The sequence below is a fragment of the Cydia splendana genome, chromosome 19 (genome assembly GCF_910591565.1).
Source record: "Cydia splendana chromosome 19, ilCydSple1.2, whole genome shotgun sequence".
Taxonomy (NCBI): Eukaryota; Metazoa; Arthropoda; class Insecta; order Lepidoptera; family Tortricidae; genus Cydia; species Cydia splendana.
The window spans coordinates 16,939,314-17,000,261 of NC_085978.1; the positions used below are offsets into that span (position 1 = coordinate 16,939,314).

The following is a 60,948-nucleotide window of genomic DNA, read 5'->3' on the forward strand; positions in this document are numbered from 1 at the left end:
ATGCGAGGAGCGCATTAATATATTGTAGGGCGCGGACAAGTGGTGATTTGCCATGGGACATAGTGCGTGTTTAAGGCACATCTAATAGGTGATGACTTCGTGGTCGAAAATTAAATTGGGCCTTCTTAGCCATAGATGGAACGAACAGGCGTACGAGCTGTGCAACCAGTTCAGGGCAGTCCGAGTTCCCCCGTAAGACATTACATACAGTAGTCAAGAGCCCGTAGTTACGCCTTACCTCTAAGGAATTAAACCCTAAAACGTCTAGCAGGGACTTTGAAGGGTACAAGTTATATTATATATATAAGCAATAGTCGTTCAAAAAGATTTCTCGACTAACTATCGTGAGGCCATCCGGTCGGTGTGCGCCCGCTGTTAATGCCTCCACACTCCACACATCAGTTAATCAAATGAAGATATTTATAAACATCATATTTTACCAGTGAATAAATTATCGCTGCTGGCATTAATTTCACGCAACGCCTTTGAAAATTCACAAAATTACGAAGTTATTTCGGTTATAGAGCTGACTAATTATTAAACCCGTTTTATGATATTATTAGAAGGTACGAAGTGTCTAAATCTATGTAGGTATATTTTGATGTGTAGGAGTAAGATTAAAAAGCTTCAAAATCACATTGAAGACGGTGATTGCCTACTATCAGGCGATTCGTCTGCTCGTTTGTAATTCTATATCATGATTATCATGAAAAGCTATAAATATACACCAGTCAACACTTTCTTCAGTCGCTAGTTAATTATATATCGGTGAAGTAAAGCTAAGCGTTCGCACTTCATTTGTCATTCGTTCACTATTATTTAGATTTACTAATGAATAGATATATTGCATAGACAAGCCAAGTAAAAACTTTCCACCTATCTCATAAGGAGTAATTAATCCTTACCCTGCATACCATAGCAGTATAATTTTGGTATAAAATAGATGATATTAATCAAGGGATTTGACGAGCAACATTTTAAACAGAAGTATATTTTCAGAGTAGGTAATTGAGATAAAATATAAATACCCACACGCGGCTTGCCATATTATTAAGTATTTTGTTTCCTTCTTTTCCTGGCTTAGGCCCTCTCTTAGAATTATTTACTCATCGATTTCTTAAGGTCTCTATCTACAAAAAATCGACTTGACTTTTGGAATTGTATCGTCTTTCCTACGTTAACTAAAAGCAGTCGTTAATTATACATCGATGAAGTGAAGCTAAGAGTTCGCACTTCATTTGTCATTCTCACCGTTGTTTAGATTCGCTGGTGAATAAACGCTGTGAACGAGCTATTTTGGTCCGAGCACGGGAGTGGTTTATACGAATTCGGTTTAATGTTTACTGGTATATTATTTTATTTATTCACTAATCGGGAGGTTGATTCAAATTAATCAATTTGTGATGGTTTTGAACTGTTTTTGACACGATCTTGCCGATCGTCTTGGTGATTGTCACGCATCTTACGCACGATTTTGTTGCAACTAATCAATGTGAGTCAAATATACAAGATTGCAAGAACTATTGCCCTAGTCATAGATAAATAAGTACCTAAGCATATTTCTCTATGTTCTAGTTTAAGTAAAATATAAGCTAGTTATTAATTTCGTTTAGTAGTACCACTGTATATATATTGTATGTAAATAAATGTTTTAAAGTAGTAAGTAGATACCTAAAGATGTGTTTCGTGACCTTGCGACTGGTACTTTATCTCCGAATACGATAGGGGAGACCAAAGTCAGTTAGAACAGAGGTAAGTTGAAACAATGTCAATTTTGCACTATTTATAATAATCTTGAGATAAGGACGCATATTGTGGGACCAACGAACGGTGGGACGAGGCTAAACATCGTTTTACCAGCTCGATAATAGTTATAGTCTCAAAATTGAAATTGTTTTAACCAACCTCTGTTTTAACTCACTTTGGTCCCATGGGATCTCAGTGCTGAGTGACGAGTCTAATAATTAGAGTTATCATTGCCTCCGCACCTGCGTATAAATCGCGACAACGATTTGTCTTCTTGTCGCGAGGCGTCCTCTTGTCGCGGGTCATTTGTTATCAGAAATTGTGAGTGCCGCTAATCTCTGTGATACTATATTTGCAGCTGGGCACCGCTCTTAAGAGGAACGGGGACGACCGGTTATCCATACAAACGTTATCCATTTTTTTCTCTGATAAATGACATAATGACATTATGTAATGTACTTGTTTTTACACAATTTGTTGTCTATTAGCCACAGCCTATAGCTATGCCTTATCGTTTGACTTTTGATTATTGTAAGAGTTAGGAGCGAAACACAAAATTCCATACAAATTCTCCTAACTCTTGTATGTAATACCAAATTAACAATCGAAAACTATTTTCTATAATGTTAATGTCCACAGAGTCTAGGTAGTCCCCACGTTTGTAGGTACCTATGAGAAGGCGGTTTCGCGCGCATAGTGTTTGATATAATTCAAAATCAGTGAGCCTAGCTAATTGGCAATCATTTTATATAAAACGCCAATCGAAACCAAAATATTAAACCAGCCAACTTTGCCTCCCGCAGAGAATTCCATTTCAATTTTTTAGAAAATCGTGACTTTCGAATAAAATAAAGCGCGAAGTTGGCTAGGACGACCATCATGTTCGATTTAATTTTAAATTAGTAACTTTGTTCCTAACTTTAAATTGGTAACTTAAGAAAACCACGGACAGTGAAACCTGTGTCGAAACGTCGGTAAATAAAGGTAATAAAATAAATTCGCGATAGACCCGTCTATAAATGTGAGTTAATATTTGTGTTCAAAACGCGAAAGTTTTAAATATTATATAACTTAAGAAAAGTTGAAATAGTAAATTCTGACTTGAAATTAAGTTTAAATTAGTAAATTCTGACTTGGAATTAAGTTGATTGATTGAGTTGATTTAGTAAATTGATTTAGTGAACCTTTATCAACTCAATGATATCCTTAAAAAGGGAGATAACCATTTTCCATCTCTTTCTTTTAGGCATTCGGCAAATACAAATAGGCGTTTTTAGGGTTCCGTACCCAAAGGGTAAAACGGGACCCTATTACTAAGACTCCGCTGTCCTTCCGTCCGTCTGTCTGTCACCACGCTGTATCTCACGAACCGTGATAGCTAGACAGTTGAAATTTTCACAGATGATGTATTTCTGTTGCCGCTATAACAACAAATACTAAAAAGTACGGAACCCTCGGTGGGCGAGTCCGACTCGCAATTGTCCGGTTTTTTATTTCTGTATCCAGAGTAGGGATGTACCGACTAGTCGCCGACTAGTCGGGAAAGCCGACTATCCGGCCACATTTGTAGTCGGCGATTAGTCGGCGACTAGTCGGCAAAAATGGCCGATTAGTCGGCACTTTATTAGTGAAAAAAAAAACAGAAAAACTGCATCAAAATCGGTTCAGCCAAACGCGAGATAATCGCGGACAAACATACATAAAAACATACGGGTCAAACAGAGAACCTCCTTTTTTATGAAGGCGGTTAAAAAAAAGAAATCAACAGTCAATATTTACCATGTTTTATGTCTATTTTACTAAAATACCTATTCAGGATGCAAATGAAAACTTTTGTTCAATTTATTGACAGTTTGATCGTTATCGTCTATTGGTGGGCTAGTGTTTTCCTCTACAGGTTGATCTCAACTGATTCTCTTGTAATTTCATAGGCAAGTTCGATAGTAAAACAATTTTATTATTATTCAGTTTTGTTTTTTATTTTATGGTGGAGCCATGGGGAACTATTAATGTTATTGCAAAATTTAGAGACTTAGGTAGGGCACGTTGCTCGTAAAGACGTTGACCCCAGGGGATAGGTTTTTAACTGACGACTACGTACGGGAAATAGAGCCTTGGAAATACCTCCTACAAGCTGTACTGACGGTCTGCTCAGGATCGCAAAATAAAAGAAAGACAAAAATTGAACAAGGATTCTTGTGATATGTGTTTGAACACTTTTAACCTGTAGAGAACACCTTTTAGCTAAGCTAATATGATGTATAGCGCAAACAAACTATTGCTTATAGCAAAACTATTGTTTTTCACCAGAACTTATACGAAGTAATGATCTGGCCGACTAGCCGACTAGTCGGCCGACTAATCGGCCATTCGAGCGCCGATTAGTCGGCTAGTCGGCTAGTCGGCCAGATCAATAGTCGGCACATCACTAATCCAGAGTTACATAAATCGTTATTTTTACTAAGTAGCAACGGATTGCAGATTTCCTAGTTTTACTTATTTTTTATGAGGCTTTCGAAAGATGATAATAATTCCTATTTTATTGCAGGAAGGTACATGTGTCATACCATTTTTGAATCTGCATAACATGCTCAATAGCTTGACGTTATTTGCTCATTACTTTACTAGTTAGTATTTTTTTTTCACGACAGGTGGTCAAAGTCGAAATTAATGTTTAGCTGTGAATTTAATTCAAGATTAAACCAGTACTTTTTGCATTTTACATTGTTTATCGATAAAATACATATTCTGTTATCTTAATTAACTATTCATGATGCCGTACACATAAAAAAAAACTAACTTCGAGACCTTTCCGAGTGCACACTGGCACTAACAATGTTAAAAACGGTCAAAATTCATGAAAAACCTTAATCTGGCAATAACTTGAAAACCGTGCCACTTTTACTAGGGTCATGTTAAGTTGGTTTGGGTCCTCTTGGCTTGGTCTACCTCCAGTGTCACTGTGACGTGTCACTTATGGGACACCCTGTATATATATTTATCTTATCGTTATTGATTTGTAGGCTACACAATTTCCTGGAATAAGCCGTTTAGGTGTTTTACAATGTTCGTGTGTACAGATGATTATAGTGCGATTACCATGACTACCTATGTAACAGTAATCCTAGTCGACATTGAATCCGTATTTTCTTCTGTCACGAGTCACGAGGCATGTATTGTGCCTAGCAATTAAATACAACGTGTATACTACCCCACCATATAATATATAGGTAGCACTCATAAGAATAATTGAAAATTGGCAGTAATGTGTAGTCTGAATTCAAACGGTACCTTAATAGGTACTAGTAAGTACCTACCTACCATAACATCTTAAACCGCTTTAGACAAACATTATTCACTAGCATCTAAGAAGCGTTTGCTTTGCAAAACCTCTGATGTCTTACAAAACATGCTGTCGTTATAGGTCTTGCTTTGGCATCGGCAAGCCCACGCAAATCATTCCAACTAACCAATTTACTGCCATCCTTGTCTAACAATAACCGACTCTATCACCACGGCGCAAGATTCTATAAACTTCTCTGCTAATTTGGTAACCTGTGTGCTTTTAAAAAAGTCGTATGAGAGTTAAAATGTCGGTAGACTTAAGATGTTTTGGAATAAGAATGAAGGTTTAGTAGTTTCAGTTGGTTTTATTGCATGTACAATTAGAAACGTCTATTTGGCTTAAGATATTATTTAAGATTTATGAAAGGTCTTTGACTAGATTATTATAAGTGGTTTAGTGAAATAATTTTAGCATTTTAACAAGGAAAGGCCACGAACATAATTGCGCTAACATTTGGTAAGATTGCAATAGTGAGGGTTCTTCGTGACAAAAAAAGTCAAATCTTACTTTTCTTGGTCACTTGGTATATCTTGGTTGTTCCTTATATCAAAATAAGCCGATTAAGATCGGGAGCCCAGAGGTGCCCCCCTCAGGGGGCCGAGAGGGGTTAAAGTACCGCTCCGCCCAAATATCAGAAATCCAGACAGCTACATCGATTTTGACATTTGCGGCAGTAATTTTGGAATCTTTCGCTTTAATATAGCACGAGGAGTTAAACAACAACTTTGCCTCCTTGTAAAACAAATAACTTTTTTTTACAAATCGGTCCCTACGGTGAATACATTGTTTGCGTGTTTAGTCTAATAAAACATGCCTGGAAATAGTTTGGTGTGTACCAATATTACATATTATGTTATATAAGCAAGGGGCCCTTACTAAGGGCCCTCATAAAAATATAAGTTGTTGACCCTTGGGACCCCAGAGAGACGAAGCCGTGGCCGAAGGCTTACGAAAGTAAAGCTTTTTGGTTTTCATTAAGTAGGTATTTGTATCAGGAAGTTTTTTCCTCTAAGTTAAGCAATGCTCGCAGCAATTAATTATTTCTACGATCATTTTATTTAAAACTCATCGGTTGTCATTATATATTGCGCTCGGGGCTCATTTTAATTTTTAAATAGCTCTCGAATTTTCATAAAGTTCGGCAAAATCATTCGCGTCAATAATTACCTATCGACTGACGACAGAGATACATTCATTAAATATCCCATCAAAGTGTTTTAAAAATAAAATCATTTTCCAGTAAATCACTTGAAACCAACTTTTCTCGAACTGATCTCAGATAACACGCCGGTGACAACGTAATATGTATTTTTGAACGCTCCTCGTAAACATGTCAAATCGCAACCGATCAAATTTAGACTCTGCCGTGCTAAGATTAAAATGTATATTGGTCCGGCGGCCATTAGTGATTAACGTTCGAAAACTCACCTGTGTAAGCGCTGCCAAAACTTTTATTGTGCGACGTCGATAAAATACGAGTTTTTATGACGTTTCAGATTGTAAACCCGCGCTCTCATTTGACGCGGGCTGGTTTTTCTTTTTCGATTAAACTTTTTTGTTACTTTATATTAAGTAGGTACCTATTACAAATTCTTAATTCCTAATAGATCATTCTATGTTTATTAAATTGTTAATATTTAAAACTTACTAGGTATGCATAACTTGATGTGACGGTAATATACAATTCTGACTACTTACTGATAAAGTTAGAAGCAGACAGCCAACTTTCAATATGCACTGCGGCGCTAGAGCACTTTCCTGTAAAATTTTCCATTACTTTCACATTATTGCATACAATCAAAATCTAATTCATATACTTTTACTTTACAATAAAGTAACTCCTCAGTAATATTTAACTTACATGTGATTCGACCTAAGGCCAACAATTTTATATGCCGCCGTTATTAATAGGTTAATAGCGTCTGCGGTTGCTAACAGATGTATCGACACATTGTCGACGCTTTTAATATAAACAACTCGGCCACATTTCACCACCACTTTCCTATAATTTGTAAGATATAATGTCGTAAAAATTGCAATTGTTCAAATGGTTCATCATCGTTTGATGGTGATAATGGTACTTACTCGCTATTCGGTGAAGGAAAACATGGTGAAAAAACCAGACTAATCCTAATTAAGCCCGTAGGCCATAGAAGGAAAACTATTTCCTGCTGGTTTGAATGGTAAGATGACACTCACTAGAGTGGCGCTGACGGTGATAACGCGTAAACGGTACATCAGTAATAATACAATACAATACTCTTTATTGCACATCTCACACAGTTTACAAAACGTTGCAACAGTACGCTTCTCAACATCCGAATGTAATCTTTATCATGTCATCATCATCTTGCAGTTTAGCGAAGAGTCCTGGACCCAAGCATCCCTTCCCATTCGCCACGGTGGGTTAGGGATCCGCAAAATTTCAAGTGTGTCTACACCGGCGTTTTTATCTTCCGTTATAGTTCAGCAACTCTCATAGGAAAAATCCTGCGGGCCTGTCCTCCAAACTATGAGATTACTGGCTTAACGGAGTCTAAAAAACGCCTGGTCCATCGCCTGCCCGGGTAAGGATTTTCCCGAAAATCTATAAATTCGCAAAGGGCTTGGGACGACATATAATGCAAAATTATTTATGACTGTCTTCTAAGCCGCAGCACAGGTTCTGCACGCGCCAGACTGCTAGCAGCCGGTTCCAGGGAGTCCGGCGCCTGGCTGCACGCCTTCCCGTCGGTGCATACCGGCACTTTCCTGGAGCCGCACACTCTGCGCGTTACGGCCTGCCTGCGACTCGGCGTTCGGGTCTGTGCTCCACATAGGTGCCCCTGCGGCACTGACGTCGACGCCCCCGGATACCACGGGCTCTCCTGCCAAAGGAGCGCCGGCCGCTTCTCTAGACACGCCGCGCTTAACGATATTCTCCGCCGGTCTCTTGCCAGCGTCAACGTACCAGCTCTTCTCGAGCCTCCTGGCATTGTAAGAGATGATGGTAAGAGACCGGACGGAATGTCACTAGTTCCGTGGAAGATGGGGCGGGTGCTGGTGTGGGACGCCACCTGTGTGGACACCCTAGCCCCGTCTCATCTCCACGGCACTACTGCAAAAGCCGGCGCGGCGGCAGAGGCGGCGAAAAATTAAAAAAGGCCAAATATAAGGGTCTCGGCCCCGAATACGATTTCGTACCTTTCGGTGTCGAGACCCTTGGCCCGTGGGGTCCGAACGCGTCTACGCTATTTAAGGATTTATCCAAAAGGATAGCAGACGCCACTGGTGATCGTAGAGCTGGCAGCTTCCTCGCACAAAAAATAAGTATTGCGATACAGCGGGGAAATTCTGCCAGCATCTACGGCACCATTCCGCAGGATAGTTTGTAATTATTTATTTTTAGATTAGTTTTATTTATTTTTAGATTTAGTTTTTAAGTTTTTAGGTTAGTTATTTTATTATGTTTTAGGTATGGTATTATTTTGTTTCTAGGTATTAAGTTTGTATGCACTAATAAATAAAAGTTAAGGAAAATATCTTTATCATTTTATTGTTCAGGTTATTTTATCAATTTTACTATTTTGATAAAAAAAATACAGTTTTTGCCTGGTTGCGCTACTCAAAGATCTGTTATTCGTGGAGGCTCTCAAAATCATAAAAGAGCACCCATTTAGCCACTTCTGGTGCTAACTGTAATTATTGTATCACTGTCTAGTTACTCGTAAGCCCCTGCTACACGGTCGCCGACAAGCCCCCAAACCGCGTGGCCTTGGTCTGTCCCGAACCGTGTAGACAGTTGTTACCAACAAAATTTCGTTTGACCTCCGGACGCCCTTGGCATGCGAGCGCGCGCCAGCGACCGCGGTCTGAGCGGTCGGTCCGGAACCGTGTAGCCGCCCGACTCCGACCGCACTAGGCCATTTCGTTTGGAGGACGCGCCGTTTGCGCTCGTGTGGTTAATAGCCATGCCATGGGTACTCAGTAGCATTTCTAATAATTCATCAAATACTTTCCTCTTCATTCTCAGAAAGTTATGTATGTCCCCGTAGCGTAGACCAGAGAATTCATTAAGTTGAAATGACTCAACAAATGCCGTTTTTTGAGCCAGCGTTTCATTCATATACCCTTTTCTTTTTTTACAAACTTTTTATTAACTTGCAATATACCTAATTAAATGTAAGTATGTAAATATGTTTGTACGGGTCAAATCTTGCAAGTTAAATTAGACCCACTTTCGAGTTTCCGATGGAGCTGAAAATTTGCATACTAATATAAGTCGGGTGACAATGCATTATTATGGTACCATAGAGCTGATCTGATGATGGAGACAGGAGGTGGCCATAGGAACCCTGTGATAGAACAACGCGACCTACTTGTGTTTGGGGTTTTTAGAATTGTCTCGTCGACTATTAGTTGGCTCTGGAAAGAAAAGTACAGTCAGCGATAAAAGCTTGTACCAAAAATTATTTTTTTGCCAAAAACTTATTTTTTTGTCATTGCACTAGTATGAGTAGGTAGGTTATGAAATTTGGCGCCCCGGCCAATAAGTTTTGCCGCCCCAGAAGTGAAGGAAGAAAAACATAATGCAATCCGCCAGGGGTGGCATACGCCGCCCTTAGGGCCATACGCCACTGAGTAGGTACTAATGCCACGCCAACTTTCTGAAAGGCTAGGGGCCATTTTGTGCGCTTGCAATACGTGTTCTCCGTCCGCGAGTTCTGAACACACTGTGGTTTGCCACCGTCTAGCCAGACAACTCAGACGAATCCACACACCAAGGACAAACCAAGGTCAGACGGTTAGTAGGCTTGTCGGCGACCGTGTAGCAGGGGCTTTAACAATAACATTCAAATGAAAATCCCTGGAAAACGAAGAATTTTAATTTGATCTCATTTCTAATACTCGTATCAGTCGAAATTACGTTTTGTTGGTGAGTGGTCAAATGCTGCAATGGCGTTCGAACATGTAGTTTCTGAACACACCATAGTGTAAGTACTTATAATATGTGCGTAAAAGTACATGTGTAATTAGATGTCACGTGTATTAGACACTCGTGTGATGTTGTTATGAACCCCGCTATGCTCGTTTCAAATCCCACACTCATATTTAATAATGCCTTTCATTGTGTAGTAGCCACATGAACTACTTTTATTTTCATAAAGATATTTCATCGCTGATTTGAGAACATACCCACTGAAAGCATATTTTAAAAATAAAGTAATACTCTTCATTTATTTGATACGTCGCACAATATTATTATATTCACGTAAATCGTGTTTACAAATGATCTGGCTTCATAATATCTTAGTGTGGCTCCGTTTCATATGATTTATATGACTTTTATTACGGCAGAAAAAGAAAAATCACTTCCAACGAACATATTTCATTAGCAAACGTCTTAGAATTTTGTCGTAATGCGTAATGAAGGTTTTAAATCATATTGAAAGCGTTTGTTGTAAATAATGGGGATATTAATTTTTATCTATAAAAATGTGAGTTCAAAGAATATATTAGTACGAAAGATATATTGTTATGGGTCCGTTTCCGCTCTAGGACTGCAAATGGGACCGTGAGTGTGTGTTAAACTTAAACACACCTGAATAAACGTCAGTTTAATCGTTTAAAAACACCTTTACCGTAGACTCACGGGTTTCGACACCATGTAAAAGTTGATGTTTGGAGAAACTAGAATTAAAATAATCGTATATTTCACTTTTATTATGTTTATTACTTAATTTAAAATAAAATCTTACATTTTTGTGGTGTTCGCTGTAGTTACAACAACAAATAGAAAAGAGAAAGATCCATGTTGCCACACGCAGGCGTTTGTACGGTAAAGATGTTTTCACATGAACTGATGTTTATTTAGCTGTGTTTCACACAGAGTTCTAGTTAAATATATTAAGAACGGGTCACTCACGTATTTTAAGTCGAAAAACGCTCGACTTGTTTCACTCCGTACCGAGGAGTATCATCAGGAGCTTGCGTTGACGGTGACGGACCGGCGCAGACTTACCTATCAACCGTCACCATCAACGCAAGCTCCTGATGACAATTCCCGGTACGGAGTGAAACATGTCAAGCGTTTTTCGACTAAAAATACGTGAGTGACCCGTTCTTAATATATTTAATATGTCTGTGTCTCACGGGAGAGAGACACTTCTAGTCAATCAGAAAAGTAGTTAGTTATTAAAACATGAAGTATTTTTTTGTGAAGGCGACGAATGCAGGACTCTTATTCAGATTGTAATAACAGGACTAAATTTATTATTGTGTCATTAGTAAAATACTGTAAACAAATCATACTTACAAAATAAACAAGGCTGGCTCTCTAATCCAAACACAACACAACACACTAAGAAAATCCAAGTATAAACTAACAATCTAACACCTGTCACCTATTTTACAATAGGTCCGATAAAATCCACACTTCGAGTATAATTTTATTATTATTAAATGCAAGATTTTCTAAAGAAACTAGACAACTAAATCAAGAAAAACACTGAAGACAACTGGCCACTAGTAAAAGAAAAACACGTGTCTAAAAATCTTACACTTTTTCACAAAACGTTTGACTTAAAGCTTTTGACCAAGACCTTAAGGAATAGGTAAAGTCTACACCTAGTTTGTAGCACTCGTGAGTTTAGGTTTTATCATAAAAATTGTCGATTGATTACTAACACACTACACTACAGTTTTCACTTATTTCTACGAGGTGTACACTACAGTTTTCACTTATATCCACTTAAGCGCACACTACGTTCGTCCACAATCAGTGTGTAATAGTTTTAGTGTTAGATTTTGGTTTAGTGCGAGGAATGTTGGTGGCCGAGGCGCAGGCGGCGACTAACCGCTGCGCCGTCGGTTTACGACGCGCTATAGATCAAAATTGCACAGACGCAGCAGTTAGTTCAAAGTAAACGTCATTCACTAAATAGAAACACGGAAAAACCTTAGCCGAAATTAAAAGGTTGTTATAAAACAATCATGATTTGCCTTCAAATTATAATTTCGGCTGGAAATAAATAAGTAGGTATGTTACGTAAATAAGTTATTTAGAACTCGTTAAATTTTGGCCAGGATTCAAACCATCGACCCGCAGTTTTAAACTAGCAAGTAGCAACCTTCATATTTTTGCGACTGCAAATATTCAGTCCGGACACACGTCGTTCGCCTTTATACCTTTATTTCTGTAAATATTATGTAAACCTGTGTTGTGTGCAATAAAGTGATTACTCCTACTAATGCGCTCTATAATAGGAACCGACCTACCGCAACTTTTAAAATACGCAGTATATTTTATCCATTTACCGTTTATTAAAAAAAAAAATTCACAGATTTCGTGCCTCACACGACTATCGAGCACATTGGAAATGAATCTACGGAATTCGAAAAAATATTGTCGCTGAGCGACGAGAAAGTCTGGATAAGGAAAAAGTTACAAAATAAATTAATTAAAAATTAAAAAACACGACTGCGAAAAAGCGAACTGAAAAGACAACGACGCTTTTAGTATGAGGACACCGAAGGCGCCCGGTTTTGGAACGCGTACAGCGCGCCACGTACGTCGGGCGTCCTAGGAAAGAATCTACAATTTTTTTTAGAAGAAATCATTTATCCAGAAAATACCAAGCTGACTTTGCATAGCATTCGCTAAGACAAAGTGTGAAAATATCATCATCATAAATGTTAAAATTAAATAAAAACATACGGTTATTATGATACTTTCACAATTTGTTCTACCAAAGTTGGTGCAGAGTTAGCTTAGAGAGACTGCATCATATCGATTAATAAATAGAAGCTATATTTTAAACTTTTCGATTCCATTAGCGCAATTTAGAAGGTGTATTAAAAACTATGAGTAGTATACTGTACCTAATATAATAAAATTATATTTTTTTATGATCAGCGGTCAAACCCCTTCTTTTTAATGTCCCATTCAATAATAATATTTGGTTTTATGAGATAAGCTTTTCTTAACATATTTTGTCAATTCTTACTTTCTCAAACTTAAACTTAAACCCTCATGTTGCGTATATATTATTAATCGGCTTTCACAGCCCTTCATATTGATACCCTACTCGATAGCTTTGCACGATATTTTTTTCTAAAGGTTGCGTAATATAGCGTATTAAGTCCGCCATATTGTTTTTATAATGACGTCACATAGCCTATGTCACCCGGGATGACGTAAGGATTCTAATGATGTACCATACGTCTAAATCGGTTAAGGCTAACTTCTGATAAGTTAAGGTGGAATAAAGAAACTCACATACATACAAACATGAACGCTGAAAACAATACACTCTTTTTTTTGGGCAGTCGTGTAATAAAACTACAACGTTGAATGATAATTATTTTATTCTTAGACTAACACAAGTATCCTGGACATAACGCATGTGAACAAACAAATTGCAAAATTTCCACACGCGTATCCAAGTTTGAATAATTGTCGCCGTGGCGCATAAGTATAGGTACATATTTCATTTTTCGATTAATAAGCAGGATATATTAATGTTCAAAGTACAAGAAAATTATTACACGGCAAATCCGTAGTCAACTCGAGAAGTGGTGATCGGCAGCGGCCCATTTGCTGCAAGATATGAAATTTTCTTGACAGCAGTTTGACGCGACGAGAGATGACCATAACAGCGTTTGTCTATGTTGCACCAAACCTGAGTTCCAATAGGTACTACCAGGGTTCAGCATCAGCTATATTGGGTAATGCTCTACCATGTGCTCATCATGACGAATCGGGTGTCCAAAACAGCGTGTGCCTATGTTGCACCAAACCTGAGTTCCGCTAGGTACAACCAGGGTTCAGCATTAGCTCTATCTTGGGTACTACTGTCCTAAGTGCTCATCAAGACGAGTCGGATGACCAAAACAGCGTGTGCCTATGTTGCAACAAACCTGAGTTCCTTTAGGTACAGCCAGGGTTCAGCATCAGCTCTATCTTGGGACCATTTCGTGGCACTTTTTCTTTTTTATGTTTCTCTGTATAAGTTTTTATTTTCTCCCTCTCCCTCTCCCTCTCCCTCTCCCTCTCCCTCTCCCTCTCCCTCTCCCTCTCCCTCTCCCTCTCCCTCTCCCTCTCCCTCTCCCTCTCCCTCTCCCTCTCCCTCTCCCTCTCCCTCTCCCTCTCCCTCTCCCTCTCCCTCTCCCTCTCCCTCTCCCTCTCCCTCTCCCTCTCCCTCTCCCTCTCCCTCTCCCTCTCCCTCTCCCTCTCCCTCTCCCTCTCCCTCTCCCTCTCCCTCTCCCTCTCCCTCTCCCTCTCCCTCTCCCTCTCCCTCTCCCTCTCCCTCTCCCTCTCCCTCTCCCTCTCCCTCTCCCTCTCCCTCTCCCTCTCCCTCTCCCTCTCCCTCTCCCTCTCCCTCTCCCTCTCCCTCTCCCTCTCCCTCTCCCTCTCCCTCTCCCTCTCCCTCTCCCTCTCCCTCTCCCTCTCCCTCTCCCTCTCCCTCTCCCTCTCCCTCTCCCTCTCCCTCTCCCTCTCCCTCTCCCTCTCCCTCTCCCTCTCCCTCTCCCTCTCCCTCTCCCTCTCCCTCTCCCTCTCCCTCTCCCTCTCCCTCTCCCTCTCCCTCTCCCTCTCCCTCTCCCTCTCCCTCTCCCTCTCCCTCTCCCTCTCCCTCTCCCTCTCCCTCTCCCTCTCCCTCTCCCTCTCCCTCTCCCTCTCCCTCTCCCTCTCCCTCTCCCTCTCCCTCTCCCTCTCCCTCTCCCTCTCCCTCTCCCTCTCCCTCTCCCTCTCCCTCTCCCTCTCCCTCTCCCTCTCCCTCTCCCTCTCCCTCTCCCTCTCCCTCTCCCTCTCCCTCTCCCTCTCCCTCTCCCTCTCCCTCTCCCTCTCCCTCTCCCTCTCCCTCTCCCTCTCCCTCTCCCTCTCCCTCTCCCTCTCCCTCTCCCTCTCCCTCTCCCTCTCCCTCTCCCTCTCCCTCTCCCTCTCCCTCTCCCTCTCCCTCTCCCTCTCCCTCTCCCTCTCCCTCTCCCTCTCCCTCTCCCTCTCCCTCTCCCTCTCCCTCTCCCTCTCCCTCTCCCTCTCCCTCTCCCTCTCCCTCTCCCTCTGTCATGTCCTGCGAAAAATGTCGTTCTGACTTTTTGACTATTTTAAGGTTAGGCTACAGGGCAAACCCTTAACCCGATCGTCTTTGTTTTAGGCTCAAATTGTAGCTGACTAAATTGTCCATAGCCGTTTTTCTCAATTTTTTGATATCATTCTTCGTTTCCAAATTATCGAGCACCAAAAACAAAAATTCGGAAAAAATTGAATTTTATTTTCACTATTTCGACCATAACTTTTTTTGTTTTTGACTTTCTCGAATAATTATTTTTGCACCTTACAGCTCTCGTGATTATGCGTCTTTTGAGCCTATTTTTTAATATCATATCTTCACAACTTTCCGAGATATAAGGGGATCGCACTTTTTCGTGAAATCGTACCGTATACTGGAGCGAACGAAAAGACATTTCCAATGTCAAAAATCGTTAGCAGACAGGTCTGCTGCATCCCACAATGAAACATGAATATGTAGGCAGTCTAAATTGAAAGAAACGGCCGCGATTTGGTCTGATCATGATGTAAATTGATATCGATGGATCCAAACCGCCTCCTAATATGAAAGTGTTGTCAAATTTGGCCACTATCACCATTTTGCCCCATATCAGAAGTTCGTCGGCTCTGCGAGCCCCGCTCGCTGCCGTGCGCGTCCAAGAATACGCGCACGCGACGGCGCGGCGTATCAGTTTTAGTTTTTATTGTGCGATGTATTTCGGTGCGCGGCCGGCGTATGTGGGACAGGTCAACGAGCCGTGACCAATGTTCTTGACAGGTAGACGTCATTCATCCTTGATGCCTCTTCAAGGATGAATCCTGCCCAAAGACCTAGAATGACGCTTAGGGATGCCATCACGTAGGTACATTTCAAGAGTACGAAAGAGTGCATTGAGTTTAATAGCGGCCGCTAACGGCTCAATTTTTTAGGGGACCGTCTCCCCTAGGATCGAGTCTTCCCAGTCTCCTCTATGGATGGATATCGCATAACATTCGATCCAATTGAAGCCTTTTTGCGTGTCGTGAGAAAGTAATCTCATCGGCAAACAGATGAGAACACCCGACTTTCCCCGAACACCCACTAGCTTGTTTATCCTTAAAGTACACATTCCTGAATAAACAGTTATTTCATGTCTGTATTTATTATTTTTACAATTACGTAATATTTTCAGATGTCTTGACGTTTATGTCCATATATTTATGTAGGTACTTAGAAAATAGTAGCAATACGCACCCATAAATGTCCAATTGTCAAAATTTAATGAAAAAATTATAATTATTATAATGTGGTAGGATTCTAAGATAATTACACGGTTTAACTCTATAGGTATTTTAGTCGTTCGTTTCGGAGAGCGGAGAGAGAGTTTTGATGTTGACACATTTTTTTATCACCTACTTAGTTACATCGAAAGAGCAAAATAACAGTAATACTTCAAGAAAGACATTGGGATCACTTTGCATTCATATTTAATAACATTTCAAAGGTTTCTATAAATAAAGTACAAAGCTGCTCACTTGCAGAACGCCTTTGGGAAATTACTGAAAAGTCCACAATGTCTGTGTTTTATGAGTTTTATCTTCAAGAAACATTGCTATTCTTTGCAATTTTAAATAAGAATGAAATATGCATTTCTGAGGTCTCATTCAAACTGATGAAAATAATCAGGAAATGGATCAAATGTAGCGCAGGTACTATATAATTCTTTATGAACCGTTTCATAAAGAATTATATACGTACAGATAGTTCCAATGTGACTTTCTAAGTCTATATAAATATATTATAATAGTAGTTCGCCCCGAACTGAGAACTCACGGTTCGCCAAAAAGATCAATTGAATGCAGGTACTAACGGCTCGATTCGGAAAATGAATTAGATTTCTACTAGACTTCAACAAGTTACGATACGGATAATTTAAAGATATTTGTAAGATAGATATGTCAAATTTGACGTTTCCGCGATTCTGGAGGTCCTCTTGAACGATTTCGACAAGTTATGACTTAGATATCCAAGTCACATCTAGGCGATATCTAATGTAGATCTAGTTGATCTCTAAATCGTCTCAAGATCTTGTGATTATCTCGAAATCCGAATATATTTCGTCAAAGCATCGAAAACCGCGTGCGATTTATTGCAAGATCTGTGGAGCCCTTAATTGATAAATTTAAGTCACCATAGAGATCAAAATAAGCTGTATCTGTGGTAAGCCGTAATCTTTCTTGTCAAATGTCACAAATATTATGTTTATTATATTTCGTTTTTATCTTGCTAATTATTTTAAAATCTTAAATTAAAAAACAATATTATAAATGTGTAAACCGAGCACTTTCATTTGATACCAAACTCGACCATACTTTCTTGCAATTAAAATGACCAGAATAGCGAGACCCCTCAGCACAAATAGCTTTTTAGCATTTAAGCTCTTCTAGCTCAATAACCTCTTGATCGAGCCAGCCCAAAATTTAATGACTAAAATATAATGCCCTCAACTATACGTTACGTACTCAATTTCATTTAAATTAGAACAAATTTACAGTTACTGTGCATCATTCGTTCGATTACCTACGTCAACAGAATTCAAAAACAACATGATGTCCTAGTATTCTGTTGAAAATACCTCTCCATATTTCGCATGTATCCCCCAAGGACAACAGAATGTTTTCGGCAACTTACTCAATAAATCTGAAACAATGACTATATGCATATTATTTCGATTCCCTGAGCCATTTCAGCAACAGGGTGACATTTATGAGAGTTTATATCAAAACGTCAGTACTGATTTCGAGAGTTTTGTCAATTTTTAGGGTTCCGTACCTCAAAAGGAAAAAACGGAACACTTATAGGATCACTCGTGCGTCTGTCTGTCTGTCAGTCTGTCACAGCCCATTTTCTCCAAAAGTACTGGACCGATTAAGTTGAAATTTGGTACACATTATGTAAATTCGTGACCCAAAGACGGACATCTTACGTAAACAAATTAATTTTAAACATGGAGGCCACTTTTGCGGGGTAAATTACAAAATAAAAAAATAATATTTTTAAACTATATCGTGTTACATATCAGGTGAAAGAACTCATTATGAGAATCTCAAATATACACTCTAAAAAAAATTTGGTTGGCCCTATCAATATCTTGATAGTTGTAATCAAGCATCTTGATTCCATACGAGCCTAACAAGAACTTAGACGCATCAAACAAGGTAATTCTGATTGCTATTACTATTGTTATGTAACTGAACCAATTAAGATCTTGTTCAATATTTACATGAAAAATAATTATACTAACTAATTGATCCTAGTAAGATCAACTAAGGGCTTGATAATTATTATCATGATACGTAACTGTACCAACTAAAACAAACAAGTTAGTTTAACTAAGATGTAAATCAATGTTAACATGAAGAATTACTGTATTAACTATTTGACCCAAATAAGATCAACTAAGAACATGATTACACCGACTTATGCATTTTATTAGCCTGAACTAAGATATTGTTCAATTTGAATCTTAATTGTTTAATCATTTCAACTATGAAGCTTGTTTAGTACAATACCATTCATGTTCAATTGTACTATGACTTACTTTGTCTCATTTACTAATACATGCTAATACATTTCTTTCAGAATCTCTAGTTTTTATACGCACCGTGTTGAATAATGCTGATGGTCCTCGTTATTATACTCAAGGCATTAGTCTTAAATACTAAGATGTACATTTATTTCAGATCTTTTTGGCGATCGGCCTAGACCGGCTTAGCTTTACAAACACGGGAGGAGGCGTGCTTGTGACATGTGAAGCCATACCGGTCTAGGCAAATCCTCAAAAAGATCTGAAATAAATCTGTATTACCTACTTAGTATTTAAGACTAATGCCTTGAGTATAATACGAGTACTAGGACCAGCATTTATTCATCACGGCGCGTATAAAAACTAGCACTAAGGAAATTTATCAAATATTAAACGAATAAGTAGGTAGTTAATAAAATATAACAACAAAGAAAGGGATAAAACATAATTAAACTAAATGAGGCCCGTAAAGTTTTATGAAAGGGGGTAAATGAATAAAACAAAAAAATATTATAATAAGATGTTATTTATTCATTTAAACATTTTGAAAGTACACTACACTCACAGTGTCACTACGCGAGTTTGATTCGGATTTCATTGGTTATTTTTAGACAAACAACTATAGTATTATTATTATAAAACCCGATCTTCACGATTGAAATTTTTGTATTTGTGAATTTCAATGGGTTCTCTTACCAATCTTGGTATATAGTGGTGTCGAAATGACCTTGGGACTATGCAACTCGATCCAGTGATTATTGTACCCGACTCAAGGAGACGATGGGCAATAGCTGACTTGCGAGCGTCATTGTTCTTGACCGCAGCGATGTGTTCTTTAACTCTGCAGGCAATAGTGCGTTTGGTCTGCCCAATGTACGAACTACCACAACTGCACTCAACTTTGTACACACCAGGTTTTTCCAGAGGAATAAGTAATTGAATGAGCTTAACGCAACTACATGCTACTAAGACTGGTTGCTCGCTGGCTCGGTCTCACGCGCCGCGAGAGGGGCGCGGGCGGGGCGGAGAGCGGGTGTACAGGCGCTCCCTCACTCATCTCTTGATTGATCGGATTAACCGATTATTTAATTTAATTATTAAGAAAATCGATTTAACAAATAATTCTTAGTAGAATGGAATATTAGTTTCGTAATTAATACAATAATTTGATCATAATGGGATTGAATGTTTTATCTTCGTTGTTCTAAATATTATATGTTTAGCTGATTAAACTACCAAATCTTATGTAAATCAACAAAGACAAAATAATCAAATAAACTATTAAAATGTTCATAACTATTAACATATTTATCTGTTTTAATTATTTTTTTAAGGATTGAATTAACCTACGCTACATAATTATGCATAATAAATAATAGATGCAAATTATACAATTGTTAGGATTAATAACATACCTACTTTATTAGTTCAATCACAGATACATTTATTGTTTTAAGTAATCAGTTTTCTTTGATTTATATAAGATCGTTATTGTTGTAATTAACTTAACGTCAACTAAGAGAAAACTGCTCTTAGTTGGTCTTCATTTTTTAGAGTGTATATTTTTGTAATTTTAAAATAAATAATTTAGAAGTTATTTAAGAAAATAGCCGAAAGATGTCCCCCCCCCCCCTTTATCTTCGAAACTACTGGGTCTAAAATTTTGAAAAAAATATACAATATAGTTCTTTACCTATAGATGACAGGAAAACCTATTAGAAATATGCAGTCAATCGTGAGTCGGACGAATTACTTAGTTTTTGATCCGACCCGTACGGGTTTTTAAAGGCAATTCACTCGCGTTTCACATATAATAAATACATTGTTAAAATTGGGTAATGTACGGAACCCTTGGAACGCGAGTCCGACTCGCACTTGGCTGGTTTTTAGAGTATTCAAACTCATCCTCAATATCTTCTGTTTTATTTTATGCGGTTAACCTTTGATGTCGGTATAACATGTTTTGAGATAACTCCGTATAGGATCGTTCCGGGATTTCAAAAACAATGTCCATAATTACGCGATACTGGTAGCTCAATTGCTTAGTTAAGAATTTATTTTGAAATTGTTGCTAGTGTAGACTAGCAACATTAGTTTTAGAGCTAACTGCTATTCGATGTTATTCTTACCATGTATAGCCGAACTCCTTAGCGTTGTTACAATGCACTTTTGAAAAATTAAAATATCTTTGAATAAACGTGAAATTATAAACTGAAAACTAAAAATTTTACTTCAGGATATTGTGGAGTTTTGATCTTAAGTGCAACAGCAGAAAGTATTTGTATGAACAGACTGTAATATATTTAACATTTTAATACCTACTTCCCAGTTCCCAGGGCCCGGTGCGCATCAAAAATATTAAAAGCAAATACTCAGTGCGACTGCTGCAAATATTTGACTTTTACTATTAGCTGGTTTGTTACTGCACACCGTTGTATGGGGACCTTGCACTTTGAGACTATGCGCTGAAACTTGGCACAGTTGATTGTTAGCTGGTCTTGAGCAGATACAGACCGGGAGCCGTCGAGAGCCACCTCTCATTTAGTGGGGGGGAGGGGGAAAGTTCGACGCTGCCGCGCTTCACTTGGAGCAACATTTCTCTAAAACTATACCTATTAGGGCATGTAATATATCATTTTCGGATAAATTAAGGATGAGGAATCTAGTTTTGGAACAAAAACAATGCACTTTCTAATAAAAAAAAAACATAAAGTAGAAAAGACTAAAAAACGTATTTTTGATTTTTTCATAATTACCAATTTTTTTTTAAAGTGTAGCAGGAATCTGAAAACAAAAATACAGTCGTAAAGCTACACTTATTACGTTTAAGAAAATATATAGTTTAATATACAAAACTGTTGATAAATGGGAGATAAAAAATAATATTAAGCGTGGGTCAGAGTGATCTCAATACAAAATATTATGAATGTGGGAAAGTTACTTATAATTTGTTCTACAATCGTTTATTTTTCTTGTTTTTCGTAAATAACTCGTAAACGGTAGCCCACAGCAAAAAATTTTCTTGTACGTAAATAATCTGTTTCAGATTTCTTATAAAATAAGTACTACTGTTTTTCGCTACCATCAATATTAAAAAAAATATTGAAGGGAGAAAATAAATACTTAGGTCTCCTTTTTTAATCATTCGTAAATAACTCGTAAACGATGGCCAATAGCAAAAAAATTGTTAGTACATGAATAATTTACATAAAATTTCCTACAAAAAAGGTCATTCAAAAATTTTCGCTAGGATCAATATTAAAAACGATATTAAAGAGAGAAAATAAATTCTAAGGTCCCCTTTTTAAATATTGATCCTAGCGAAAAAGTTTGAATAACCTTTTTTGTAGGAAATTTTATGCTAATTATTCATGTGTTAAAATATTTTTTGCTATTGGCCATCCTTTACGAGTTATTTACGAATGACTAAAAAAGGGGACCTTAGTATTTATTTTCTCCCTTCAATATTTTTTTTAATATTGATCTTAGCGGAAAAAAGTAGCACTTATTTTATAAGAAATTTGAAACAGATTATTTACGTAACAGATATTTTTTTGCTGTGGGCTACCGTTTACGAGTTATTTACGAAAAACTAAAAAAATAAACGATTGTAGAACAAATTATAAGTAACTTTCCCACACTAATAATGTTTTGTATTGAGATCACTCTGGCCCACGCTTAATATTATTTTTTATCTCCCATGTAACAACAGTTTTGTATAATAAACTATATATTTTCTTAAACGTAATAAGTGTAGCTTTACAACTATATTTTTTGTTTTCAGATTCCTACTACACTTAAAAAAAAATTGGTAATTATGAAAAAATCCAAGATACGTTTTTTTGTCTTTTCTACTTTATGTTTTTTTTGTTAGAAAGTGCATTGTTTTGGTTCCAAAAAAAAATTCCTCATCCTTAATTTATCCGAAAATGATATATCACATGCCCTAATAGGTACAGTTTTAGAGAAATGTTGCTCCAAGTGAAGCGCGGCGGCGTCGAACTTCCCCCCCTCCCCCCCACTAAATGAGACGTGGCTCTCGAGGTCTCCCGGTCTGTATCTGCTCATGACCAGCTAAGAATCAACTGTGCCAAGTTTCAGCGCATAGTCACAAAGTGCAAGGTGTCGCGCACTAACAAACTAGCTATATATTTATATAGAGGATTGAATGTAGGTACCTACAGTTGACAGAAAACTTGAATCAGTACCTATTTCAAATGGAAATGCAGATACACTAAACTAATATATACCGACCTAATATTTGGCATTTTTTGTTAAGACTAGTTCTATGTTAAAATCTAGTGATTAGATAAATAAATGCCTTTAATCATATGTACAATATACTCAAGATAAAACTTATCTTACACACACATATGATTGTCTTATTGCAATCTCTTAATTATATTTATCGTTATTTTACTGCCAGTTTTTCTGAAAACGTCAAGAGGGCAACATGACAGTGTGGCTGAGGTTTGAGAAGCAGAAAGATGGGACGGTGATACAGCTGAGGATACAGGATCTGCCGCCGGAGAGGATCGAGGAAGCCACGGAGCTCATGGTCAAGTACTTCCTCAGGGATGAGCCGGTTCGAAGAGCGCTAGGTAAGGGATTAGGAAGGCCCCGACTTCCTTACACCTTAACCCTTGAACCTTAGCAAATTATATACCTATACCTTTCTCATGCATCAGTCTATTGACAGGAGAAAACCGCATGAAAAACCGTTCAGTAGTTTTTGAGTTTACCGCGAACATACAGACGGACAGACGCGATCAATAAATAGTATGGAACAATCTTTAAACAAGTCGGCCTAGCTCCAAAGTAAGATCAATAAAGTGTTGCAGAAAGTTGTTTACCTACCTATTAGAATTTTGTATTGCATAATGTTACTTGTTAGAAATATTGTTCGACAGAAATAATTTTGGCATACTGATTTTCGCATAATATTACTTCGCAGAATTTCCTTTCTTCGCATAATATATTTTGATGGCAGATAATCCTGTAATATTATTTATTGCTTGGCCTACTAACCGCCCACTTAGAAAATTCTACCAAATGAATACTATACAAAATGACTTTTATGGCAAGTATACATTTATGCGAAAGTATCATTCGACTAAAAAGTTTTCTGCGATATACATATGTTAGGTATTCGATTTCTGACAAATAATGTTCTGCCAGATGAGGGTAACCCTTTAAAGGCTCATACAGAAAGTGATTATTACAGAGTTTCTAAAAAATCCAGAGGCAATAGAGGAATACAGAGTGTATATTGACAAAATATTGAGATCCAGCCACAATGTGATGTGTTGCCTCGACAACGATGACGACCATCCCGTCATAATGGGCATCTCCATAGTCAACGTCGCCTCCTCAGCATATTGGGAACTGGTAACACTTAATTATTTTATCTTTCCTTACAGAATCTGCGTACAATATTTTATCTATTATTTTATATACTTAATTATTATTTAGTTATATTTTTTTGAAGTGAAAACTTCATTAGCGGCGCTGGGCACTTTTTGAGGTGGGGAAAAAATGATAAACTCGAGACAGCGTAACGCGTAACGCGATCACGTGACCGCAACGTTTAGATGGCACTCATTTAAATGGCATTTAAATCAATAAAGAAAAACTCAATGACATTACATGAAAAAGGTTCTAATCTTGTACGGGTTGAAATACGAGGATCTCACAGTTACATTCTAACTCAATAGTAGATTGTACAACAAGGGCATAAAGTGACCCAATTTTACCCGAGGCAATTTTATTTTAAAATAGTAGAAGAGGGTAAAAATGGACATTTATGCCCTTGTTGTACACACTGCTTTTCACTTCGATTGCGAGGAAAATAAAATTATATTTTTCACGGCAATTTACACCACGAAATTGTCGTAAAGCGAAAGAACATAATACATAACCAATTCCCGCCAATTAACTTTTTAATTTTTTTTTTTAATTTTCAACATGTGATCAGAGTTTCAGACGCTTGGTTTTCTGCCAAGTCAAACATTTCGGAGCATTTTTGAACGATAATCGGCTCCTATTTTATGTGATTTACTAAATTTAATGACAGAAAATACGGATTTCTAATAAATTGTAGCAAAAATAAAATAATATACCAAGTTTTGTCGTCTACACAATTTTATTGCTCAGTAAAATTGTGCAATAGGTTTTAACTGTTTGGCTGTTGAGATCGATTACCTTAGTATTAGAAGAAAATTTCACTTTTATGCTCTAGAGCATAAAATGCGATTTTATGTCGTCTACGCACGACATAAAGGTGCACTTTTTGAGCATGAGAAGTGAAAATATAATTCAATAAAGCTACATCTTGATGAAATCGCTAATAAAAGTGAACTCTAGTACTGGTTAATAAAACTCAAAATATCATGACCAAATATATTTAGATGCGAGGTCTGCAAGGTAACTTTACAATTTCTATTCGAATTTTAAACAATTAACGCTGCAAATTTGAATTTCGAATTTTAAACAAACTCACTTTCTGCTTTCACAAACCAGCAATTTCGGAACTAAAGTTTTTCAATAGAAAGGAGGATGGGTCAATTATACATAGTGCTGCAGACATTTTGGACTAGTTATTGAGTTTTCACTTCTGTTGTTTTTTTTTGCAGACTGCTGGTAAAGGAACACCAGAAGCGGTAAAAATTAGCAATATGTATTCCGACTGTATCCAAGCATGTGACGTCATGAAGGTGTTCAACCTTACGTCTTACTATTCCGACAAATCTATATTAGTACTACCGGAATACAGAGGACTCGGAATAGCGGAAAAGTTTCTGAAAGTTAGGTGAGGTAAAAAGTCGCTTTCGAAGTAAGTAGATTATCTTAAGAAGCCACTTTTGAGATAGGTCACTTTCTGAAAACATTTATTCTAGTTGAGTTACTTTCTAAAGGTGAATTTACACCGCAATTAAGTTTGTGGATGGATAAATTTAACTGCAATGTGGATGCACAATTATACTTTCACATAGCCCAATACGTTTTCTTACATTGAAATATTGATGATGTAAATTTGCTTCTAAAATGATTTATTTCGCCAAAAGGGGAAAAGTATTCTGTAATTTCTGTTCAACTAAATATTACAATAAAATGGATAGGTAAGTCACATTTTTGTTGGTCAATATTGCTGAAAGTACCTAAATAATGCTCGACTTGACTGTTCCGATATACGAGTCGAAAGAAATTATTTTGCATTGTTAGTAAAATTTTGATACAACCAATTATTTTCACCTGAGCCATCGTTGCCCTCACCACTTCAGAAGACAACAACTAAGACCACATTTCGAGATAGGTACCTATAACACACAGACTCATAAACTAAGCCTCCTCTTCCAGACGGCTGATGTGTGCAGCCCACGGCCTCCCCCTAACAGCAGGCTGGATGACTGCTTCCGCCACCCAGATCGCGGCCAAGCGCGACGGCTGGGAGACTATACATGAGATCCCGTATGACTTCTTCGCACGCAAGTACAACGTGACCTTCGAAAACATTCCGCCCACGGTTAAACTCATGGTGGGCAGGCCTGATCCGGATAACCCTGCTGCTATTGAATCCTAATACAATAAAATGGTATACGAAACCTCGCTTTCTTGGACTGCCACTCGTTAACGTTACCTTTGAAGCAAGGGATGCTTGTCCTCAGATACCTACGAGTACATCTGTTATTCCCGCCAGACGTGAACAGATTTGTTCGCTAGATATATCTCCCAGATGGATCTGAGTAAGACAAATTAAATACCCATATGAATAGCTATTCACTATTAAGATAATGATGGCCAGATCGCGATAAGATTACAAACATGGGTTTTTAACTTAACAGAATTTAAATTCAGTATCTTACTGTAGGTGTGGTAGGCTAAGATATAAATGTTATAATTACGGTCGAGACCATCGCTATGACATTTAATAGGTATTATGATGTGTACTTAGATTCTAACCTGTAACCCTCAGTAAAACAATTAAGCATGCCCGAGACACGAGCATTAGTCATACAATAATAATTACGAAACATCTTGTGTTATTATATGAGTACTTGTTTACGGTTTACACTCCGGATCTATGGGTAAATTGTAAGAAATTAATACAGAATAGAAGACTATACAACAAGGGAATACCCATAAAATAAGCATTTATGTCCGACTTATATACTCTGCTTTTCAGTTCGATTGCGAGGAAATATCAAATATATATTTATTCAAGGCCGCGTGAGAGAGGATCGCGCCAGCCGCCAGCTGCAGCAGTGACAGGTAGTATTAAAGGTTTTGAACTTTATTTGTAAGTCAATGATGGTCCTAATAGATGATTTAACTTTATGCATTAGAACATAAAAAGCAACTTTATGCCGCTTACACGCGACTTAACTAAAAACCAAGTTTCCGATCATGAGAAGTGAAAATGATTTGGTTAACATTAAAAATTTCATTCACCACACTCCAAAACATCTTGAAATAGGGCAAGTCATGTGCACATTTACTTCATAAAGCTGGCTTCGATGCAGTTCCCGTTATTAAGAAGTAACTCGGCTCCGGCAAAAGCGCTATCCGACAAATTGCTATTTTCCGGCCCTTTGTGGCCGAAACAAAGTGCAGGAGATGCATTTTCAGGGTTTTTAGCGGAAACTGAAGAAATTTCATGATATATCGCTACAGGTCAAAGCGACGGAGAAAAATAGGTGCAATAAAAGGAAGATTGAGCTGTAAAACTGTAATGTAAGAATTTATTGGTTTGTGGGTTGCACAAACAACATTTATTATTGTGGTTATCGTGAAAAATAGGGTAAACATATTTGTCGATCTAAATTTATAGGTTCTATATTTGGCAGCTGTGACATCACACGTATTATGTAATAGTAGCTGTATTACGAAGTTTATTAATTAGACGAAATTTCTTTGGAAATATGACGTCTGTTGTGACACTTCCACACTTTCTCATGTCAAAGCCGGTGCAGAATTAGCTTAGACGGATTCTAAACATTCAAAGATTTAAGTAATTTATCTATTACTATAAATATATTAATTCTTTTACACATGCGACATGTGTTAGTATATTCGCTGCATCCCATCTAAGGCACACGGTTAAGGCGGCAGGTTTGGCGGCAGAAATAGCGGCCAAAAGTAAGCGCGCCAAGTACCTACTCTGAGTTGCAGGGGGCGTACGATTTTGTGCCGGTTGCTGTCGAAACGGCCGGACCCTGGTGCAGCGAGGCGGGCGAATTGTTCAGGGAACTGGGTCGGCGGCTGAGGGAGAGGGGTAACGACCTCCGTTCTGGCTCTTGGCTGGTCCAACAGGTCTCCATCGCCATACAGCGCAGCAACGCTGCAAGTATGATGGGGACTTTTGGACCGGGCATAACACAGAACGGGTTTTAGCCGTTTTAGGTTAGGTTAAGTATGTGTAATGTGTATTTTTAGGTGTCTTTATTGTAATAATAATGTTATGTAGTATAAAATGTAAGGATTTTTGTTAGTTTGTAATTTTATGTCTAAATAAAGATTCTTTTATTAGTAATAATAAATTATGCCCCGCTGCCGGCGGCCCCCTAATTTATTTAGGTTTTTTATAATGTGTTTATATATTTTTGTGATGTTTTGTAAGTGTTTTTATATTTTACTTTTATACTCACATAGTAAAATCCTAACCTAAGACCCTAATTGAATAAAGGAAATAATTATTACACAATATTATATTCTTATTGGTAGTACTTACATACAATGCAGTGCGTATTACATGATATTAAAGAAGGACAAAGTTATCTACTTACCCAATGACGACCATAATAAAAATAGTGGGGATCCATTTAAAGGCAAAAATAGAAGCATAAAATGTTTAACGCGAAATATTTTTGGCCTTTGGATGGAGGGTTGGCTGACTTAGACTCTAAAAAAAACGCGTCAAAAAAATTGTTCTTCTTTTCCCTATTCATAACACGATACCGAATATGCCCTTAAACGGATCTCCACTATTTTTGTTACACATTGTATGCCATTTTATATCTTATAAATCTTATAAATTTTTGAATAACCTGCATACCTGCATAACCACACACATTTTTTAAAATTCATAGAATGGTGAGCTGCGTATATCGGCCACAACAATGTAAAGTGATAAGATAAGGCACGCTTTCGCCTCGCCCCACCCTGCAGGATTGAAAACCCCCTGGAGTAATTCAGATGCTAGATGGCTTTAAGATGAAAATGGAGGACCCGCGCGAAATCTTTCATACAAACGTAGTCCTCATTTTCCTCTCCGGATATGAACATTATTGAAAATATTTTGACACAATTGGTTGTATATACATATTGATTTTTTTTTAAATATTAATTAACATGTCCACAATCATCACTCGCCGTACAAAAGTTAGGATTTTTAACTCCAACATCAAGTCGGTCCTCCTTTATGGATGTGAGACATGGCCCGTGAAAAACACCATAACAAATAGACTCCAGGTGTTTGTAAATAAATGCTTGCGGAGGATTCTGGGAATCTATTGGCCACGGACCATTTCTAATATAAGGTTATGGGAGCTGACTGGCCAAAATCCTATCGACAAGGAAATTCTCCTTAGGAAATGGCGCTGGATAGGTCACGTGTTGCGAAGACCAGACAATCACCTGTCCAAACAAGGTCTGTCTTGGCAAACCTCTGGAAAAAGAAGACCCGGTCGTCGCACCGTCACGCCGTACCACCTGGAGGCGCACAGTCAACAAAGAGGTGGCATCCGCTGGCCTCGACTGGAAGAAACTCGAAGAGACAGCGCAGGATCGACAACAGTGGAGAACCCTTCTGAGAGCCCTATGTCCCTGATGAGGGATAACAGGATACCATCATCATCATCATCATTAATTAACATAAGAGTTAGAAGCATTTAAACATTTGTATGAAATCTGTTTTTCGCTCCTACAATTCTTACACCAAACCAAACCAAAAATCTAAGAAATTCAAAGTAGGAGCATAGCTATGGTTAATATACATCAAATTAAGTATGTAAACATATTTTTCATAATGTCAATATTCAGAGAAGAGAATGGGGACTACGTTTGTATGGAGAAGCGGCCGTCCCTTTTCCTCTTAAACTTACAAACATCTGTCTACGTTCCCAATGATTCATAAGTCCTGTTGCGCGCGACGTTGCATTCTCCTCTCTAGGGTAAGCTCGTGTCCATTAACGGCCTTCATCATGACGTCGATCTTGACGCGGATGTGCGGCGTGTTCCCCCCCTCCACCCTCCCCCTCACGCGGTGGAAGCGCAGCACCGACGACAGCGCTGACTTTATAGACGTCAGGGCATACTGGTAGCCTGCAAAACAATACTAATTTCATCAGAGCAACGTAAACAAGAGCTGCAGTTACAAGTAACTGTCATTCTTTTTTGTGCGATACCTGTTTATATGCAGTGAAGCTAATTAAAATAGGACAACGCAGAGTAACGATGGTATTGTTCCTTTCTAGAGATGTGACAGAGATGATTCCGATGATGTTTCTAAAAATACCATCAAATTATAATATTACAACTAAATGGCTAAAACGTGTTCAGACAGGTGATAGCGAATGAACTGGAAAGAGTCACGGGAAAAAAATAAGTTTCACTAGGTATCCATCGCCGTCAGCTTTGTACGTTTCACTATCGATTCCACTATCGCGTCATAGCATACGCTTGACAGTACTCACCGATGCAATTCCTCGGGCCGGTGCTGAACGCCATGAACGTGCAGGGGTGCCTTAGCGCGGCCCGCTCCGGCAGGAAGCGGTCCGGGTCGAACGCATCTGCGTCGGGGCCCCAGTACTTGGGGTTCCGTTGTGTGCCCCACACGGACGCCGCTATACCACTACCGGCGGGCAGCACGTTCCCTGATGCTGCAAGAAAAAAATACATTTATTTTACACCGGCCTTAATAGTGACAAACCTGATTCTACTAGCGCTACGATAATTCTGAACCACGAACTGAACCTATAGTTCTGTCTCTGGTAACTCAGAATCAGTAATAGTATTTCATACAAAATAGCCTGCACCACCCGGCGGCGGCAGATTCCCTACAGATTGACATAATCTGAATTCGAATTTGATTAGCAACGCCATGACGGAAAGTTGAAAATGCCATTCAGAATATTCTGTCATGTATGGATGTTTGTCAATTTTTGTAAATAACCACTTTCTTTCTCTGTTTCCATGAATATGAATATTTCTATGAATATGAATTCCTAAAGCTAGGGTGAGGCTTAAACCACTCCACAATCCTCGACTATCTATGAGGGTTACCAGCCTTTCTTCCCAATAGGTAACTTACGCAAGGTGACTTCCTCCTCCACCTTCCTGATGAGGAAGGGCGCTGGCGGGAACAGCCGGAGCGTCTCCTTGATGACACAGTCCAGATACTTCAGCCGCATCAGGTCCTCTTTTTGGAGAAGCCGTTCCGAGTCGCCGAACACTTCGTCCAGTCTACAAACACGTATAATTTTCAACAGATTTATGAACAGTTTGTGATGTGCTGTTTTTCATATTTAAACGAATTAAAAATAGAAAAGAATAGAATAGATATACCTAATACGCTAAATAATTTTAACCAATTAGCAGCATTGTACGGAATCCCTATTAGTAGCAAATCATTGGCTAGTGATGAAAAAAATTTCGTAACGTTCCAGAACGTCATTGGTACCAGTTCGGGGACCAGTCCCCGAATCGTGTGTAGACTGCCAATGACATGGAACAACGAACTAGACAAAATACACTGAAAAAAAAAACCTGGTACTGGTAACCAGAATCTGGTTAGCTGTACTATATTGTCTTGTTGTATATGTGACGACAGGACACTTTGTAAACATAACCAGACCATTCTTGTTAAATTAAATTTGTTAATTCTATGAAGTGTATAGTAGTGGGTATAAGACTTTTAGTAAACCCAACTAGCCGGTCTGTTAATGGTTACTAAATAATACAGTAACATATACGTTCCTGTCCTGTTGTTATAACAAGGTATTCAGTATATGTAACTGAACGATTTGTGCGGTGTACTGGTTTTATATTGTTCACGTTACCAGAACGCACTGTGCTAATGGGGCTTCTAAGCGAGCCATATGTTCACTGCAATATGTGGCCGGCAACTATTGGTGTCCTCTTACTCACATGTTAGAGAGGGACACTAATAGTTGCCGGCCACATATTGCAGTGAACATATGGCCCGTTTAGAAGTCCCTTCAGCACAGTGGGTTCTGGTTACGTGAACAATATATAACCAGTACACTGCTCTTCTAGTAAATACAGACAAGTTTTACACACTTATTTTTTTTTATTTTATTGATCAAATAAGTAACACAGCATTAAAGTAAAACCAAGGCACTGTGACACTACAAAAGAAAAAAACATTTTGTCTCCACAAAGAAAACAATAGACACAAAAATGACATACAAATTAAACATTGGATTTGGGCGACGACGTAACAGCGTGGCTCCGTAGCGTCGTCTGACTCGGCGTAGGATTCGGCAGGTTGCCCCGGAACCGCCGAAACACCACACCCTTCGGCCAGAAGTCCGCGCTTGCGATGGTGTCCTGCAGAGGCCGCGGCACGCGCACTACAAATGAACTGAAGTGCACATAGTGACGCGACTGTAGCTGGTGCACCCTCAGCGTGTAGCCAGTCTTCCGGCGGACGTACTCCACCACCTCGTCGGCCCCGGCGGAGTAATGCAGGCGAGACACGTAGAGCGCCTTACTCGGTGTCGCAACTCGTAGGCCAGAATCAACCGGCTCCGCAGTGCCACACAGAGTTTTACGAGGCGCCCTGCGCGCCTTGCGTTTCCTTTCCACCAGTTTGAATCCCTCCTTATCCACATCGGTGCGGGAGGACTTTTCCTTAATCGGAGCCCGCACATTTCACTGTGTCAGCAACACGCACTTATACTATACACTTGTACTAGTTTACAATAAAATTATGGACAGGATCTACGTAAATAAAACATCGACCGGCCGGAACGTAAGACGCTGGCGTAATGGCTGCCGTTCTGTGAATTGCGCAATTCCTTTCTCCGCCCCCCGCCACCCGCGCATACACCGTGGTGTTGGCACAACTGTTTGATTCGTTCAGACTACAATGCATTATAGTAACCACAACATAATAACTTGTAACGTGTACACTCGTATCTTTATTTTTACATATCAATAGTTAATGTTACGATCCATATATTAAACGAGACAAACGTTTAATATTTACAACACTTGCATATTTACATATACAACGAAATTGTAAGCAGTACTAAATTGCATTTAACTAGAATTAAACAGTGATGTTTAAAAAACAAGTTTTACACGATACAACATTTTTTGTTATTACTACCGGATTTTAGTAGGTATAACTATATTTTTAATTACTATACGTTCTGGTAGTATTGTAGAAAATTATTTTTATCGGTGTAACCGGTAGAAATCATATAAGTAATCATACAAGATTAGATTAAGAAGGACATACTCTGCGTGCACCTTGTCTTGTACATGTGGATACATGGCCAAAAGGTCGAGTGCATATCCTATGGTAGAAGCAGTGGAATCGGTGCTCCCGATGATCAGTGTCAGGATTTCTTCCCGCAGCTCCTCATTGCTGTACCCACCCTCGCTGCCCGAGAAGTGGATCAGCAGCTCGAGGAATGACTTGGAGTCGTAATCTGATAAGTCTGTCAATGATAATATTGATAATGTTACAGTATATTGTATTTACTGTTTAAAATAAAAATAATTATTTTAGGGTGTATTTTTGTTACCGAATTCATAACGAGTTGATTGCGAGTCGTGTCTGATGTGTCGCTACAATTAGTCGCATTAAAGTAGATACACTGAGAAAGGTAATTGACCATAAGTTTCATGTAAACTAGTTTGTTACTGTTTTTTTTACTGTAATAATCTTTATCTACTTACATGAGACATGAAACATACAGATTATTCAAGACAGTGATGGAACCAGATATGGCGGAAGAAGGCTACTATTGAGCCTTCTTGAGAGTCGCAATTCCTGTGAAGTTTAGCACCAGCTATCTTCTCAACAAGTTGCTATATAGCATATACCTGAGGGTTGAGCTCCGGGCTAGAAGACGTCCTTTGTTATGTGAAATAAAGTACATTTTTATTCCCTCGAAACTACGCGGTTTGCCTTGTATGCTGGGACTGAGTCATGTTGAAAGACCCAATGCTGATTTTTTATAGGTACTCTGTGACTCAGCATACCATCACGTACCGTAGGGTACAGCAAACCGTACGTTTCAAAAAATAACGTCATTAAGAGTAGGTAAATAAGTAGTAGGTAAAATTTTGTAACATGAAACTTCATAAAATAGGAATTTGGATCTTAAGTAGATACAACATAGGTATTTATTTACTTACCAATGGTTCGATTAGCGTTAGAACTTTTTTGTTGAGCCTTTAATTCTTCGCGTTTCTTCATTATCACCTAGAAAATTGTAAAGAGTAATAATTAGATCCCTGTATTTAGGTTCATCATGTCCCTACATCGCTTCAGAATGTTGATGTAACATTTTCTTAGCTATTCTTATATCGCCATCCCTACTTAACATTATAAATGCGTAACTCTGTCTATCTATCTGTTACCCCTTCATACTGAAACCGCTGAACAAATTTAAATGAAATGTGACGACGTCACACAGCAAACAATTGATCACCTTATTAAAACTTGCCCAAGGTTCCTTTACGCAAGAACGATCCACGACACCATGCACCAAGTACAACATAGACCCATTGTATATAAACAAGGCTTACGGAAAAATAAGAAGCCCTCAACTCTTTTTAAGGTATACGAAATAAATAATAGATAATTTAAAATCATTCAATAAATAATATAAACTTAAAGGCAATCGGCCGCCCGTTCTCCTAGCGAGGACCGATTGACTCTCACCAAACAGCAATATAAAACAAAAATTTAATGAAATTTGGTATTGAGTTATTTAGAGGCTTCGAGAAGGACATCGGGTAGTTTTTATCAATCATTAATCATTATCATTATTCCACGCAGCCGAAGTCGCGGGTAGAAACTGATCGTTGTATTTTCATTTGTAGTCAAGAGAATTATGCTTACAAAACTTATTTCTCAGAAAACTTACGTGATCAGTGAACCCATGCAAGACTTCGCAGCTGGCCCGCTGCTGGCGGTACTGCGGGGAGCACCGGAACAGCCACTCCGGTTGCAGCCAAAGGCGGAAGATGCGCTCCGTCACCACCTGCAGCACTCGGCCCAGCTCCACCAGGAACGGGGACATGGCGTCGTCCTGGGCGTTTATCTTCACGCCCAGTGTGGTCTCTGTACAGTACATCCACGGACTTTAATTGTTGATCATTAAATTAAAGACCACCACCTTTCACTTCCACTTAATATTCATTAATAATCATTACACATTTGATATTGGCAGCGAAGTAGCAAACCTGAGCAAACCGCCTCGCCTTCAACTTTCAACCAGATTATTTTCGAACAAAACAAGTAAGTAGACATTTAAGCACCTTAAGTCGTTTTTATAATTATTTTGCTTATAATCTTTTTAAAACCTACTTAGAAAACATGCAAATATTTAATAATCACTGGTGACTGAAATGTAGACATTTTCTGGTTATGTTTTAATGTTTTGCAAGCGAGTTTAATACTCTACTCTATGGAGACTCACTGCAAATGGAGGCCAGGTTGTAGGAGCTAATGTAAGACCGCAGCTTGACCTCGCTCGCCCAGCTTGCTGCATGCTTTTCTATGTGGAGACTCACCACAAGTGGAGTCCAGTGTGTAGGAGCTAACGTAAGGCCGCAGCTTGACCTTGCGGCCTCCGGCCTCGCTCAGCTTGCGAGCCAGCTTCATGCTCTGCTCCGCAAACACGGGAACGAAACTCTCCACTATCTTCGGTTTGAATGCTGGCTGCAGTATCTTTCGCCTTGGCCTCCAGATTGAAACTAAATAAATAATAATTATAAGACCCTCTTGGAAAATCATTTAATTTAAGCAATACGGATACACGTACAAACGTAAGTACTTAAAATTGATACCAATATCTACCAGGACCTGATAGAGAACCACCTGGTGGCACAGTTACCTACGGTAAGAGCTAGAATTACTTAAGTCCGATTTATGAAAAGGTGTGATTTTTCTCAACGGCGAGTGTTTGGGAAATGTAGGTAACGTATATTATGTTTATGATTTAATTTTATAGGTTTTTATTAGTTAAAAAAAACGTTTTCTTATATAAAAGTGAAGCGATATTTTTCACAACTTCCGTATTAGAAGAACCACATACACAATAGCATAAAATCAAGTTTGAGATGGAATAAAATGCTATTCAAGTACCTGGAGCAAATATAGCCCCGTAGCCGATGACCGGCCTAGTGAAGCGGTGCAGGTCATCCTTCTCCATACACGTCCGCATCACCATCTCCAAGTCCACGGGGTCCACGGAAACTGGTCCAGAAAACAAAAAACACAACAGTTTCAATTGGGAAAAGTTTAACAGTGATTAACGATTGATTAAAGATCCTAATTGATTGTATCAGTTTGGCGGTTGATTACTTTTTCTCATGTGATTCATAAGTGTGACTAAATCGTTTATTTTTACTAAAAATGTTTTGGGTTTGAGAAGTTGGGGTACCTAAATTAAAAAAATCCTAACAAATCGAAGTCCTTCATCGACATTTTGAAGTCAACTATAAAGCAATACTCACTAAAATAAAGTGTGGGGCCCAACCAGACTTTCATTAAACCGCCATGTTCAATGGCAAAGTAGCTCAGTTCTTTTAGTGTAGACATGATATCTGAAATCATAAAGTAAAAAAGAAATTTCTTAAACATTGACGGCAAGGTTTTATTTTTTTGTTTTTAGGGTTCCGTACCCAAAGGGTAAAACGGGACCCTATTATTAGGGTTCCGTACCCAAAGGGTAAAACGGGACCCTATTAATAAGACTTCGCTGTCCGTCCGTCCGTCCGTCCGTCTGTCAACAGGCTGTATCTCACGAACCGTGATAGCTAGACAGTTGAAATTTTCACAGATGATGTATTTCTGTTGCCGCTATAACAACAAATACTAAAAACAGAATAAAATAAAGATTTAAATGGGGCTCCCATACAACAAACGTGATTTTTGACCAAAGTTAAGCAACGTCGGGAGTGGTCAGTATTTGGATGGGTGATCGTTATTTTTTTTGCTTTTTTTTTTGTTTTTTTTTTTGCATTATGGTACGGAACCCTTCGTGCGCGAGTCCGACTCGCACTTGCCCGGTTTTTTTTTGGTATTGCGATACCATCTTGTTATGTGTCAGAGAAACAGCAAATAAAGAATTAAAAAAGCAGTTAAAATTTTTTAATATTTTTTTCGACTGAGAGGACCGGAAACACACCATGTAACTGACATAACTTACATGACAAAGTCTATAGGTACATACATAGGTAAAGGTACCTATGTCTTATATTTCAGCCAAATTCGCTGATATCAAAAAAAAAACTTCACAGAACAATTTAAATTTTCATCATTTTGTAGTCTTCATCGAAGATTACCTTCGATTTTTCCAGGATCCCATTATCAGATCCCCTATAAGGGATGGCCCATAGCCCTCTTTTGGCGGTAGCAGTGTTAACAACATGTACTGAAAGAGGGTAAGTACTGTCTTCTTGTGAACTTATGGATCATCCCTTTAAGAGGTAGTCTGCATAATCCCGGAACTTGTGAGAACGAGTTCAATACACCCTCCATCGGAGCTAGCATTGTCGATACGTACGTACTCACCCTCTGTGTTTCCCATGACCTTATGGACCGCTCCCATGAGAGGTAGCTCGCTGACGCCCGGAACCCGCGACGCGAGTTCATACATCCTCCTCCGACGATACCGGTACGTTAAGAACCATAACAAAGGTATCAGCACCCACCAGATCATCGCGGCGAACAATAATGTACTAACAAGTCACGCTACTTTATAAAACGTATATTTGCTACAAAGTAACAATGATACACAGTATTTACACGGGACCAATTACTGACAGAATATACTATGTAAGTAAATACACAATTTCCATCGTCTAAAATAAAGACAGTAAAATTGGACAAGGACGAGCTTGATGTGACTACCATAACTCGTATAAGTGATCTGCTAAGACTGATGTACACTAAGGTCAATGGTAGGAACCCGTGACCCTACCTTTATAGTAACCTAGGGTAGACAGGGGTCAATTGAGACACTTGAAAAAACTGTGAATAAATTAGAATATTTTATTTGGTCTTATTTAGCAAATCTATTTACCACAGGCAACTATCGGAACAGACCAGACTTTCCGACGACAATGCCTGCCATAAAAAAATCGATTGAAAAAAGATTTTTTCTTGTTAATTTCTTAATGATAATCATTCTTATTTATATGCGTATCAAATGAACTTAAGAATTTATTTTTACTTAGCCTTAAACATAGCTACAATAAGATTAAATGAACCCATACAATTAAACTAATGTATAACAGTCGTTAATTATCTACCCATAGCCATAAACCCCAAAAAAATCATATCGTACTTTTTAGGGATAGCTTATAGTTATTAAATCAACAATAATATTAACGGTGTTACATTTGCCCACAAATACCCAACATTACATAAATTACATGTCTCGACTTTTATACCTTACTGATCTCAATACTAGTCAAGTCTGTGAACCATAACATACGTTAGGTAGGTACTAAATAAGAAAACATATTTCAGTAAGTAATACTTTGATGCTATGGTGATATAATTGTTACTAATAAGACCAAACAAAATCTTTATACTTTTCACTCCACTGTTCGGAAATGTGGCATTAGATGGTCTAAAACCAAGCTGAAAAATAGGCAATAGCTGTAGCACCTGAACCACCACTACTACAATGTTTCATTGTTATCATCATATGTCATTGGTGATGGTTCGCTACAGCAATGAGTATAATTTAAAACATAAAAATCAATAAAAGATCTTTTTTAGCGCAACTTTTTCCTTCAAAAATAAAATTAGGTTATTTATAGGACCAATTTCTTGTTTTAAAAAAAAGAAATGTCATAACCATTTATTCATTCAGTCAGTTCATTCGATTCACGCATAAGACGTTTTTTACTTTTGTAGCTGTTTGTGGTTTTTTAGCAAAAACGCTTCTAAGTTTAGAGTCCGTTTGAAGCAAACAACAGAAAAAAGTGATAAAAAAGTAAAAAAGGCGGGATCGGGAAATACTCACTGAATTGGATAGTGTAAATTGTGTTTGACTAAAAAATACAGGAAACACGTATCTACGCTCGCTATAAAAATGAGTTCTTCTAGTGAAGAAAATGATATTCTTACGCTGACGCCTACCGAAATTCAAGAGACAGCACAGGCAGTGGCTTTTGCTACCAGAGAAATCGCGGGCTAGTACTTATAGTTATGCAAATGTTTTCTTATTTCCTCGCAGTAGTCGTGAAAAGCACTATGTAATGCCTTGGCCGGAAACGCTAAAGATGGACTCGTATTATTTGAGGGCCTCCACTAACGTGTCGGCCCTCAAACTCACTCATCCATCTTTTAGCGGTTTTCCCTCCTCTCCTACAATGTACTATACTTGTAACGATATTTTGAACACTAAAAAACAAAAAAAAAATGTCTGCATTGAATTCATCTCGCGTTGATCGGAAAAAGTGAGCTGGTTGCGATTCAAGGCGCACCCGTACCTATAATATTTACAATGAAATACCTACATATTTCACTGTGGTTTTCAAAAAAATAAAAGTCGGTTCAATTGACCTCGGCTTACCCTATCATAGGCTTGAAAGAAACTATTGATACAAAGTTTAAGCGCCTGATAGTGATTATGATTATATAAAGTTATTTATTCTGAAATTCGTCCGTCCATGACCGAATAGGTACCTACGTACTTAACTCATACTCATTATTTATTCGTAATATTTTGGTAATAACATGTCAATCTACATAACTATAAAAACAGAATAATACACGCAGACGAAACCGCAGGCAAAGTTGGTATATCAAATAAAACGATTTGACCCACAAACCCTCCCAGCTGCGATATAACTCATAATTGTGGTCTTTAAACACATTAAATACTCAGCTACGTACTGTCGTGTCACGACTATTAAATACTACAACATTGTACCTATGAGTACAAATACACCGTGTTTTTTAATTCCATTAATTTCAAGGGTGCATGGCATGGCTGAGCTAAAATTAGGTTGATTTTCAAAGACACCGGTATAAGATAATCAATAATTTAATTTTACTTATTTGATAAGAAAGATCCTTACGAGTGTGTGCACTTGCCTTAGGGCCTGTAAGTTTACATTTATAATTATTTTGTATGAAAAATAAATAAAAGAGAAAAATATCCAAACTGTCGCAAATTAAATATGCCATTTACTTTCCTTAAATATGTACTCAGCCATACGCCGAAGTTAGCGGAAATAAATAAAAACATCGTGTATAATAGGAAGAAATGAAATGACGACATTAATTATTGTTTTAATAAGCACTATAATACCTACGTATGTCTATAAAATGTAGCTGTGATACGAACATTATATTATCCACGTGAAGTCATCATCATAAAAGTCGGCCAAGTGTGAATTGGACGAGTGCCTCAAGGGTTCCATACCATCACATTTTTTTTTAAACCGACCTACCCCTCTGACCGACGACCCTTAAGATAACTCACAGGATTTCAATCTCTTTGATTAAATGAGTGACGGACTGAACATTCTAATCACGACAGCAACGCGGCAACGACAACAACTTTATTAATAATTGAGTTTCCAAAACGACCCGCTTGGCGCGCTGTTCAAAATCCCATACAAAATGAGACTTAACGCAAACGCGTACGTCCGTCATGATGTCGAATATTTACACTAGGGGTGCAGATACGAAGTTATTTATTTATCGTATGGCATAATTTACATGTCACTGCAGTATAAGATTAAAATTTAAAACTAGAATTCTTAAAATAATCCACGGCTTTCCCAGTCAAGGTCTTGAGCTCTTCAATGTTGCCACCATACGAAGTAACCAATTACGATTCTACTCGTAACTAAGAAACACAGAAAACCGCTGAAAATAAGAAGTCATCTGCATTTGGCTTTTAATCTCTAGTCTGTAACAGAAAATGCTTGTAACAGACAGAACAAAATGAGATTGTTATTCATAACTGCAGTTGCAATAACATTATTTCTTTGTTTAAGTCTCATGCAAAACCAAAATAAGTGTAAAGTTTCAGTGGTAAGTACAAGTTGTAACTTTCAAAGAAAATACAAAGATAAAGAAGTGTTTTCTTTGGAGTTTCGCTCAAAATTACCTCTTTTCTAGAGACCGGGTCTCGGTAACAGAGCACCTGCGCGAGTGATGGAGTTGACTTAATCAAAGATAACTAAATAATACAGACTGCTCATATAGAGTCGAGGCGAAAGGGGACGATCGCTTCTCCATTACCTGTATGGTCCATACAAACGTAGTCCCCATTTCCCCCCCTGAATAATAGGATATTGACGAAGAAATGATTCTGAAATGAACATTCCTTATCTCTGAAACTAGGCTGAATCCTGTGATCATATTACATTTCACACTCTAAATATAATCAGAAACATACCATTAACACTTCCGCTGCGGCAATTAAGCATTAGTACCCGATGCTACAGCAAACGTGTCAAAATCTTTTAGCTTTGCCAAAAAATCTACATAATTATGAAATTTGAGACCTCATTAAAGTAATATAATAACTCAACCAATTAATACACATTACTAAAGTAACTCAATCAATTAATGAGAAACTCTACCTGCATAATATCGGTTTAACAGTCCTTATTATATTGTCTCTCGTTCCCTTACACAGCACCAGCGACAAACGAGAGTTGACTTAACTGACTTCACTCGAGTGTGGAGCACGAATGAATTCAATTTGTTTAATGGAAGAAGGAAACAATACAGTTTTGCGAAGAAAAGTGAAAATTGTTCGCTAGGACAGGCTTGGACAATAGGACTGGAAAATAAACTGGATTCAGATTTATTTAATCTTCTTCTGTTATTTCTTTCAACTTATTAAATTAAATGGGAAGCTAGGTAAGTCATGTTAGTCCAAAATACTCCGCAGTCTTAGGACAAAGATTGTCAATCCGTGTTTGCTGCATTGACAATAATCTACCTAAGCTACGAGTTATGGATGTTTTCTGTATATACTATATAAGTATTTGATGTATCTATCATATAAATGGAAGTTGCAACAAGTGAAGGCCTCCATGACTTGAAGACCATTGTAACGATATTACTACGATTAAACTATTTGTATTGGTTTTTGTTTTCCAACAAGGTCGACCAACATTCTGAGTAAAATTGTAGGCAAGCCTTGGATAAGGATAGCATATGAGGAGTCATTGTAGAGATACTTGATGATGATGATGATGCATTCCTGTTATCCCCCATTAGGGACATAGGACTCGCAGAAGAATCCTCCATTTGTGAAGATCTTCCGAGCGGCTACTTCAGCTCTTTCCAGCCGAGTTCAGTTGAGCCAGCCAGTCTCCTTCTCAGCCTCTTCAAATTTTAAGCGAACGCATGTAGCAATTTGCAACAATCCAATGATTAAATACAATGTTCGGGTCGTGACAACAGCGAGGGGCAGGACTCACGTCTTGTGTTTATTAATTCCTGACCCAAAGCTTATCCGGAGTTCCAGAGCCATCAAAATCATTAGAACAACATGTGGGGACCGAGACAGCCAATCGAATACGGTCCAGGGCAAAAGCGGTTGTCTTTTATACCGAACGACGTTGCGTCTAGCTGTTTTTTTTTGCTGACCAACAAAAAATATATAAACGAACGCTTTAGTATGTATGCTAAAGAGTTCGAGCGAACTATTTTAAATAAAACATTTTAAAATACACCTGCAAAAAAGTAATTCCCATACAAAACGTCACGCTATCGAATGAAATTTACAGGGTACTACTGAGAAAATACTCCTAAATCGATTGGAATGATAATTATTTATTTAGGTTCTTGTTTTTTATAAATCATTTTTACGTTTTCCTCTCTCTCATGAATCCGCAAAATGTCAAAGTCCCTTAGGGAATAATTGTGTAAAAGAAATGGTTTTTATAGTAACCGCTTTATCTTGTATCTTAAACAGCGGCCGCATATCGACGTGTGTGGGAAATAATTCGGTGCCGTTATACCGCCACGTTTCCTGCATGCTAAGTGGAATCTTATTTGGGGAGCACCATTTTGTCTAGAAGAGACTCAATGTAGGGTTCGTCGTTAGATCTGGTCATTTGGTATAACTACGAACAGATGCGTATGGAAAATAATTCGGTGCCGTTATACCGCGACGTGTCCTACATGCAGGGTAGCTACTTGTTAAGGAAATGGTTAATTTATCTAGAAAATACGGACATTGACGTCTTCGTCTCATTTGCCAGAAGGCAGATGATATTTAGTATTTATCTTGAAACCTGGATGCTTGACACCTACAACTATTCAAGAAACGGTAATTGGTATACAATATTTGTGTCATGGCAATAACTAATTCAATAGTTCATAGTAAAAATAAGAGTACAAAAGTATACCTATATATTTTAAATTGATCCAATCTGCGATTAATAAATAAATAAATATTATTTATGGCACCATTCAGTAAAATAATTATATTAAAAATATGTAAATTAAACTGAATAAAGTTTTTTCCTAATAATGTAAAATATAATAATGAATCCGGATATTAATAAATTAGTAAATGAAAAGTATAAAATAATTAATGTTAAAATATTGATATTTTTGCGAAATAATCCAGTATCATGTTTACCTCTAATCTGCGTTTGAAGCTGAACCTCATTAGCGCTCGGTTAGTGAACATTTTGTACTTATTACTAATATGTAACAAGTATTTACTGCATGCTGTTGACATAAGTCATTTTGACACGACGTTGATTTGTGTTCAAATCAGCTTAGGCTTGATTCGAATCGATTCCAGCTGGTTACAGCAGATTACTACCATTACGTAACACGTATTACGAAATGCCATCCTATTTAATCCCCACGCAAAGCGTTTATACGATTTACCTACATCCACTAATTTTCCCAATTACTGGTGTCATCTCTGAGCAGGCGCACCTAGGCAGGTACCACCAATTGTAGACTCGATCCAAACGCACTGTGCTGTCGATGGTTCCAAACTTACACCAGAGAGCCTGCCCAAGATGTCAATCGTACATCGATAAACGCCAAACGAATAGAAAAAATAAAATAAAACAACGGGTTGCACTCCGGGAGTGCCGACAGAAGTGAAAACTCAATGACTAGTCCAAAATGTCTGCAGCACTAACTATGTATAATTGACCCATCCTCCTTTCTATTGAAAAACTTTAGTTCCGAAATTGCTGGTCAGTTGAGCTTGTTTAAAATTCGAAATTCAAATTTGTAGCGTTAATTGTTTAAAATTCGAATAGAAATTGTAAAGTTACCTTGCAGACCTCGCATCTAAATATATTTGGTCATGATATTTTGAGTTTTATTTACCAGTACTAGAGTTCACTTTTATTAGCGATTTCATCAAGGTGTAGCTTTATTGAAATATATTTGAGTGATATAAACTTAGAATGTAACTATGAGATCCTCGTATTTCAGCCCGTACAAGATTAGAACATTGAGCTTTAATGACACTGGTTGTACCGATAGTGAAGAACGGAACAGTAAACATAGCGGACAAGGGTAATTACAGGCCTATTTCACTGGCTATGGTAATAGCGAAAGTTTTTGATAGTGTGCTGGACCGGCATCTCAGAAAACACACTAAGCTCCACGATGCACAGTTTGGCTTTCGTGAGGGTCTGTCGACTGAGAGTGCTATACTGGCTCTAAAAAACACAGTTAAGAACTACCTGGACCGTAAAACCCCTGTGTACGCTTGTTTTCCTGGACCTGTCGAAGGCTTTCGACTTAGTGTCGTATGACGTCCTGTGTGGGGGAAGCTCGAGGATGCGGGTGTCCCTGCCGAGCTCATAAGCATACTGTCGTACTGGTACCAACATCAAACAAATAATGTTAAATGGGCAAACTCGTTGTCTGACCAGTTTGGACTTGAATGCGGGGTAAGGCAGGGGGGTCTAACTTCTCCTAGGCTCTTTAACATTTACGTGAATCAGCTGATCGAGGAACTCAGCAGCACCTATGTTGGATGTCATGTGGACGGAGTTTGTTTTAATAACATAAGCTACGCAGACGACATGGTGCTGTTGGGGCCCACGATTGGGGGTTTGCGTAAATTAATTGCGATCTGTGAGACCTATGCTGAAAAGCATGGGTTAAAATACAACTCCAAAAAGAGTGAGCTCTTGGTATTTAAAGGCAAAAATAAGACGCCAGCAGTTGTTCCTCCAGTATATCTCAATGGCTCGCCATTGCAGAGAGTCTCGCAATTTAAATACCTGGGGCACATTGTAAATGAGGAGTTAAAGGATGATGGTGACATCGAAAGAGAACGAAGGGCTTTGTCTGTAAGAGGGAACATGCTGGTTCGCAGATTTGCTGGCTGTTCACTTGAGGTCAAGGTCACACTTTTTAAGGCATACTGCCAAACTTTCTACACCAGCAGTCTGTGGACCAACTATACCCAAAGAGCGTACAATACCCTTCGAATATTGTATAATAACCTGTTCCGGGCGATGGTGGGGCTTCCTCGTTACTGCAGCGCGTCAGGCTGACTTGATGTGATGACATTGATGACTTCTATGCGCTTATGCGCAACAAAGTCGCGTCGCTCATCAGACGGGTTAGGGGAAGCCCCAACAGTCTCCTACAGGTCGTGGCCGGGAGGCAGGACAGCGCCGTGCTCGGCAGGTTTAACGAGCTGCATGCTCCGATTGTACGTGCGCCTCGGTGAACCGCTCGCACGGCTGTCATACAGGGCTTTTAGTTTTAGATTTTTTGTTATTAAATTAAGTAATACTAACTCATTTTAGATGTAGTACCTATTAGTTTAGTATTAATAATTTTAGTTTTTAATTTTAAGTTGTAATTTTAGTTTATATTTGTTATTTTAAGTACGTACTAACAATACTATGGACCTTGTTGTCTGAAAATAAACGCATTTTATTTTATTTATTTATTATTTAATGCTTAATATAAAAGTCCAGTTTTAAATAATTGACCTGATTATGACTAAAGTTCTTTGGTGAATAAAAACGAAACAGCAGGCTCAGGTATACATTTTCGCCCCGCAGTAGAAAGAGAGGAGAGACGCCTTACGCGTTATGCCTTACGCCTTACGCTGTCTCGAGTTTATCATTTTGTCCCCACCTCAAAAAGTGCACAGCGCAACTAAAGAAATTTTCACTTCAAAAATGTACCGGGCTGACAGGTGCTAGGGTGCTACCAATGCAGAATTGATCCAAACACGCGCTGTGCCGTCCAATTCAGATTTACAGATGGGTACAAGATACACAATGAATGGTGCGTGCAAAATTAAGTAAAAGTCGTGCGTGAGATGCGCGCCTATCACCATGACGATTTATCAAGGTAGTATTGAAACCTGATGATGATGGATAAAACTACCCTATGTCCTTTCCCGGGCCTCAAACTTTCATGTAAATTGGTTCAGTATTTGAAGTGTGAAGACGTAATATACAGACAGTAAATTTGAATTTACAAAATTACGAGTAGAGTTAGACCAAGAAAAGTCTGCAGCTATTATGATAGCCCACGCAGTGCAAGTCATATTTATACGTCATAATTTATTAGAAGTTTGACGTTTAAAATAATACGTGCACTGCGTGGGCTATCAAAACGCTGCAGACTTTTCTTGGTCTAACTATAGTAGGGGTTTCAGCTAGCTTGTTTGCGTGTCACAAAAACATAAACTTTGCGTAGAAGCAAAATTCAGAAAGCAATTTAATGGAAACCGCGATAAGTTGACAGTTGGCGTTGTCTCCAACTTGTGTCATCAATCCAGGTCGTTCTATAAAATAAACGAGATTTGTTTCGTTTCAAAATGCTTTTAACTTATAATTATAGTGGAGACTGCTTCAAGCTAGGTGTCGTTAGATATTTTCGCGAGGTTTCATGTAATTTACATAATTATATTTTGAACTACCTGTGCTTATAAACTTCGTTCGCGTGGTCTTTAAAGCTTTGGAATTGTTATACACGCTATATAATTATGTATCATCCCAGAGAGTGTTCTTAAATATATATTAGCTTTTTAAATCGCTGGGGGGCACTGTCGCATGTTTATACCGCAATGCTCTCTGAACTGATTTAAAAATAATGGGCACGGTGCCTATTGACATAAAATATTGACACTGTAATAAAATGTAAGGGGTACACTGAGCGGCTGCTGCTCTTGCCCGTGTCATGGGATGCAGGCAGAGGTAGCACCAGCCAGAGGACTATTGAGAGTTAATGGAATCGAAAATGAACTAGGCTATTGTGTGAAAGCGACGGACGTATATGTACCTACTTAATGTCCGGCAGACGGTGACTCGCCCCCATATATGCTTATTATTGTGGGCACTATTTTATATTTATAAGTGTACGTAAGAATACGAAGATTGGCATCCGAAGTACTAGACAATGCATAATATGTCACCCAATTTACAGAATTGTTGATAACCTCGACTATGACCTCGAAATGAAGTTTAGCGAGTCCATCTTATTGAGCCTATATTTACACCTGCAAGGCTATGATGGTCGACTGTATAAATGATATGGCTGGATAAATGATGATAAAACGGACATTTTATCCAGTTTTTATTGATTTGTCGTCTTTTCCACTTTTGACAGCGATAGTCGTTAAACGATTAACTGCATAACATGGTCGTTGGATAATATGTCATTTGTCTACATTTCCAACTTAAACTTAGTGGATAAGTTAAATGATATAAATGTCACTTGTCTAGATTTATACAGTTTTATAACATTCATACCGTTTTGTCCACTTAGACAACAATACACGGTAAGTGGCTACAATTGTTGGATAAGTAGACATAAAGTCGATTTTTGACAGCTAGCCTTTGATTAATTTATCGTAGTGCTCACTGGGTCACGATAAGCGCAGTTAAGAAGCTGTGATTAGTCTTAACTTAATTGATTAATTTGTGTTACGAAAATTAACTATGTAAATTGTATTGTATTGTATTTATTGTACTTAAATCGTACACATATAAGTCTATAGCATTCGCTAACACACTTTCATGCATCTAACTTAAATAGAAATGGCTTAACTGTGGTAACACAATGGAAGCAATTAACTTTGGACTAATTACAGGTGCTTAACTATGTACAAATTTTTTGCAATTCACTCATAAGTCATAAGTGCTCTTGTGGTATATAAGTGGTGAAAAATGCAATTTCTTGAAGTTAAAATATAAGTAGGTAAGTATTTGTTTTTTTTCTTAAATATAATATATACAATTTGAACTTTGAATTAAATTTGAATTTACATATAACATTATCAATACGTACATTATTTTAAGGTATGGCAAGATTATAATATCATTTCTTCTTGGCAGCTGCTGCTAGTTATCGAAGAAAAATAGCATAGATAACTCCAACGACGGGCCATTAAGGGCTACATGCAACCCATTTGATATGCCCAGCGAGGATTTTCAGCACATATATATAGTGCGCAAAGAATTGGCACTCTATTTGTGTGCCAAACTCGACGCTGACCTCAAGCCTCAACATGGCGATGGATTGCCGGCACATTTTAAAGTAAAGATACTCGTATTATGTTGCACTATTCCTCAAATCATTCTTGTCACCTTATTTAATAACGACATACCAACTTACAACTCTTTGTTTTAGGTTCTAACATCACTGCATCTACTGGCTGACGGTAGTTACCAAAGAGGAACTGGAAAAGACCATGGAGAAGAAGTAGGAATAGTTGAAGTTGGAGAAGTTAGAGAAGTTGAAGTTGAAGAAGTTGGAGAAATCGAAGTTGAAAAACTTGAAAAACTTGGAGAATTTGAAGTTGAAGAAGTTTCAGTTGAAGAAGTTGAAGTTCAACAAGATGAAGATGTTGGAGAAGTTGAAGTAGGTTAGGAAGATAACAACACGCGGGTGTTGTGCGGTCGATGGCCCTATATGGGGCGCCCATTTGGGCATTCACCCTGACCGCCGAAAATCAAGCCCAGTTGCGGAGGCCGCAGCGGGTTATGGCGGTCAGGATGGTGAGGGCATACCGCTCCGTATCCCACGAGGCAGCGTGCGTGTTGGCGGGGACTCCGCCCTGGGACCTCGACGCAGCAGCGCTCGCTGATGTTTATTGGCGTGTCTCTGAGGCGCGGGCCAGGGGGGTTCAACCACCTCTGGAGGAGGTAAGACGCTGGAGACTTGATTCCCGTCGAGTGCTCCTCCAGAAGTGGAAAGAGAGATTGGAGGCGCCAAGTACCGGCCACTGGACCGTCGAAGCCATCCGACCCGTTCTGGAGCGATGGATCAGAAGAAAGGGGGGGTTCCTCTCCTTCCACCTTACTCAGGTCCTCTCGGGGCATGGTTGCTTCGGGAGATACCTGTGTAGGAGGGCGGGACGGGAACCAACTATGCAATGCCACGACTGCGGCAATGCCGAAGACACGGCGCTACACACGCTGGCCATTTGCCCAGCGTGGGCTGATGAGAGGGCCGCACTCGTGGCCGTAGTGGGGAGAGACTTGTCCTTGCCAGCGGTGGTAAAAGCCATGCTTGGTGGGGAGAGTCGATGGAAGGCGGTGGCCTCCTTCTGCGAGGACGTGATGGTGCAGAAGGAGGCAGCGGAGCGTAGCAGAGAGGAAGATCCGGCCTCTCAGCCAATGCGCCGCAAGCGCGTGGGGCGGCGGCGGTTGGCATACGACCGCCGGTTACCCCCATAAGGGCACTTGTGGGCGGCAGGCTCGGGGACGTCTGTCGCCTACACAAAGGTCCCTGCGTGGGCGGGCACGATGTGTAATCAACGCGCCCACTGAGGTGAAGGGGTGATTTCCCCTAGAGTCGGGTCCGAGTCCGGACGGCCGCTGGCGAGGTTGCGGAAGAGTACTTCGGCGTTCCTGGGACCTCGCCATATAGCAGCGAGGCGGCAACAGAGGGGTTTTAGTGGGTAAACCTGGGGTCTCATTAGCCCACAACAGGGAGTCCCACATAACCATCCCGGCCCGTCCCCGCGCCGGGTGGTATGCGTAAAGCATTTCCCCTCTTAAAAAAAAAAAAAAAAAAAAAAAAAAAAAGGTTAGGAAGATAAAGAAGATGGAGAAGTTAAAAGTTGCTTTTTATTTATTCTCCATACAAACTTCCACCCCCATGTCATCTCTTTTTCACCCTTAAAGGTAGGTATGGCTAATAAAATTGGTCACAAATACATAAATATTCTTTATCTCTTACGAACTTTTAAATGATAAAAGGCAAGTCCCATTTCAAGAAATTATTGAACCCCTATACAATTTTCTACCCCTTGTTTACACCCTTAAGGGATGATTTCGGGGATTAAAACTATTCTATATCCTTCCCCACAACTCAAACTATCACCATACCAAATTTCATTTAAATCGGTTCAGCGGTTATTGATTACCCATACAAAATTCCATCCCCCTTTTCGCCCCCTTAAGGGGTGAGTTCTGAGATAAAAAGTATCCTATGTCCTTCCCCGGGAGTCAAACTACCCCTATACCAAATTTCAACTAAATCGGTTCAGCGGTTTAAGCGTGAAGAGGTAACAGACAGACAGTCAGACAGACAGACACACTTTCGCATTTATAATACTAGCTTTTGCCCGCGACTTCGTCTGCGTGGAATTAGTGACAGCAGCTAAAGTAGGTATAGCGCCTGGATAATGCTAATAGCAATTATTCAATTCGCGCATTGCTTACTTCAATTATTAGGTAATTCATTAAATCTTTCAATTCCACCCCCCTTTGATTTTTTCCTTCCTTCCTTTGATGATTTCCGACATAAAAACTATCCTATATATGTCCTTCCCCGGGACTCAAACTATCTCTATACTAAATTTCAACTAAATCGATTCAGCGGCTTAAGCGTGAAGAGGTAACAGACAGACAGTCAGACAGACAGACAGACACACTTTCGCCTTTATAATACTAGCTTTTGCCCGCAACTTCGTCAGCGTGGAATTATTAATTTAGGTACGTAGCTATTATTTTATTCAATCTGCGTTTTGTTGATTCCCCATACAAACTTCAACCCCCCTTTTTCTTAAAGAGTGATTTCTTGAATGAGTAGCAGTGGTGGCCGAGTGGAAATGACGTCCGGCTTTCAATCCGGAGGTTGCGGGTTCAAATCCTGGCTCGTACCAATGAGTTTTTCGGAACTTATGTACGAAATATCATTTGATATTTACCACTAGCTTTTCGGTGAAGGGAAACATCGTGAGGAAACCTGCATACATCTGCGAAGAAATTCAAAGGTGTATGTGAAGTCCCCAATCCGCGTTGGGCTAGCTTGGGGACTATAGCCTAAGCCCTCTCGCGCATGAGAGGAGGCCTGTGCCCAGCAGTGGGACGTATATAGGCTGAATTTTTAAATTATTATTCTTAAATGAAAACTACCCTTGGTCCTTCCCCGGGACTCAAACTATCTCCATACCAAATTTCGACAAAATTCTGCACCAGCGCCGGTCCTACACCGCGCGGGCGGGACAGTTCCTATTGACAATGTTTGATGTGCAGTTGTTGTTAAGTCCCCATACAAAATTCCACCCCTTTAAGGCATGAAATGGTAGGCCCGTATTTTTTACGTTTATGCAAATAACTGACGGTCTTTCCACCGCTATACAACCGGCTGACGGTTTTTTTTATTTATAATAGCGTATTTATAATAGCATCTAAACTATCATCTGGCAAAGTATCAGTAGGCGATGATTGAAAAAAAATTTTTTTTTACATGTTTATGTGATCAACTGACGGTCTTTTCACAGCGATACAACCGGCTGACAATTTTTTAATTCACGATAGCATCTAAGAAACTATCATCTCAGACAAAGTATTAAGCGGGAGGCGATGACTGACGATATTTGCTCCTGCCGCAACATATAGGGCTAGTATAAGGTGACGCTTACGGGAAAGGGGCTGTGACCCTCGCTCTGGTTCTTTCCTTGTCCAACAAATATCACTGGCCAAAAGCGAGGTAGGCCAGTATTTTTGGCACATTACGTCCGGGGTATAATCAGAGTGGGGGGTAATATTGTATTTGTTAAGTCATTTAGTTTTACTTATTACTAGAAGATGTACATATTATTCGCTGGGTCGGAGAACCACGAATCGATCGCAACGCGCACCGTGGCCCAAAAAGAAACTTTCGGCAGACCAACTGTCACTTTTTACTAGCGAGGTTTACCTACGTATCCGTGCATTTAAAGTAATAATAATAAATAAAGCACCAGCTTCCATTATTAACTTTAATGCTGACTCTCCCTTCAATTCCAACATGTAACGGCAAAGGATTACACCTAATTTTCTTTGCAGGTGCATACATTTCTTCAAAGTAGGTATTTCCCTTTTGAGTTATTTTCTTTGGCGAACTGTCTGGCACTAGGTCTGCCCAATTGCTGCTCTTCACTGGTTTTTGGGAAGTTTTCTTAATAGTTGATGTAGTATATCAGAGCCGCGATATGTTTACTCCTAACGTACACGCAATCACATTTTCCACTCGTAACATAACGACTAGAATCAATCTGTAAAAAATAAATTATTTATTTATTTTCTATTACATTATTACATTCATGGATCATAATATTATGTATGTACTACGTCAAAGATCGCAAAAACAGAAAAAAAACAGCTTACATTCAAGGATGTTTGTCACTGAAGTTTGACGAATTAGGTACACAAGCTTTAATTGTGTGGCTCTTATGATCGTCACATTTGATTTCTTTTAGGTACATCTTGCACATGTTAAGCCAAAACTTATTATTATCCTTTTGGAAAAACACGAAAAGTCTGCATTATTAACGACACTACAGTCATATCTAATACCTTTAAACGAGCAATTCTTGGATATTTATTTATTTATATGTATATATATTTCGGGGATCTCGGAAACGGCTCAAACTATTTCGATGAAATTTGCTATATGGGGTTTTTCGGGGGCGAAAAATTGATCTAGCTAGGTTTTTATATGTTTTCCGAGCATAGCTCGGTCTCCCAGATATTAGTTACTTATATGAAATGCGTTATTCGATTTTTATTTCTTTACTTCTCGTAAAGTCAGCCATGAGAAAGTCCGTGTGTGTGTACTACCTGAAATTTATTGATTGTGCCATTTGTGCCATTTTAGAGGGGAAATGAAGATTTACATGTTCGAATAGAATATATGTAAATTACAATATTTCATTGAAATTATTTGTTCTCTTCGTAATGACAGCCAGCCATTTGACATTTCAAAGTCCGCTGTCATATCGCACCCAGCGAATAGGTTATGTTTTATTTTCAAATAAACGATTTCTTTTTCTAAACTGCAACATTCCTAACTGTAGGTACATCGGTGGACCTTATTTCAAAAGGCATACAGTCCACCGATGTGCAGTTAACAGTGTGGGTGATTGTACAATTCTGCCGTGCTTATAACAAGAGCAGTAGAGTCAGACCAAGAAAAGTCTGCAGCGGATTTGATAGCCCACGCAGTGCAAGTGTTATTTTAAACGTCAAACTTCTATGAAATTATGACGTATAAATAACACTTGCACTGCGTGGGCTATCAAATCCGCTGCAGACTTTTCTTGGTCCGACTCTAACTCATTTTGAAGTGTCATTCAATTGGATACTTTGTACTTGTACAATATGTTCTACAATTGAAAGAGATTTCAAAATGAGTTACTGCTCTTAATAAGCACGGCAGAATTATTTATTTGATTTTGTCAGATCACCGTATTTTAGGTTATAAGGTCGACTACTGTCCTTAAAATTTTGTATGACATTACAAGCAAATATCAGCAATCGTGAATTAAGTATTATAGCCAAGTCTACTTTAGTCCGATAATGTAGCTTATTTCAAGGACTATGAACTCTAAGTACTAGAAATAAAGTAGATTTTGCGACATGATAAAGATGGTTAAATTTGAGGCGATGGAATAAAAGATTCACTTTGAAAAAAACCTTATATAAACTCAATTAGAATCTATATTTCAAAATCTTAAACCATGGATAACTTTTAACTATCAATGCCACATGTGCATAAGTGGTGATAGCATGTCATTTAGCCAACTATTCATTAAAATACGCTTTTAAGTAAACTTGTTTAGAATTGATTTTTCAAAAGCTCAAACTATAGATAAATTTAACTGTCAATGACATATCTAGATAAGTGGTAGAATGTGTTTTAACCATCTTTTCTTTAAAATACACCTTAAGTCGTCGAGTATAAATATGATTTTTCATAACCTCGAAACATGTCACGTTATCATTAGTCACATATACGTTATCCTCGCAAACTATTAATTAAAATACGCTTTAAGTAAACTTGTTTAGAATTGATTTTTCAAAAGCTCAAATCATGGATAAGTTTTAACTCTCAATGACATACGTGGATAAGTGGTAGAATGTGATTTAACCATCAATTAAAAATGCTAGATGACATAGAGTTTTTGCGTAGTTTAAAAAAATGGCTTATAAAGAATGAATTCTATTCTCTCAAGGATTTCTTTGAATTATATTCTTCATGAATCATGATACTGTCTACTCTGTATAGATAGATATAGAATTGAATAGAATAATATTTATTTGAAAAAACCTTGTTAATAATGAATATCAATATCAATAATTCATATATGCTATGTATGTGTATAATAGTTATGTGTTTCTTAGTTTTAAGTTAGTTTTAAGTGTCCATTGTATACCCGAGTTGGGTTACCGTTGAAACTCACATGTACTAAATAACACCTCTGTAACACGGTTGTACAATAAAGAACTATCTTATCTTATCTTATCTTATCTTATCTTTTCTTTAAAATACACCTTAAGTCATCGAGTTTAAAATTGATTTTTATAAACCTCAAAACATATCACGCTATCATTAGCCACTTATACGTTATCCTCTCGACTTTTTACCGAATTATATCATTTATCAGATAATCGTCATATCATGCATTAAATGATTAATGATATGGTGACAAAACCATCATAGCCGTCCTGTATTTAGCCCATGCACCCATTGACAAACAATTAAATATATACTAGGCACTGAAGTGCCACTTTTGAAAAAAAAAACATGTTTTTAAAGACGTCTACGTCCCAGCCGCTCCTAGTCGCTGCCGCCGCTACTAAAAGTACGTGGCATGCCTGGCGGTCGCTCGCGTTTGCCAAGTAAAGATACTTCTCGTAAAGTCAGCCATGAGAAAGTCCGTGTGTGTGTACTACCTGAAATTTATTGATTGTGCCATTTGTGCCATTTTAGAGGGGAAATGAAGATTTACATGTTCGAATAGAATATATGTAAATTACAATATTTCATTGAAATTATTTGTTCTCTTCGTAATGACAGCCAGCCATTTGACATTTCAAAGTCCGCTGTCATATCGCACCCAGCGAATAGGTTATGTTTTATTTTCAAATAAACGATTTCTTTTTCTAAACTGCAACATTCCTAACTGTAGGTACATCGGTGGACCTTATTTCAAAAGGCATACAGTCCACCGATGTGCAGTTAACAGTGTGGGTGATTGTACAATTCTGCCGTGCTTATAACAAGAGCAGTAGAGTCAGACCAAGAAAAGTCTGCAGCGGATTTGATAGCCCACGCAGTGCAAGTGTTATTTTAAACGTCAAACTTCTATGAAATTATGACGTATAAATAACACTTGCACTGCGTGGGCTATCAAATCCGCTGCAGACTTTTCTTGGTCCGACTCTAACTCATTTTGAAGTGTCATTCAATTGGATACTTTGTACTTGTACAATATGTTCTACAATTGAAAGAGATTTCAAAATGAGTTACTGCTCTTAATAAGCACGGCAGAATTATTTATTTGATTTTGTCAGATCACCGTATTTTAGGTTATAAGGTCGACTACTGTCCTTAAAATTTTGTATGACATTACAAGCAAATATCAGCAATCGTGAATTAAGTATTATAGCCAAGTCTACTTTAGTCCGATAATGTAGCTTATTTCAAGGACTATGAACTCTAAGTACTAGAAATAAAGTAGATTTTGCGACATGATAAAGATGGTTAAATTTGAGGCGATGGAATAAAAGATTCACTTTGAAAAAAACCTTATATAAACTCAATTAGAATCTATATTTCAAAATCTTAAACCATGGATAACTTTTAACTATCAATGCCACATGTGCATAAGTGGTGATAGCATGTCATTTAGCCAACTATTCATTAAAATACGCTTTTAAGTAAACTTGTTTAGAATTGATTTTTCAAAAGCTCAAACTATAGATAAATTTAACTGTCAATGACATATCTAGATAAGTGGTAGAATGTGTTTTAACCATCTTTTCTTTAAAATACACCTTAAGTCGTCGAGTATAAATATGATTTTTCATAACCTCGAAACATGTCACGTTATCATTAGTCACATATACGTTATCCTCGCAAACTATTAATTAAAATACGCTTTAAGTAAACTTGTTTAGAATTGATTTTTCAAAAGCTCAAATCATGGATAAGTTTTAACTCTCAATGACATACGTGGATAAGTGGTAGAATGTGATTTAACCATCTTTTCTTTAAAATACACCTTAAGTCATCGAGTTTAAAATTGATTTTTATAAACCTCAAAACATATCACGCTATCATTAGCCACTTATACGTTATCCTCTCGACTTTTTACCGAATTATATCATTTATCAGATAATCGTCATATCATGCATTAAATGATTAATGATATGGTGACAAAACCATCATAGCCGTCCTGTTCTCGATAAAACCTTTCGACCCAGACAAACCCAATCAATCAACAACTTAATCTAGTTTTTCCCCAAACCTTCTCACGTGTGACTGGAATGACTATAAGATCCACCTGTCCAGCCTCCTAGACACTATTAAAAAACACTTTACCTACATGACCTCAACACTCTTCAAACCTATGCTAATGCATAGTTACACTTATACTGGTCGCTTTAAAACGCTCGCGCTCGGTTAGCGATTAATACACTCCTGTCCAGGATCATCGATCACTCTGAGACCATCATAAACTGACCCCTAAGGTCGTGGTTTTCGAAAGAACCAATGAACAACAGTACACTGAGGCCTCTCTATAAGCTGAGCTGTCCACTCCTGTAACATACTAGTGATCGGAGATCAGCTAATGACGGTCGAAGCTAATCAATTACGTCCTTCGGGATTATCGGTTTAATACCATCTCATGCCACTGACGGTTCATAAACCTTATTGAAACAGTATAAAGTCCTCCAATGATCATGATTATTATATATTTTAAGTGTTCGAAATACAGAATTACGAGTGGAACTGCCGGAGCTGCTGAAGGTGACATGAGCTTTGACTGGTACGCGGGACTCATTTTGTTGTAATACGCGTGATTTTATACATGTTTTGTTCCAAGTTTGTTTGACAAAATTACTTTTTATTAAGCCCTATGGGTTATGGGTTTATGAGTTATTAAGGTTTTTCTGTGCTTACGATAATTTGTTTTGAAACTTAAAGGTATTGTTTTACTCTTTGACATGGTCATAAACATACAAAAATGTAGATTCCTGTGTCACTGTCACTTATGCGTATTCTTACATTAACATTTTAATTGCTATAAAATCTAAATAAAGGATTTAATTGTAAGGAGATTGCGGTACCTATTTATAAATAAATAAATATAAATATAAATATTATAGGACATTTTTGCACAAATTGACTAAGCCCCACGGTAAGGTCAAGAAGGCTTGTGTTGTGGGTACTCAGACAACGATATATATAATATATAAATACTTAAATACATAGAAAACAACCATGACTCAGGAACAAATATCTGTATCATCATACAAATAAATGCCCTTACCAGGATTCGAACCCGGGACCATCGGCTTCATAGGCAGAGTCACTACCCACTAGGCCAGACCGGTCGTCTAATACATCGGTATTTATGCTAAAACATCTAAAAGATTGTGAGTACGGTCCCAGAAAAAGTGTCCAAAGTATCAATTTCCGACCTCCGTGACTCTGCGGAAACTCCAACAATGTAACTCTTTTCCCACACGTTACGAGAGACCAAGAATTTAGATTAAAAATCCTTTTGTATAAAAAAAGTTCCGGCGATGTTGCGGTAAAATGAAGGAAGTTGTTAAGTACAGTCAACTCTAGAAACGGCTACACGAACAAACTAATTGAATAAATGATTTAAACGCATGTGTTATATTTGGTGATTTTTCTCAGAAAAAGTATTTTAAATGGGATCAGAATCAGAAATCTAGGAAACTTTCAATTTATATGGGCATATGCATTTATGCATGTGATTTTAACTATAAAACTCCTGTGAGACTTAAAATATTTTTAAATTATTTTAAAACGGGTTAGGCACGTATACACGTATTATTAAGTGGAATAAAGGCTCGACATGTTTAGATCTGTTTTACACATCGCGCGCTTGATCTAATAGAGATGCTCCAGTCAAAGATCCTCATAATCGGATCGAAATATGTCGAGCGTTAATTAATTAACTGTCTGTTACCGCTTCACGCTTAAAGTGCTGAACCAATAATTTAGATGAAATATTGGTATGGAACTAGTATTTTTATCACGGATAATATAGTATCCTCCTCCTCTAAGCACTAGCACTTAAGGGGGATAAAAAGGGAGATGGAAGTATGATGTGGAAGTTAGGTAATCATTTTCTACGGAAAGTTGCGGGCGAAAATATTAACATAATTTTGGTAAATATGGAAAATACAGGCTCATGTTACTTTATGTTGATTTATACTAACAGGATTTTCACTCATAAATCATAATATAAAGTAAAATTAATATTAAAGGTAAATGCATGCGGAAGTCTTGTTTCAGTTTTTAAATGAAATTGATTTATTGACCCAAAAAAAACCAACTAATAATAACAGCATAGGTACCTTCAGATCTACAGCGCAGCTTCGTCATTAAATTAAGGCTTCGTTTTTAAATGATGATGTTACTTTTACCGTCAACTGTACAGAGGGAAAACCTTACTGTTAATTACTTACCTACAGGCTCGTCTTGAAAAATTCCTGGACAAATTGAATGGGCCTGAAGTTTGCCCAACGTTAAAAGTATCCGGAGAACAAGCATACTTAATAACTTTTAAAGTCATGGATAGTCTGGAAGTTTAGAAATGTGACCTATTACTAATCTTACTTGTGTGAAAGTATAATATTATAAAATTAATACAAGATGTAAATTTCAAGAACGCGTTGAACACATCTTAAAAACACCCTAAAAATCATGTTTTTGTATGGGGTCTTCTTTATTTTTCTTTATAAACTTTTTTAATTACCTGTTATGACAAACCGACAGACGGACGTAAAGAGCAAGCTTAGTACTCGTAATATATTATGTTTAGTAGGAAAACATGGAACGCTCATTTGGTTCTTGCATGGAAAATGTATGGCGAAGTACTTTTTAGTCAAAAATCAGACAAAGTAGGTATATGAAAATTTTGACGTGATTGTGGGCCCGATTCGGATTTTGAAATAGACATCTATTAGACATCTTTTAGACATCACCAAGATACGATAACGATATGTTTAAATTAAATTAAAATTAAAATTAAAATTCATTTATTTCAAGTATCTGTGACTCATAAGTACATATTAATTCAAATACAGGCATATTATAATTTACAACATTACTGCAACCGATAAGATCTAACCTGTCAAATTTGACATTTGCGCGATTCTTGAGATACTGTTGAACGATTCCCACAGGATATGACTTAGAGATCCAATCCACATCTAATAGATATCTTACTCTATCTAACGTCAAAGTGACATTGGTTGCCCGAATTGCGCTGCAAAAGAGAACTAGTTGATATCTAAACTATAACGTATCTAGAATGGATCTAGTACGTGTCGTCTCTTGTGAATATCTTGAAGTTCGAATACGGCAGTGTGTCACGAACAACCCCTTCACACGTCCATTATTACATTTTCCTAGACAACATTTTTACCTGTAGGTACGTATTATAAAAAGGGCCTTTCCCCGAACTTGCGAAAGACCCCACCTTTCTCACCACGCCACGTAAAACAAACGTCATATATTTACAGCCTAATTTCGCTTGGCACGACCTTGGCGAATGTATACAAATAACAGTGATGTCATACAACGAGCAAATGTCACCAGCTATCTTATAGAACACTGTGTCGCACTGTGTCAACCTCTCCTAAAAACTATACACAATCATTATCCTCGTGACCCACGGTCCTACCCGTAGTACCAATTACTTCAATCTAATTTAAATTATTTTCAATAGGAACAGAGTTGCATTTCTTTTGTTTCGGACGACTTCAAAACAATAGTTATTTGTACAACAAGAGATCAAAGTTTGATATTTCTTCGAGTGCTTATTTTGAGTCCCGTGCAAGCGAAAGATTCTATAATAGATTCACGAGCGTAGCGAGTGAATCTAATTTAGAATCTTGAGCGTAGTAAGGGATTCAAAAGCGCACGAGATGTAAATAACTTTGATCTCGTGTAGTACACAAAATTTTTCACCCTAAGCAGTGAGAACATACCTAGAGGGACAGAGATAATAGAACCCAAGTATATCGAACTTGTATTAGACCCCGCATGTTGAAATGACATTTGACTATAAAGGTCACATGAGTGTCATTTTGTCTCACTCAGTGAGCAAAATCGCATTTTGCTCACTGAGTGAAACACGCTCAGTGAGCAAAATGCGATTTTGCTCACTGAGTGAGACAAAATGACTCAGTGAGCAAAATCGCATTTTGCTCACTGTTTTTAAGAAGCAAAGTACCCTTGTTCGAGCTGCTGAGGTGAAAAATAAATTTAACCATATTTCCTTGGCTGTTGATTTCAAATTCAAATGGCATTTTTTTGTATGGCGGGCCTTAGGAGGTTTACGAGTATTAGTTGGAAATCAGTGTGCCCGATGCGTTAGGTTTTGGTTAAGTCTAGTGCGTGAGTGACTAATGATGTTTACACATTTGATTTTCTACCTTATCACAACCATCGTAAAGTCTACATTACACGCATCACATCATCGGACAGCGTATTTAAATATAGACTCTGTTCCAATTCGTTAAGGTCAAAAATCAGATGAATAAAATGATCAGTCATTACCAAACTAAAACTCCGCTACGTT

The 60,948-nt window shown here is 38.2% G+C and overlaps 2 protein-coding genes across 2 annotated transcripts; one reads left to right on the forward strand and one right to left on the reverse strand.

Moving 5' to 3' along the window:
- The first annotated feature begins 23,132 nt into the window (after positions 1-23,132).
- On the forward strand, positions 23,133-28,069 carry LOC134800384 (uncharacterized). Its single transcript, XM_063772884.1, has 4 exons — positions 23,133-23,286; positions 23,910-24,073; positions 25,318-25,493; positions 26,042-28,069. Exons 1-4 carry the CDS (start codon positions 23,139-23,141, stop codon positions 26,262-26,264), a joined length of 711 nt encoding a protein of 236 aa, XP_063628954.1. The 5' UTR covers positions 23,133-23,138; the 3' UTR covers positions 26,265-28,069.
- A 1,706-nt stretch (positions 28,070-29,775) lies between these two features.
- LOC134799824 (cytochrome P450 4c3-like) lies at positions 29,776-37,670 on the reverse strand. The gene is made up of 10 exons (XM_063772225.1): positions 37,461-37,670; positions 36,401-36,490; positions 36,030-36,140; positions 35,456-35,638; positions 34,807-35,003; positions 34,073-34,139; positions 33,168-33,369; positions 30,993-31,144; positions 30,376-30,561; positions 29,776-30,004 (listed from the first exon to the last, which is right to left on the reverse strand). The coding sequence occupies exons 1-10, from the start codon at positions 37,606-37,608 to the stop codon at positions 29,811-29,813; spliced, it is 1,530 nt and encodes a 509-aa protein (XP_063628295.1). The 5' UTR covers positions 37,609-37,670; the 3' UTR covers positions 29,776-29,810.
- Between the last annotated feature and the right edge of the window lie 23,278 nt (positions 37,671-60,948).

Coding starts and splice junctions, on each gene's coding strand:
- LOC134800384 (XM_063772884.1), top strand. CDS start 23,139: ATGACAGTGTGGCTGAGGTTTGAGAAGCAGAAAGATGGGACGGTGATA. Junction 24,074..25,317: donor CCTCAGCATATTGGGAACTG/GTAACACTTAAT, acceptor TTTTTTTTGCAG/ACTGCTGGTAAAGGAACACC. Junction 25,494..26,041: donor GAAAAGTTTCTGAAAGTTAG/GTGAGGTAAAAA, acceptor CTCCTCTTCCAG/ACGGCTGATGTGTGCAGCCC.
- LOC134799824 (XM_063772225.1), bottom strand. CDS start 37,608: ATGATCTGGTGGGTGCTGATACCTTTGTTATGGTTCTTAACGTACCGG. Junction 33,370..34,072: donor TAACGCTAATCGAACCATTG/GTAAGTAAATAA, acceptor TATCATTGACAG/ACTTATCAGATTACGACTCC. Junction 30,562..30,992: donor GGAGGAGGAAGTCACCTTGC/GTAAGTTACCTA, acceptor TTTTTCTTGCAG/CATCAGGGAACGTGCTGCCC.